We start from the raw sequence: 72089 nt of genomic DNA, 5'->3' as shown, positions 1-72089 counted from the left end.
GTTGATGCTACGTTTGCACATGTTTACACACTTACTGTATCCTTACAAATGCTTCGATCATATCTCCCTGACCCAACTATGAAAATATTTCTGGCCACATCTCACATGGAGAGGCAGAAGCCATAGTACCTTCTAATTGGCTGAGCAGTTCCAATTTACTTAATATTTTTCTATGATATTTAGTGGATATTCTCACTTACGTCACCTGGAAGCTGAGCGGGTTACCGAAGCACCGTGTGATTGGAAGTGGATGCAATCTGGATTCGGCTCGGTTCCGCTACCTCATGGCTGAGAAGCTTGGAATTCACCCCAGCAGCTGCCACGGATGGATCCTGGGCGAGCACGGAGACTCCAGTGGTAAGAGTTTCCTTTGTGCCTCTGGGTTATGCAAAATGTTAATTCTTTCCTTATTTCAAATTTTAGTTTCATATGCATTGTTATATTTCAGAAAGGGTTCAGAGGTATTATACTTAACATTTTGGGTTCTATTCCAGTTTGCTTTAGCTTTCTGTCATCTATTCATTGATCTACCTCGCTAGCTATCATTTGTTTGTTTTTAAGAGACAGTCTCGCTACATACTCCTGGCTATCCTGGAACTTGCCATGTAGATTGGGTTGGCTTTGAACTCACCACAGAGCTCAAACTGGAGTCATCTGGCTTGGCAGCACATATGCCTATCTCCTGAACCATCTTGCCCATTTCACCATACTTTCCCTCATCCATTAAGTGTGAATCACTCATGTCTACAGCATGAGAGAAATTCTTGAGCATGATTAGGCAGATCCATGGTTTTCTTTTAAGACCATAGGCTGTCTAGTAAGCTTGGTACAGCAGATACTGTGGGCCAAGGGCATCTTCCTTGGCCACTGGCAGTTTAGCTGCCATAGCTGTATAACTGCACTGGACTGTACCTGGTCATTATTCATACCATCTGAGTATCCAGTGTTCTCCAAAAGTTCCTGTAAATCGTGAGACTGGGATTTCAAAGCCGGTTCCCATGTTTGTTTGTAGACATTCTCCCTTAAATTAAGAAGACCCTAATTTATATATATTAATGTTCTTCTATAATGATAACTGTATTTGGGTATAATTACCCTAAATTTTTTCTACTTAAGAAGAGAGGGGCTTTTGTTACCAAACAGTCCCCAGGGTAGAAGTTTACGTTTCTAAAATTAGTGTGTAGAATGGTCCCAAACTATAATTCCTTGTGATTTTTACCAACATAGAAATTTGGAAAAGAGTTTCATGTTCTTTGTAAATGAGGTAATGACTGTTTTGAGCCACATTTGTTTAAAGCTAAAAGGTCAGTAGTAGGGGCTGGAGAATGGCTCAGCGGTAAGGACACTTGATGCTGTGGCAGAGGACCCAAGTTCAGTTCCTAGAGCCACGTCAGGTGGCTCACAGCTGCCTGCAGCTCCAGCCCCAGGTGTCTGACTCACTCTTCTGGACTCTCTGGGCACCTGCACATACCCACAAACACATATACATTGTGTGTGTGTGCGTGTGTGTGTGCGTGTGCGTGTGCGTGTGTGTGTGTGTGTGTGTGTGTGTGTGTGTATGTGTGTCTGTATCTGTGTGCGTGTGTCTGTGCGTGTATCTATGTGTACGTGTGCGTGTGTGATCTATTGTTAGTTGAAGGCAAATATCAGAGCAAATAACTCTCCAAAAAGGATGGGAACTCCACCAGGGACAATTGCCATTGGAATAGTACCAACTGGTATAGGGATAATTTGTATCAGAGTTGAAATCTGAGATAAAAAAAAAAAAGGTTTTGTCTTTTTTTTTTCTCAGTGGCTGTGTGGAGCGGGGTGAATGTGGCAGGAGTCTCCCTCCAGGAACTGCATCCAGAAATGGGGACAGACAATGACAGCGAGAACTGGAAGGAGGTGCACAAGATGGTGGTGGACAGGTGAGCGGGCGGGCAACTCCACTTAGGAGAGTTCCAGTCCTGTCCTGGTAGATGGAACCTTAAGCTGTTTGCACACTTCTGCTCAGGTGACTCTTCACCTGATGAGTCTGACTCTGAGAGGAAGGGAAGATTAGACCAGTCAGACTTGCTAAGCAAGTCTCTAGAGAATGTAAATGTGTGTTCTCAAGAGAAAACAGGCAAATATGTAGAGACAAATAGGAAACTGCCTAGTGAGAGGGGGCTTCACCCTGCCACTTGTCAACGAATAAAGCTTGGTTCTTCCACAGAAGGGGTTCTAGGTCCCTTTAGTCACAACACACTTGGGCAGCTTGTTGGGAGTATTTAATCAGCTCTGTTCTTATCTGCCTACCTCTACCCTGTTAAAGATGTCTCCCATCCTAATCCTTTTTTCTGAAGCTGTTTTATTATCAACCATTCTCCATTACCCCAAGTAATCATTTTGAAATACAGCCTGTAGCTCAGGCTTGGACGCACATCCTGACAGGGAGGCTGACTCTAGCCGCTGGGGGCCATTTCACCTTCAGGATTATCTGTTTTCTGGCGTCTCCCAGACGCACTAGGTCATGATGGCCCATGGCCTGGTTCTCTGTGGGCCCTGTAGTATGTGTAAAGTATAAGACCTGCAGACTTGTCTGCATGATGTCATGTATCACATGCTGGCCCTCATACTGATTACCTACAAGCATTCAGTGTTAACTATTTACAAAGCGGTTCCATAGAAAGGAAATATGCCTCAAATATGGAAGTTTTTCTTAGAATGCTTTTTCCTGGAAAATTTGATTTGCATATGTCAAAAAAGATCTAAAAGTTGCAAAAGTCCTTAGGTTTTTCAATTAAGTTAACGCCTCAATTTTAAAATAACAGGATGACTGCTCTTTTGAGGGACAACCTTTCCTGCCCTTCATTACTTCCTATGTTCATCAATATATTTGGGAAGTATACACTTACATAAATTAATATTGGTTGAAAATATATCTTTTTAGGGATTGGAGCTGGTCCCAGACTCTAATATCAATTAAGAGTAAGTACTGGCCTTGTAGAGGACTGGAGTAAAGTTCCTAGTACCCTTATGATACCTCTAACTACAGGCCTTTGGTCTCTTGATGCTAGCACTCCTGTGGACATCCACCACGTGCGCCACATGTACACAGACAGACAGGAACACAATGCATACACATAATTTAAAAAAAAATCTTAAAAAGAAAATGTACATTCTAAACTGTCGTGCCTTTGTAGACACATCAGTATGTGCCTCCTGTCGTGTTGTCCTTAGGTTATTTGTATATTAATTCACTTGACGTTCTTAAAAAGCTTACAAAACAAATGCACTTTTCTCCTTTACTAAGAAAAGGAACTACAGCCAAAAAAGTTAAGAATTTGGCCAAGATGGCAGTCAGTCAGTGCCAGAGCAGGCCCCGCCCACCTCAGTGGTTAGGTCTCAGTGGTCTGTCCTCTGTCTGTTCCCTAGTGCCTATGAAGTCATCAAGCTAAAGGGCTACACCAATTGGGCCATCGGCCTGAGCGTGGCTGACCTCATCGAGTCCATGCTGAAAAACCTGTCTCGGATTCACCCAGTGTCTACCATGGTGAAGGTGAGAGATGAGCTATGACGTAGAACAGGATGTTCAGTCTTGCGCTGTATGAAGAGATTCATCTTTAAAAAAAAAAGGCCAGGGAAACTTCCAGTCCACAGTAACTTTTGCATCCAGGGTTTATATGATAAATATAAGTTTATTTTTGTCTTTCAAACCAAAGATTAGGATGAGAGCACCTGACCCTGTGGGAGCTAAGATGTCTGAACTTTTTCTAAGAAGTCTTCCTTGTATGCTATAAAAAAAACTATTAACTATGAATCCTATTCAGAACCTTCCTCTATTATACTATTAAATAAAACATATACTAGGTTCATTATGTGGTAAGCTATAGACAGCCTTTCATGTAGCACTTGATAACACAGCATATTTAGTTTAAATCAAAAACTATGGAGCAAACAAACAAGAGAGGCTAAAAGAGCCTCAGCCAAGGGCTGGGCTGGGCCTCTGCTGAGGTAGTGCTTGGTTAGTATGCAGGAGGCCCCAGGTTTGATTTCCCAGCGCTGTTTAAATCCGATGTGGTTGTGCAGATCCATATGTAATCCGAGGACGTAGAGACAAGGATCAGAAGTCCAAAGTCATCCTCAGCAACATAGAAAGTTTGAGATGAACCTGGGCTACATTACCTCCTCAGAATGAAATCTATTGAATAAAAGTGAAGTTACTTTAAAACAGCATAGGAGCAAGTGAGCCCTTTCCACGTGTCAGGGTCAAAGAACAAAAAGAATGATGGGAAATAGTAGGTGTAGGATCCCCAAGAACAAGCTAGCTGGCTGGGCAAACTAAATTGGGTTCACGTGAAGGAGCCTGCCTTAATAAAGTAGGGACCATCAAGAAAGGAGCGAATGACAACTTCTGATTTCTGCATGCATGTATGCATACATACACACAGACACATGCATAGACACAGACAGATGGACACACACGGACAGACGGGGGGACACACGGACAGACAGACTCACACAGACAGACAGACTCACACAGACAGACAGACTCACACGGACAGACAGACTCACATGGACTCACACGGACTCACACGGACTCACACGGACTCACACGGACTCACGCGGACTCACGCGGACTCACATGGACTCACACAGACTCACACGGACTCACATGGACTCACATGGACTTACACGGACTCACAGGGACTCTCACACACAGACATAGACTCACACACACAGACATAGACTCACACACACAGATATAGACTCACACACACAGGCGGGCTCAGATACACAGGCAGACTCAGACACAGACACATAGACACATACACACAGGCAGACACACATAGACACAGACACAGACACTCATGCACACTCACACACACACACAGATGCGTACCCAGACACACACTGAAACATGTGTGCACACATGCATACCACACACACAGGTAGTTGGGAACAGCATGGTGCCAGGTGTTTAGGTTAGAATGCTATGGACAGTTTACAAGAGGAATGTGGGAAAAGGAGTCCTTGTGACTTTTGGGGAACATACAGAATGTTTTTAATTATCTCTACTTTGGTATATATTCAAAAAATTTTGTTAATAGTTTTAAATATTAAGATAACTTGTTAAATAAATTAATCTACTAGCCATATAGGGAAATCAGTTCCCTTATTTAAAGTGTCAGATCATTTGATATAGCTAATTATAGTTTGGTAATAAGACAGTCAGCTTCTTCAGCGCCTCTTGGCATGTTCCAACTACTTACAGGGGATCTGAGGCCCCCTTTGGCCTTTGGGGACAACCACGCTCATGTGCTACACATAAACTCAGATACGTAATAAAATATTTTTTGATTTTTGTTTTTTAAGACAAGTTTCTTCGTGTAGCCCTGGCTGTCCTGGAACTTGCAGTGTAGACCAGTACCAAGCTTAGAGATCTGCCTCCTCCTGCCTTCCTGAGTACTGAAATTAAAGGCATGTGTTACCATTCCAGGCACCAGAAAAATAAAAATAAAACCTTAAATAAAATGAGTTGATAGGAAGTTATTCATTGAGCAAAGAGTTAAAAGCCATTTAATGGTTCATATAGCAAGTTGTATTTAAGCAGAAAGCGTTTGACTTCAAAACTAAGTACTGATTACTTTCTTGTAGCCAGTTTTGTCATAGAATAAGTTTGCACAGTCTATAAATTATAAATATAAAATTGAAGTCAAAACCCAAGCTTATGGGACCTATGGACCAATTAGATGAAAACTGAAGTACAGAATTTGTGTGTTTATCAAACTTCCTACAGTTGTTTGGACCCGACATACATCCAAACAACTTCCTTCGGGTCATTCCTAGCATGGCCTTGTCTGAATGCTTCCTTTGCTCTCACAGGGCATGTACGGCATTGAGAACGAGGTCTTCCTCAGTCTCCCGTGCATCCTTAATGCCCGGGGGCTGACCAGTGTCATCAACCAGAAGCTGAAGGACAACGAGGTCGCTCAGCTCAGGAAGAGTGCGGACACCCTGTGGGACATCCAGAAAGACCTCAAAGACCTGTGACTGCCAGGCTCTAGGCTGTAGAAATACAAACCTCCAACGTGACTAACTGTGAACCTTTAGTCTTCAGCCTTGTATGTAGGTCACAGCTTGCTTCTTCCCTGACATGTGATATGAGCTCACAGATCAAAGCCGGGGCTCGTTTGATGTTTGCACTAGGAGCTCCCGAACAAATAAAGTTAGCAATTGCAGCATACTTCTGCATGCCTCTTTTTCTCTGGGTAACTAGGGATGGTGTTTCCCTATGCAGTCAGCACTAGCCTTAAACTAAGCCCTTCTGGCCACAGCCTCCCTGGTGTTAAGATTACGTGCTCACCTTGCATTTTCTTTAATGATTTCCAAAAAGTTGTGGTAAGTTCCATAAATGATTCTTCCTACACCTCCAATGTCCTTAAATTCTACCATCTATGTCCCAGCGATTACCTTCCAGCCGGGTCAGAATATTCAGTTACAATGTGCCCTATGATTTTTACATTTTGAAAATATAGTTAAAATTGTTTGAAGGTTTTTAATTGTGGTCATGTGTAGCTGCATGCACATAAGACCACCTGGGTCTGTTACCTTGAAGCTGAGTCCTTGGTGGTTGTGAACTACCTGAGGTCCATATTGAGAGGCAAGCCAGGCTCCACAACAAGGCCAGCGCATGCTTTTAACCACTGAACTATCTCTCCAGCTATGAATACAATTTTTGAGTTAAACAAGAGAAGAAATTAGCATACCTTTCATATAAAATAGTCCATTTTAATTCTCTGAAAGGAATTCTCTGAAAGGAAACCAGTGTTCAAACTAGACATATATTGGAGTGGTCTTTGTTAGTAAAATAAAATGAACATTTAGGTCCAGACCCAGTTGACAGGAAGACTTTACAATATGGAAACTCTGTAAGGGATATGTAAGGGAGGTTGACTTTGAACTGGTCCTAATTTATGTGGGCTATCTAGGACTGAGTTTGGGGATGGCTAAAAGCTGCCGAAAGAACCCTGGGCTTGAGAGTCAGCTCTGTCTTCAATTGATAGTGGTCTGGGCACATTGCCCGCTGTCTAATCAAACCTAAGCCCTAATTCCTTCATCCATGAACAGTGATGGCAACAGTTCTTTTCTGGTATGAGTGGTTTACTGTACTTCAGATCGTTTTTCCGTACTGAGGCCGAAACCCTTAGGCAAGTGCTGTGCTACTGAGCTGTATCACTAGCCAGAGTAGTAGAAATAAAACGAGAAAATTATGTAGAATCCTTAGGACAAGGCTTGGCCATATAGCGGCTAACACAAGTTGCTCTTACAACTGCAGATGTTTTGCAAAGATTCCAGTCTCCTGAGTTATAAGGTGGTATTTTTTTTTTTTCACCATGGCACTAGTGATGGTTGTGGACAGAGTGGTGCTCGATTATAGAAAACAGTTAGAAAACACCAGCCCCGATGGTTACCTGGCAGACGTCCATAGATAGCTCTTCCCAGAGCACGCTAGAGATCCTTGTAGCCCTCTCCAGATATACCCTAGGGGAAGGGGGCAAAGTCACCCTAAAAGTCAGTGCTCTGAAGATTTGCATCTCTTTTCCTATGAGGAAATAAGAGATGCCCAGAGATGACAGCCAGCCCCTAAACGGAGCTAAGAATCCAAGCAGCCTGGGGCTTCTAAACGCATACCTTTAACCATTATGTGTTCTGCAGTGAACACCACCCCTTTATAACATGTTGGGGCTTTGCATCTTGTTCCAGCATTTCTGAGGATATTTGTGTTATGGAAAGTGAGGCCAAGACAGGTATTACATTTATTTTTTCAAATCACATTTCCAAAATGATATATTTGTACGAAGACTGTTTCTCTGAGAAGAGAGGTCAGGTCTTGGCTCTAGTTCTTTGTTGTCGCTCTGAGTGAGTGCCGAATTGATAATAAGTTGTTCGTTTCCAAGACCGAATTTTTTGGACCAGTTTAGAGTTTAAATGGGATTCTTGTTATCCCTGGAGCTCCCACAGAGAAATGCAACCCTGGCGGTTAGCAGCGGGGGCTCAGCAGGAAGCAGAAGCTGCTGCTCTAGATCTGGAACAGTGTTTGGTGCCAAACCAAGTGAATTATAGCTGGGAGCCATGACACATTTAGAAGGCTGGGGCAGGAAGTAGGTGTTCATGGAGTACAGTTTGGTGTAGGAGTTACGGGACAGAAGAGGTGTCCGTGGCTTGAGAAGAACAATGTGCAAATCTGTATTCTACATTTACGCTACCATTTTTAAAAAGATGCTATTTTAATTGTGGGTATGTACGTGCTTGTGAAGGTCAGAAGAAGGTGTCAGATCCTCGGGAGCTGAGGGTGCTGGGAAGGACGCCCCCGTCCTTTGCAGTGCTCTTCTGGGCCATCTCTCAGCCATGTTTGCATATGTAACACATCAGGGAGGACCCAAGTCCAGATGTTAGATTAAAAGATTCATAGCTCTCCAAATCATGGAGATCATGGTATCAGATTTGTTTCCCCTCTTAATTTTTCTTAATCTTTGTTGAAATGGGGGGATAAATTGAGGTCATTGCTCATGCTAAGCATGTGCCCTGCCCCTGAGCTGTACTTCTAACCAAGAATCAGACTGTTTAAGATGGAGCACATGGTATATGTGTGTGTGTGTGTGTGTGTATGTATGTATATATATATATATATATATATATATATATATATATATAGAGAGAGAGAGAGAGAGAGAGAGAGAGAGAGGGAGAGAGAAAGAGAGACTGAGTGGTAGCATTTAGAAGTGATGTGAATTGTCACCCTGCAGCCCTTTGTGGTTACCATAGGAACAGCACAGTGGTCAAGTCCAAAGTGCTGTCTGTCCGTGCCAGTCCTGAAGAACAGGTGGTAAGGAATGAGAGGAAGTAGTTTATAATCCTTATTTAGATATGTGGGAGGGGTCATGGATAACTCAAAAGCACATATGATGATCTCACCCTACACAGGGCTCAAATCCATGAGCATGAAGGCTTTAAATGCATCTGGGCAGACGAGATGGCTCAGAGGTTAGAAGCACCAGCTGTTTGTTCTTCCAGAGGACCTGGGTCCGTTCCCTGCACCCACGTGGCAGCTCACAACTGTCTAACTCTAGCCCCAGGGGATCCAATCCTCTTGCCTGGCTTCCTCAAGCACCAGACATGTACATGTTATACAGACATGTTATACAGACATATGCACAGGCAAAGACACCCATAGACATAAAATAGCTTTAACTTTCATAATGAAAAAGTATACGGAGAATCCTTTCACAGCCTTAAAGTTTGGAAAGACTTCTCTAAGGTTCAAAGTCTGTGCATTTTCACGAAAGAAAAGAGGGTTCTTCCTGGAAAAACAATGTCCTGGAGACAGCAGCTGACACCAGAAATCCTAACATACCAGAAAAAGAGCCAGTCACCCAATTACGTAAGAAATTAGGATTTGAAAACAAAATAGTAAAAAAATTGAGGCACTGTGACTAGGTGGATTATTAAACTATTGAAGTTGATTTTAAATATGTGAAAAAATCATAAGTGAATAGTGATAGACCAATTTTTTACCTAGAAAATAGAAGAAAATAATCCAAATTTAAATTTTTAAAATCTTCTTTTACAGTTATTTACGGGAGTTGCATGCCCTAGTTTGTGTGTGGAGGTCAGAGAACAACTTGCCTGAATTAGTTTTTCACTTTCATCATGTGTGATGGGGAGGTGGGGATTGAACTTGGGTCATCAGGCTTGGCTGCAAACGCCTTTACCTGCTGCGCCAGCTCACAGGCTCTCCGTTACATTTTGAACTCTGTAATGATGTATATGAATCATCATCTTTTTCTCTCCCCATCTTTTGTTAATTGGTTTGTGCTGATAGCAATAAGACTTTACAAAATCAAAAACAAGATGCAGCATTAGTTGATAGAGGAGGAACAAATTCTCACCACATCCTCCAAGAGACTGGCATAATTTATTTTGAAACTGAGAAATTCCATTTCTGAGGATTGGAGACGAACAGACAGACGTGCCACAGTATCCCAAAATGAATCTAGATTTGGGTAAAATCTAGGGCTGGAGAGATGGCTCAGCACACACTGACTGTGTGCTCTTCTGAAAGTCCTGAGTTCAAATCCCAGCAACCACATGGTGGTTCATAACCATAGCTAAAGAGATCTGACGCCCTCTTCTGGAGTGTCTGAAGACAGTTACAGTCTATTTACATATAATAAATAAATAAATCTTGAAAAAATACTTTCTAGGAAATATAGGAAGCAGGAATAGTTCCAAGGGTTAAGTGACAAGGGGAACTTTTATCCCAAACAAGGGATAAACTTCAGACAAAAGGTTATGACTGTGTGAGTCCCTGGCTCTCTCTGCTTTGTTTACAAGCACTTAACTGCCTGAGTGTCAACCCTGCTGGTTGTCAGGTTTGCCCCAGGCCTTCGGGAAGGTGAGTCTCCCACCTCACCCCACGCCAGCAGCTGTTGCTTTCCATTCCTGCTGACTGATGGCATGAAAGATTTAATCAGCTGAATATTTATAAGAACAATGTACAGGATATTTTTAGCCGTGTTTAAAAATAGCTCATACCTCCTAGCTCCGCACTTTGCAAATAGGCACCACAGGCTGTTCTTCCTTAACATTTAAAATGTATTAAAATGATTTCTATTTATTACCATTGCTATCTTTAATATTAATTTGCAGCCAGGGTAAGAGAGAAGAAGAGTGCTGACACCATGTATATCACAAATAGGCTTTTGATAAACATTTCAGTTGTGTGATAACAAAGTGAATTTTTTTTTTCTGAGACAGGGTTTCTCTGTGTAGCCCTGGGTGTCCTGGAACTCACTCTGTAGACCTGGCTGGCTCAGAGATCTGCCTGCCTCTGCCTCCCAAGTGCTGGGAATAAAGGCGTGCGCCACCACTGCCCTGCACAAAATGAATCTTGATATTAAAAGTCCATGGAAGGGGCACTTGCAGGAAGGAGGGGTTTGATGGGGGTGGAAGCCAAATAGGATTGGGTGGGACTATGGTCAAAATATACTATGTGCATGTATAAAGTTGTCAGAATAAATTTAACTTTAGAAAGCTAATGGTAATCCTGCATGTTACATAATATTCATATGGATGATGACAGATCATAGTTTTGTCTATGTTATCTTTTTAAACAGTTTTAAGTTTATTCTCTCTTAATGAGTCTTTTATCTGCATGTGTATCTGTGTAACACATGTGTACCTGGTACGTTCTTAGGCCAGAAGAGGCTTCCAGATACCCCTGGAACTGGAGGTCTAGATGGTTGTGAGCTACCATGTGGATGCCAGGAATCAAACCTGGGTCCTCAGGAGAAGCAGCCAGTGCTCCCGACCACTGAACCACTACTCTAGACCCCTTAATTTTTTTAATACTTTGTAAGTTCAACAGTGTATTTATAAATCACTATAGATGCCACGACTCATTTCAAACACTTCAACTCTCCTGGTTGTAATAAACAGTAAGGTTCTTTATATTTTAAAAACACAAATGTATTTGGGTACCCAAACTCATTTAAAGAGCAGGATGTACTGAGGAGTTGGTTTTATATTTATGAACACTGAGAATGGGACCAAAATGTTTCCTGTGTCATACAGACAAATAAGCTACAGCAGAAGCCAGAGAGATGGCTCAGTGGTTAAGAACCCTTGCTGCTCTCACAGAAGACCTGGGTTTGGTTCCCAGCACCTACCTGGCAGCTCACTACTCTGTGTAACTTCAGTGCTAGGGTGCTAGGTGCTGTCTCCTGACTTCCAAGCAGGTACTGAGTGCACATAGCTTCATGCAGGCAAAACACTAATGCACATGAATAAATCCACACGCATGGAGCAAATCCTGAGGGGGAATTGTACTCTAATGAGCACTAAGTTAGGATACCAGCTTTAATGTTAATGTTTTGTTCCCTTTATGTTTTTTGTCACTAGATGTCTACCACAGTACCCACTGCACCACAGAGCCACCTCTGTTGTCATTTTTTAACTCAGCTTTCCCATCATCCTTTGGATCATTGAGAACAGCTTTAAACATTGTCTTTAAAATCCAAGTGCAATGAATATATCAAGAAGCCATAGTAGTTATTCCAAATACTCAGCTAGAGCCCATGGTTCCCCCAGTTTCTTCTCCAATCATATCTCTCTCTCCCCCTGTCCCTGTGCCTCTGTCTCTCTCTCTCCCTGTCCCTGTCCCTGTGCCTCTGTCTCTCTCTGTCTCTCTGTCTCTCTCTGTCTCTCTGTCTCTGTCTCTGTCTCTCTCTCTCTCTCTCTCTCTCTCTCTCTCTCTCTCTCTCTCTCTCTGCATGCTGATGGGCCCTCCTCTGTCACTACTCGGTCACAAGGTTACATGCTTTACCGCCATCAGAAATACCAGATACTCTGTAAAGTTACCTTGGACAGTTAGTGGGTTCTCTGATCCCAGACTTCAGCACAGAAATTGTTAGGCATATTCATCGATACCACTCCTAGCCCGAAGCACCACAGCTTGGGACGGGAGGACTTTAAGTTACCATCAATATGAAAATTGCTATTTCAAAATCGAACATCCCCTAGACTATCGAATGTTGTACTCCACACTACATGCCAGGGAGTGGGCCTCCCACCCCCATGGGCCCCCACCCCCACCTCTGAGGATGGAAACAGCATGCTCTTTCCTTTACGGAAGGTGGCACTGAGGTCAGCACCAAATATTGCTGTGGAGGACAGTCCAACAAAGACAACTGTAGATGTGCCAGGAAGGCGCACAGAGATTCCGCAAGGATAGCCCCTGGGACTAGAATTTGGGAAAGCTGTGGTCAGGGCGACACTGAATCTCAGAGTTGAAAGATTAAACTGGCCACGTGTTGAATGTGTGACACACACACACTATTCTAGGCAGAGGGGATAATATCAAGGCAAGAGGAGAAAATGGCCCCAGTGCAATGTGGAATATGAATGTGGGAATACTGAACTGGTGATGGATTATCAGATGCCAAGGCTGGTAGAGGTGTTGAGCTTACGACTACAGAGGTTGGTCACTTGGCAAAACTGCGGTGGTTCAGCCATGCACAGGCATGTCACAATCTGCAGGGGATGCTGGCGACGTTTGAGAACTTGACTGTTATTATGACTTTCAGGCTCACTGGATTTATAAAAAACATATTCCTAAAAAACTCCGAAAGAGTGATGTTAACGTGTTTCATCATAGCATAAATATTGGGCACTGGAGAGGCATCTCAGTGGTTAATAGCGCTCATTGCTTTTGCTGAGGACCCTGGCTCAGTCCCAAACACATGACAACTCACAAGTCTGTCATTCCAGTTCCAGAGGATCCAGTGCTATCTTCTGACCCTCCTCGGGCACTCCATAAACATGGTGCACAGAAATGCATGCAAACAGAACATGCACATACTTAAAATGGATATTTTAAAAGTACAACATGAATTTTGGGAGGAGGGCAGATGTGATATAGATATAGTGCTTGTGTCTAAGATTCTCAAAAAGAAACTATTAAACAAAAATGAATTAATTTTCATCTAGAGTAAAGCTTAAGCTTTAAATAGAAATTCAAATATTATCTTTCTCTGCTCATGATCTGAGAAGCGGCTGCTCTGGCTCAATTGTGGATGAAAACACTTGACTCAAAAAAGAAACACTTGGGACCAAAGGAACGGGCTTGCCTGGAAGGACAAAGGATTGTCAGTCTTCTTCCAAGATGTCATCGTGTCTCTGCATTTCCTCTTCTTCCCCTACACTTAGAATGTTTTCAAACCTTTGATGTTTTCCCTGTAAGAAATTCTTACTATCTTTTTACCTGTGACAATTGACAGTTTACTCAGGCTTGGTGACCATAAGGTGCCCAACCTTGTTTTGGGGTACTTCTATGTGAGAGACTTACTATACACCAGGACATGATTCAGGGGCAGGTGAGGGGATAGAAGACAGGGAATCTCATTGGGGAAAAACACTAGTGACATAGTCACACAGTGACATAATTACAAACAGCAGCCATCACAAGCCACACAGCAAGGTAATTATGAACAGAAATCATGAGAGACAATGCAATTTAGGGGAGAATGATCAAGTCACAAAATGAGAGCCTTTAAAAAGAAAAGTGTTCTGCTTTAGGAAGCCACAGAAGGCTCTCCTCTGAGATTGCAATGGACGTAAAGGTCAAAGAAAGGGAGACCAGGGCAAAATGCACATTATATGCATGAACTGTGAGCTGAAGAAGGCTGTGAGCTATTCCAGAATTCAAGAGAGTCGTTGTGGGAAGAAAGAGGGGAAGAAGCAGGGAAGCAGCCATAGAGGTATCCCACAAGAGCTTGTAAGGTAAGACAAGGGCAGGCATCATGAACCTAGAAGAATCAATGGCAGCTAGTGCTTTGAATCTGAGTGGGACATGGTTGGATCTGCATTTTTTTAGAGTGCTTTAGTGCTCCTGTGTATGAGCAGTTCCATGGTGACAGAAGCCCTCTAGGAAAGGCCATGGCAAGCAAGCAAGTCTCCTGGAGATGGCCCGCTGTTTTGCATGGCTATGATGGGTGCGCTCTGGAGAGGCACGGCCCAGAGATTTCATCTCAGGATTGCTTCTCACTTCTGATATACATTTCCTGTCACTATCACATAGCCTAATGATTCTTGGACATCAGCCCACCCTACTGGGCAAATGTCCTGAAGATCAGCGTGAAGATGAATTTTCATGAATCAGTGCTGTTTAGATAAATTAATTACTTTATGGCATTCCTGATTTGACCACAATACTTTTAGGAAGAAAGTTTAAAGGAGATGGTTTTAGTTGTTTTCCAAGAGAGATGTATGTAATAAAGTTAGAATCAAGAATAGAATGTGCTCCCTCCTGATAGGAAAATAAGTAAAGGCTGCATAATAAGGAGCACACTGAGATTTCATACATTACACTGAGAAGAGAAATAGGCTTGGGGCAGATTTGTGATCAAGGAAAAGCATTCATTCTAGGTCAGGTCCAAGGATGAAGCCACAGGTGTGCACCATGTTAAAGCAAGGCCACACACAACTGTTGGTTTGAACTTATAATGAGCTTACAGAATGAAGCACTGCTTTGAACTTACTACCAACCTCCTTCTGTAACTCCCCCTTGTGTAGCATTTTATCTATGAGGCAATTTTCTAAAGAACTTTTGTCTAAGAAGGTATAAAAAAGCTGAGAGAAGAAATAAAGTGTCACTTTGGGGGCTCTGCTCCATCCAAGAAACTATATATATCAATATGTATGTCCATACATACATGTGTAGGTATATGTGATTGTATAAAAGTATACATTTGCATTTGTAAAAATTGATGCAAGAGGTGGTTGGGCCTGGCCAAAGCGTGCGCACGCACGCGCGCGCACACACACACACACACACACACACACACACACACACACGCATACCTGGCTTTCTTTACTTCCTTTTCTCTCTCATCCCAAACCCCTTGGTAACTAAGCCTTTTTTTTTTCTTAATCCCCTGCTGCTATCAGCAGGAGTTAAATTTCTAGATGCCATCAGCTTTTGGCCACATAATAGCAAAGAATTAAAGAAGGTAGAAATTGCCAAAAGTATGCAGTTGCTGGCTCCATACCCCTCAGCTGCCTTCCCCAGGGAACTGGATGCTGAGAACTCCTCCCCCACCCCCAAACACACACTCCACAGAAAACATTGCCAGGGTCCAGCAACACAATGATGACTGATACTTAGACTAGGTCAGAACAGCAGGCAGTTCTGGAGAATTCTCCTAAACTAAACTGGCAGAAGCCAGTTTAAGAGGCACAAGCAATGGTCAGGTCACAGAAAGCTGAACTGCAGATTCTGCGGTTGAATTTCCTGGTGTAAGGCAGGCTTTAATCCTGCCTTGACCCTTTCTGTGATGAGATATGGCCAAATACCTCAAGTTCCTGATGCCCTGGCACCTCCAAGATGAAGTGTGACTTGGAATGTGAAGCAAAAGAAGCCCTTTCTCTATTAAGTTGCTTACATTTTTTTTCTTTTTACATCTTCCTCTGTGTGTGTGTCTGTCTGTCTGTGTGTGTGGTATACATGTGTCTCTGTATATGTGTCTGTCTGTCTCTCTGTCTGTCTCTCTATGTGTGTCTCTCTGTCTCTTTATGCATATCTCTGTCTCTGTGTGTCCCTCTGTGTCTGTCTCTCTGTGTCTCTGTCTCTGGTCTCTGTCTCTATGTGTATGTGTGTGTGTGTGTGTATGCATGTGCATGTGCCTGTGTGCATGCGTGTGTGTGCGTGTGCATGTGCGTGTGATACCATGATATGTGGGTAGAGCTCAGAGGACCACTTGTATGCATTGGTTGTCTCCTTTCACCACTGGGTAGGTGATGGGATGCAGGTTGTTAGACCTGGCAGAAAGTGCTTTTGGATCTCACTCGCCCTTCACTTTTCTCAGGGTCTTTTATTACAGCAATAGGAAAATTAACTAAAATAAAAGTGATGAAGATAGGTAGGGTTTTTTTTTTTATCTGCCAAAGGATCAGCACAGGAGATTTTTAAAATAGAAAAACAAAAAGAAATACAAGGTATGTCTTTTATTTAAAAAAGACAATTTTAGTTTTTGCTATTTATGTATTTATTCATACATATGTAATAGTAGTAAACAAAGGTAAAGAGGCCATCGATTTGAGAGGGCATGGGGGGCTATGGGAAGGGTTGGAGGGAAGAAAGGCAAAGGGCGAAGTTATGAATTAAACTTCAATTTAAATAGTCAATACAATTTAAAATAAGGACAGAGGCACTCTTTTCCTTATAGTATTTACATCAGAAAACCTGTAATTGTGAATTTTTATTTTAATATAAAAGCTTTATTGATTCTTGGAGAATTTCATACAACATAAAAATAAACATCTTTATTCTTAAATTTTAGTTTGTTAAAAAACAATAAAATTGACAAAGTAAATATATAAATGAGACCAAAATGGTAGCAGTGCACACCTATGGTCTGAGAAGTCTAGACAGAGGCAGGAGAATAACAAGTTTGAGGCAAACTTAACCTAGCATAGGGATGAGGATAGGGAGGAGGGCAGATGTTTATGGCAGATAAGAATGTTCTCTTCCTATGATTCTACATACAAACTGGCTGTCCATCTTTCCATTCAAGGATGCTTGTTTTCAATAGAGTTTCCATAATTTTAAGTGATTAAAATAAAATTCTCTATTTCTGTTACATCTTTCACACAGCAGGGCACATGTACCACGATGGAGATAAATAGGCGTTTGTAATTACCTTTTCCTGAGGCTCTATCCACTCCTATATCACCTCTGATTCTAAGTACGTTGAACTTTGAATTCTGAATTTACCACAGCCTTTACATCTTTGTATATGATAGTCTCCATACCACAGCCTTTACGTCTTTGTATATGATAGTCTCCATACCACAGCCTTTACGTCTTTGTATATGATAGTCTCCATACCACAGCCTTTACGACTTTGTATATGATAGTCTCCATACCACAGCCTTTACGTCTTTGTATATGATAGTCTCCATACCACAGCCTTTACGTCTTTGTATATGATAGTCTCCATACCACAGCCTTTACGTCTTTGTATATGATAGTCTCCATAACACAGCCTTTACATCTTTGTATATGATAGTCTCCATACCACAGCCTTTACGTCTTTGTATATGATAGTCTCCATAACACAGCCTTTACATCTTTGTATATGATAGTCTCCATACCACACCTAGAATTCTGCTGAGTCCTATTTTTTTTTATTTTCAGTCTCAACTTAAATATGATTTTCTTAGGGAGGTAATTTTCAATATTCTATATTGGCTTCTAGAGTTTCACATCCTCATGAGCCTTGAATTTCACTCGTTGCCCTCTAAAACTGCTATGGTTTCAATTAAAAATGTCCTCCATAGACTCTTATATGGGGTATGGTTGTCCGTTGATGTGCTTTGAAGAAGTCATTGGATCATGAGGTCTCTGGTGTAATCAGTGGGTTAAATTTTGATAGACTCATGAAATTATGGAAATTGTTGTTTAAGAACCAAATGCTAAACAATTTGTTTTCATTGCAGTTTTTAAAACATGCAGATAATGCTACTCTCAGAAGACACAATATTTTATATTCTAGAATTTTTCGCTGAAATGTAGGCTTTGTATCCTCTGACTCCAGACATCCCTTTACATTCTTATCAATATTACATTTTCTATAGAGCAAACTCTTTGTGAAAACCTTCCAATATCATCCTGTTCTGACTTGGATAAAGCCCACACTCCTGGCTTGCTTCAGTTATTTCTTTGATCTCTCTTTCTTAGGTGCATCTGGCCTTGGTCTCCTCTCCTCTCCCCTCCCCTTGGCATTCATTATGACTTGAGTTCCAGGCATGCTGGTTTTCCTTCTGTCGCTATGAGAATGGAAGCCTTTGTGACCACTTCTCTCAGCTCTTCAGGTACTCATCATATTCTTGTTCTGACACAATTTCCTGGCCTCCATAGATCCCTCTTTTCTACCTGGTGTCATTGCTTGCCATTTTATAGACTTCATCAGGAACATAGTGGTACCTGACCTACTATGACTTACCTACGCATCCCAAGATTAAAGTCTCCATGTCCACATGAAAGCGGAAGACTGCCATTGAGTGAAAATATCCTGGGCCACTGAACATGGTGGCACAGGCAGGTGGATCTCTGAAGTTCAAGCTAGGCTGGTCTACAGAGTAAGCTCAAAGACAGCCAAGACCCTATGCCAAACAACCACACAAAGAAGCAGAAGCAGAAAATATGCTGGACCACCAGAATAGTGCACATAATATATCCTTCATTAGGATGTCTGTAGTCACCCGGGACATACAGGTGGATCTCATCAAGCCTCAGAAACCCTAAGGATGGACAAGAAGATTCCAATATGTCTCAGCCAATGGTGCTTTCCTAAGTGTGTCTGGTGACCTCTGCTGGCCTGGCTAACACAGGCTCAAATACAAGCCTTGATAGCTCAACTCATCCTCTTGCCTCTTCTCCTAGACTGGCAAAATGCTAAGACAGCTGTGAAACTGGGACTCAGCATCCTTAGAGCATACCTCTTCCTCTGTCTTTGTCAGGATGGTTCGCATTCATCTGCCAGTTCCTTGCTTTGGTATTTTTCATGTAAGCTTCACAGTTTGTGAAGGAAAGAACTTTGCTTGATGCAATATTCTTTCCTTCCTTCCTTTTCTTTCCCTCTTTTTCCTTTTCCTTTTTATTTTATCTTTTTCTTTCTTTCTAGATTCTTTCCCTCCTTCCTTCTTTCTCTCTTTCTCTCCCTTCCTTCCTTCCTTCCTTCCTTTCTTTCTTTCTTTCTTTCTTTCTTTCTTTCTTTCTTTCTTTCTTTCTTTCTTTCTTTCTTTCTTTCTTTCTTTCTTTCTTTCTGCCAAGATGCTGCCACTCTCTGCATATATATCTAAAACATGAGACTTCACATCAGTGATATGGATTGGTGAGAATATAGTTGGCAGTGATGCTTTATATAGTTCCATGGATTTCATGTCTTTTGTTTGACTTAAGTAACAATTTTGAAACTGACATTCACTACTACAAAAGTAAAGGTTTGGCAAAATGCTCTCCTCACATACAGAATAATAGTAAAAAGTATTGCCCAGTTGTGCCTCAGAGGCATCATTGGGAGATGTCCTTAAACATGTCAGAACTTGACGTGAGAAAGTAAGAGGGGAACCAGGAACTTAATAATGATGATGATGATGATGATAGGTAAACTAGAGTCAGAGAGGTGGCTCAGAGGTCAAGAATGCTGACCTCTCCCTAGGCTCCCGCCTCCCACACTGGCTCACCACAACTCATAACTCTAGTTCTAAGGGATCTGAAGCCCTCTTCTGGACTGTGTGGACTCTCTCATACACATGTACACAAATATCAAGCCACAAATAAAACCAAAACAAACGTTTTAAAGGTTCAAAATACCAAAGACTGGAAATGTATAAAACAACCATGAGGTGCTGTGGCTACCCTTTTGAAAGCTATTTGATTTACTTTGCATACAGTGTGTGTGCATGTGTAACTTGCTGAGCACAAGCTAAAAGGTCATGTGTATTAGGCAGAACCACGACCGGTTATGCCTAGTCACTGTTGGTTTTAGCACAGAGCCTCCCATCCTGTTGATTTGTCCTCTATCCACATGCGTGTATATGAATGGTTACAGACTTGAGTCAGTTTCACTGCTTGCTCTACTCTATATCCTGATTATATTATGTGCTCTCAAATATGTCCATTCATCTAAGGTAATCTCTTCAAGTATTTTATGTAGTTAGATATTCACAGTATTAAGCTCAAAATAATTTTTAAAATGGGAGTTTCTTCTCACCCTCCAATGGTAACTACTGCGGGGTGGGGTGGGGTGGGGGTTCAACTAGATCTTTATAGGCACTTTGTAACAAGGCTGATAATTCCTTGAGAGTCTTCTACACACCATTCCCTAACTTCTGTTGAAACTTTATTCCTATGTTGAGCACGTTGACATCTATGGGAATTATTCTGTATCAGTCTGGTAGGTTTGGTAACTTAGAGGACACTGGCAGAAGTTCACATAACTGAGAAGTGGCTGATTGAACTGGAAGCCACCAGAGACTGATTCACAACTGAGCACTGGTGCATTCAGTTCTCTCTTCCTCACCCTTTCATAAATTCCATGGATCAAACTTAGCTGAGTTAACTCTCCGCAGCTCATCCAGTGCTGGAGGAACCAGTCTTCAGTTGCTGAGACCACAGCAAACCTACGGACTGCATCCTCCATGACACTGCTATCTCACGCCTCATCAACGTGACCTTCTGTTCAGTTTTACTGGGATTTGTATTTGCAGAACCTTCAGGGGTTAAGTCAATACACACAGTTTCTTCAAAGAGACAGACATGTTGAGCATGAGGCCCATAGCGGTACACAGCTATACTATTGAAGTCCTTGATTTTCTCAAAAATTATTTTATTTGTTTATGATTATTATTGTTAGTGTGTTGTGTGTGCATGTGTGTGTGTGTAACAGAATGTGGGAGTTCAGGTCACAGCACACATGTGAAGGCCAGAGGACACTTTGTGTGCATTCAGTTCTCTCTTCCTCACCCTTTCATAAATTCTATGGATCAAACTCAAGTCATCGGGCTTGCTGCAAGATCCCTCACTGACTAAACCAACTCACCAGCCCTTTGACTTGATTGTTAAAGTTAGCCGTATAAGCTTTTCTGTCAAACTTCAAGCAAGTAAATATAAATTATGTAATTATGTGCATGTTCATGGGTAAGGATAAGAATTTTTTTTAATGTCACTGAAGCCTAGAAGACAAACATATTCTACACAATATGACTTTACTCACCTTGAGTCATTAAGACAGGCTGAAATAAATTAGACCAACTGTGAATAATGTTGCTAAAAAACTAATAAAATTTTCTATTCTTTATTAACAATTTAGCTTTTGTGAGAATTTAAAAAATTCTATTTTAAATTGTTTTCTGTTTCTTTTGCAGGTGGTAGGTGTGTGTGTGCATGTGTGCACGTGCCACAACACCCGCATGAAGGTCAGAGGACAACTTGCAGGGGCTGGTTATCTACTTCTATCATGTAGATCCCAGGATCAAATCCAGGTCATTGGGCTTGGCAGCAAGGTCTTTTGTCTGCTGAACCATCGCACTGGCCTGATCATTCTTAAAATTCAAACAAGAAGAATGTTTGGGACAAGTATCAATTTTCTGAAGGAAAAAAAAGGCATAATAATGCAGGCATGCTGATTGTAAGCTAAACTTGTAAAGAACATGGTTATAAATCAAGTACGTTTGTAATTATCTTTTGGGAATATTGGCATGTGCAGGGTGGTATAGTGTGTGTTCACGTGTGTGTATGTTTGTATTATGAGCAAATGCACTAGCACATACATAGTTTACACTGACAAATACAGAAAAAAAGCAGGGTATGACACTTTCTGATGATGTAATCCTGGTGAAAGTTCAGAGCCTAACCTCTTCTGCAACTTTCCCCCATATTTTAATGCTTTCCTGACCACTGAATTATGAAATACTATCCATCCCATAATACTTGGCACTTAAAATCCACAAATGTGACTAAAATCCATTTCTCTTTAGCCATTAAGATAGGGATTGACAATCAATTAATCAACCAAAATTACATTCTTTGCGTGTTATACAGAAAGACGCTGTGGTTTATGCTTTTGCATAGCGAAAAGGTACAATATTTAAGGAGAATTAAGATCTAGTCTCTCGCCACAATTCAGTTTGTACATTTAGAATAAATGTACAATAAAACTTGGCGTTCTAGGCAAGGGGAGGTGGAGGCGAGACCACAGCTCGGCTCGCGCTGAGGTAGATTCTAGGCATGACTACCATGCGGTCTGTGAAAACTGCTTATGTCTGAGGGCAGCTCCTGCTTGTGGTTCCGCAGATGATAAAATGAGCATCCAGAGAGTGTAGGAGTTTGGTCTAAAGGCCAAAGGCTAAAGGGCTGGACTCTTGTCATGCGCAGTCTGTCTGTCCTCTGGCTACCTGCCCTGCTGTGAACACTCAGGTTTCACTTGCGATTCTTTTTTTTTGGGGGTGGGGGGGGTTGTCTGTGTGGATTATAACTGTGAGGCACTGCCCTCTCCAGCCCTGCCCTGAAAGGCAGCAGGGAGCTAGGCACGCATTGTCCAGCTGTGAGTTCATGTGACCTCACGCTGCTGGTTCACCCTGCAGAGGAGATCCCAAGGCTGACACTCCTCAGCTTATGCTCAGGGCTGACTGCAGTCAGCTGAATCGGGTCCCCAAAGGCACCAGACAGCTGGAAGAAGAATGCTCAGGGGCCGCTCCTTGTCGGTGACGTCCCTTGGTGGGCTCCCTGTGTGGGAAGCTGAAAGACTCCCTGTGGAAGACTTACTGCTTTTTGAAGTTTCTTGGGAGGTGACCAACAAAGGTTTGTACCACTTGTAACACTGGCCATGTGTGGGGATAGAGGAATAGGATTAGGAGCCACAGGGGACTCCAGTGGTCCTGAAGGGTAGTGGGGCAGCATAGGCTCTGAAGATGTCTGTAGGTAGTAGAACTCTTTCCAACAGGCAATGAAAACATGAACCTATGTGTGGGGCGAAGAGGAAGAGAATCCAAAAGGGTGTGAGTAGCTGACTATATATGTTAATGTTAGAAATGTAAATCAATGTCATGGCAAAATAGGAATTTAAAAGTTATTGTTTTGTCTGAGCATTTTCCTTATGAATAAAAAGTAATTAAAGAAATCTTTTATTAGAGGAAAAGTTGTATTTGGTCAGGATTAATCAGAAATGTTACCTCTTGATGTTATTAGTGGTTATATGAAAAATTCAATAAATGCTTCTAAGAATTCAAGATAGGACTATAGTTAGCATTTCATTTAAATTATGTTCTACTGAGAAAGATTAAAATTAACCTTTCTCCAGTGCTATGCATATACAGAAAATGCTTTTTTAAAAATGAAGGATAAGGCAACCTAAGTGATCTTCCTAATAGAGGTATTTATAAGGCTACATGAAAATTGATTCTTGTAGATCCATATCTTCTAGTTTAAGGATGTTGACACATGAGCTCACAGTTTAGTTAGGGTTGGTCTGGAAACTCACAGATTCAAGTGCTGGGATTAAAAGCGTGTGCCCTCATGCCTGGATCAAAACTCTCAAGGGAATATTAACAGGTGAATAGGTTTCAAAGGCTGAATTCTCCAAGATCGTACAAAGCCAGTCAGAGAGACTGGATGAATGGTAGTAATGACCTTCGCAGTTTAAAGACGGGAGCTGAGAAAGGGGGAGGTTTCTATTTCTTCCTCGTACCTGTTGAGAGTCAGCATAACGCCAGAGTTGCAATTATATTAGCCGAGGCTGAGGAGATAAATCAGTCAGTGAAATGCTTGTCTGACAGACATAAGGACCTGGGTTAGAACCCATCCTTAGAACCCACGTGAAAAAGCTGGGTGTGGAGCAGATGCCTGTTGTCCCATTGGCTGTGGAGGTGCAGGTGGGCCCCAGAGGCTGACTGGCCAGCCAGCTCAGCACAATGGGTGAACTCCAGGCAAGTGAGAGACCCTGTTTCACAAAGCAAAGTCAACAGGACTTGGGTGACCTCTGGCCTGTATGTGTATGTGCGTATGTCTCGCACGTGCACCCACAGGAACAAGTACCCACACGTGTACCACGTGCATCATGGGTACACAGGCATATGCAGGATTGTATTTGAACTCTGTCCTATTTTCCACCTTATGCTGCCTGTTCAAAGTTCCCCAGTACACATTTAAGAAATATGCAAAAGAAAAGCCAGTGGTGGGGTGGGCTCCTCTGCTTAGAAGCCCACAGACGCAGGCCTAAGGATGAACTCTGTCCTCTGTACTGACAGAGGAGCAGAGAGGACAGGGCCTTAGCACAGAGGAGGGGAGCTCCTTTCTACTCACCAATTTTGTCTCTACAGCTTCCAAATAAGGCCAGGGCTCTTGGGAACAGGCACGCCACTACTACACAGGAGTCCCAGAGTCTCCCTGGAGGGAAAGGTTTTCTCTATAGAGTACACAGGAAGTCCTGGACAGAGCTTTTGGAGGGGAAAGGCCGGGGCGGGATAACGCTGGGAATCCGTCCTGAAGACCCATGCACAAGCCCTTGACTCCAGCGTGACCCCTCTTCCTTCTCTTCTCTCCATCGGACAAACATAAATGGGCATTAGAAGGGCTCACTCATGAAAATCTGAGTCCAGCTGTTCTTACGTGTTGGTGGCATGCCTGGTGACATGCCTTGGCTCTAGAGAAGTCCGTGGCATATAGAACATGCTCATTTGGCTTTTTTATTTTAAAAAATGGTTTATTTTGTTTATATGTATGAATGATCTGTCTGCATGTATGTAGGTGCAACTGCGCAGAAAAGATTAGAAGAGGGTGCCCAGCCTCTTGGACCTGGAGCTACAGAGGCTTGGGAGCTGCCGTGGGAGAGCTGGGGTTGTATCCAAGGAGGGTAGCAAATGCTTTTCCCTCATGAGCCATCTCTCATCACCTGTCAATTGACTTTTAAAATGTTATCTATTTGTGCTGATCTCCTGGGGGTAAATTTAATACTTTCAATCTAAGTTTTATTTAGATAATGAGTCTAGCCATCCCTCATGAGTCATTGCTACTATAGCTCCTTTTAAAAATCTAACCTGAGTCTGTAGTCCTGTCAGTTTGTGGGTGCAACATGAGGCATCTTAGAGCTTACAAACCAGCCTCCCCTGCCTCATAGCTGAGAGGACACGTGGGGGGACCTGGTGACCCCACACATGGCAAAGATGGGGAGAACATTTCCTCTGGTGAGAATACATATAACAACTAAATAACAACTAAACACGTAAAAACTAAATACATATAACAACTAAATACTAAAAGAGCCACTCTCTAAGAAAGTTTTAACCTTGACTTATGGAAAAGCATCACAGATTTTTGAAGCTTTAAGGAAAAACAAAGCAAAACAAAAAATCAGTCTATCTAAATGTCACGTGCTTCATGAATAAAGAGTGCATAGTGTCCTCTGCAATCCTGTGACGGCCTGAGGCAAGCAAGGAAGTGTGTTCATGTCCAAGAACTGAGAGTTTTACAAACAGGTTTCATTTTATTGCTAAATTGCTTATGTATGAGTGCTTGCCTGCGTGTCCATCTCTGTCCTGTGGGCATGGAGTGTCCACGCAGGCCAGAAGAGGGCATCTGAACCCCGGTAAGTGGAGCTGCAGGCGGTTGTGAGCACGTGGGTGCTGGGAAATGAGTGTGTCTTCTGCAAGAGCAAGGAGAGGTTTTAACCCCTGAGCCATCTCTCGGGTCCTACAAAAGATGTCTGAGGGAAGCAAAACAATTTTCCAGTGCCAGGATTTTGAGTGAATGACAGAAATCTGGGGAATCAGCAAGGGAAGGAATAGTAGTTATTAGATATTAGTCTTAAAACAACCTGTCCTGCCTGTACACCCCAGCCTCAGGTGCACACTAACCTCAAGTGCACCCCAGCCTCAGGTGCACCCCAGCCTCAGGTGCACAGCAGTCTCAGGTGCACATTAACCTCAGGTGCACACCAGCCTCAGGTGCATACCAGCCTCAGGTGCACACCAGCCTCAGGTGCACACTAGCCTCAGGTGGTTGCTTTCTATTCATCCATCCATTTATTATTACAACTATCCAGCTATTATTTAATGAAGATTACCAAGTGTTTACTAAATGCCAGGCACTTAGAGGGAGGACAGACTAGGGGGTAGAGAAACAGGCTTGAGCAGTACACACTTGATCCCAGTTCTCTGATGCACACACTTGCAGGAAGATGGGTCACTGCTGTGCGTTTTATCATCCAGGGTGATGGGCATAGAGGCAGAACAAGGTTGTAGACTTACTGTGTGTTGGTGGGCAGGGCAGAATTCCCACCCAGTCTGGCATTAAGAGAGAGCTGCCTAGTGCTTGTGCTGAATCACTGTGGGGCAAACGCAGTGAAGGAGGCAACCTGCCAGAGAGAGGTGTGTGGGTAGACCTGCACACCCAAGACTCACGGTGCGTAAACCAGGATGCATAGTGTGCCCTGTTTATAGACCTGAGGGAGAAAACAGGAATCTGTGCAGAGATCAGAGACCAGCCAGAACCAGATTGTGAAACTCCTGATGAATTATTACCTCTACGGAGATAGACCTAATAGCCACAACTGACAGAAAACACAGTGTTTGCCATGCCATCCTGTTTGTTTTACTTATGATAATCTCCAGCCCTATTGGATTTCCTGAAGGTTATGTCATTTCGTCCCTCCTTTCTAACGTGTATATTTCCATTAATTAAATTTGTTCTTTGACAATTCCATACATGTCTATTCTGTTTACTCCCCTCCCCCACTCTCTCTCATCTCCCTCGCACCCTGTCATCTTATCCCATCCATTAGGCTCCTTCCCAGTCTGCATGCCTCTTTTTGTTTTGTGACCACTGATTTGTAACCAGGACTGTCTCTGTGGCCACGGGTTGAGATGTCACTGGAGACTAGCTAAGAGAGAGGGAGTTTCTTTGTGTAGTCCTGGCTTTCCTGGAACTCACTATGCAGAGACTGGCCTTAAACTCAAGAGAGCTGCCTGCCCTTATATTGTGCATTTCCTCTCTGGCTTTGAATTCTCTTTGTCTGCCATCATGAATGTTCCTAACTTCATTCTCATTTAGCAGGTTGAAACTGAGCCTTCAACTGGTTAAGTGGTCTAAGTTGTTTCCGATTCTCCAGCTTTATAAACGACTCTGTGGTTATCTTCATATATGCATTTGTTTTTCCTGCTTCCTTGGGACAGTGCTCTTGATGTTGGCATGCTAGGGTCCAGAGTGTGCATTTTCTCTAGCCTTATGTTTTAATAGTGGTAGCAACAATGTCAGTGCGGGGCTGGGAGTGCAGGGGTAGTAAACAATAATTCTAGAAATCCAGTGGGCAGAGGAGGATGCCTGTTGAGGACCTGCAGCATGACCACGCCCGTTTGTCCTCTGCCTGGCTCTGAACTGGGAACGGCACCTTAAGATACACACTACTTCCCCCAGTCCTCTCTCAAGAGTTCTTGGAATGACTGCTCGGCCAGCTGCCACTTTTACATGCACCTGGAGTGGCTTTGGAAATGGTTCACGTTGAGCTCCTCAAAGCATATTAGATCCTGCCCTTTAAAAACGTTAAGGAAACTGTCACTTTTGGTAGCACAGTAATAGATAGTGATGCTTCTCTCGGATTGTCAACTGGAATAAGGACAAAAAGTTTTCTCCTTCACAGTTGGGGGCATCTGTACAGTGATCCAGACCAAGGCCAAAACAACAGCTGACGAATGGGGCGATAACTACTTCCTGATAGGTCCATATTTTGAGCATAATATGAAGACTCAAGTAGAACAGTGTGAGCCCGCCAACGATGCTGTCAGAAAAGCCATCGATGCGATGAATAAACATGGCTGCCAGGTAAGATTCTGACTGTCCCGTTCCTCTGTAACTCTAAACAAACTGCTACCAGAAAGCAGACCGCACACACCTCCCACCAGCTCAGAAGAGAAGAACTATGCTCCTAGCCAAGGAAGGGATTTACAAGGAAGACAATACTTGTTCTTAGACAGAGTGACGTTGAGGCACGTTGCTACTTTGTTTCCAATCTAATTATCTGGTAAAAGAAATCTCAACTCAATCAGTAACAATACAAACTACAAGCCTAGATTGGGCAGATCTCCCACTACACTACTCTATTCCCATCTATATTATCCCATAGAACTTGCGGTTTCTCCAGGCCACGAGCTTCTCTCTCTGCAGCCTTTCTGCAGCTCCTCTCCCTTCTGGTCGATCCTCGGTAGCTCCTCCCAATTCCCCTGAGATCCTTTTCTCCTCCCCCAAACTCTCAGCTCCTCCCCTTTCCTCCTGCCCAATCATTGGCTCAAGCCTTTATTTGAAAAGTTAAGGTGGGGAGAAGGTTCACCAGGCAACTCCTCATCTGCAGCAAGCCCAGCGCTACCCACAACACAGAGGCACCTCGTGAAAGCCAAGATTCTCTAACAAAACAAGGAGATGGGAGCCCCAGGCAGATTCACAGTTGATGCAGTCTTGAGAACTTATGTAAATTGAGGTCAGAGTCACAAGAGTTGATGACATTATTGACAGCAATTTACTAAGAGCAAGCTTTCATCCAAACTCTTTATATTAGTTCCTTTTCTGTTGCTGTGATGGAGCTGGGGATGTAGTTCAATGGTAGGCTAGTATGCATGAGCCCGTGGGCTCTAAGTTAGATAGAGGCTAACTCTTGTACACAGTAAAATAATATATCCTGTTCCTATGATAAAACGCCCTGACCAAAAGGGAGTTAGTGAAGGAAAGCCTGTAATGCCAGTACCAGAAGACCAAACAGCCTTCATTTGCCTCCTTGAGAACCAGACAGATAAACAGTACACAGACAAATATGCAGGCAAAACACTCAGGCTAGCCGTGTGGTAGCAAATAGCCAGACTGGATTATGTAACAAAACGCTTCCCAATGCTATGACGTTAAACCCAGAACAGCACAGAATCACAGGGAAGGTTAAAAGGAACCAGAAAGCAGAAATCACATGATCTAGACCCCTGCCTTTCAAACAACCTCCTTGACTGAAGCGCAGAATCTGGAGCTGGCACCCAGATGGGTGGGCACTCCCAGCGGCTTCAGGGCAAATGTCAGCTGTTATCCCTACTCCTTTTGTGCGTTAGCTTGATGGGTCAATCAGTGGCGACAAGTACCAGAGAAACAATTCACAAGAAGAATTATCTCTTTGGCTTCACGGGTTTAGTGTGTGCTTAGCTGTCATTGTTGCTTTGGGAATGTGGTGAGGAGAAATATTGTAGTGTTGGAAACATGGCTTATTGGTTTCTCCACTAATCATAGACTCAAGCAAAAGCAACCAAGAGGGGTTAGGGACTGATATCATACCCTTCAAATGTGCCCCATTCTAATAGCTTTTCATTGTAAATTTGTGAATGAATCAATCAATTGAATCAGTTGAACCTAGATGTCCAAAAGCTAAATGATTTCTAAGATATAAAACAAGGAACTTATGCAGATTTTATTTGATTTTATTTGCTGTAACCTAGCCCTAGAAAATCTAGCCAGACTAATAAGACAAGAGAAAGAAATAAAGGGTGTCCAAATTAAAAATAATAAAGCCAAATTGTCACCATTTAAGATGGTCTGATCATATATACAGAAAATTGATCTTATATAGAGAGATAACACCAGCTTCCAAAGGCTTTCAAAATTTGAGTTTTTGTCTTCCGGGAAACATTTCACATTGAAACAGTGACATTTGGACTGCCATTGTTTTCTGTCTTTGTTTCTTTCTTGGGGCTGTGATAAAATATTCTAAAAAAGTAAGAGAGAAAGGTCTTGTTTGACTTGCAATTATATGTTCCTGATGAAACATGTTGCTACTTTGTTTCCAACCCAAATATCCGGTAAAAGAAATCTCAACTCAATCAGTAACAATACAAGCTATAAGCCTAGATTGGGCAGATCTCCCACTACACTACTCTAGTCCCATCTATATTATCCCATATACCTTGTGGTTTCTCCAGGCCACGAGCTTCTCTCTCTGCAGCCTCTCTGTCCATCCCTTGTAGCTCCTCTGTCTTCCCAGAAACATCAGGAATGTGTTTTATCAGGGCAGGGAAGACATGGCAGCAGGCAGGACAGTCATGGCAGCAGGAGCAGGAGGCTGGCTGATTACACTGCATTTGTACCAAGGAAGCAGAAAGAACACAGGAAGTGAGGCCTGGCTCTAACAAAAGTCAAGGCCTTCCTACAGTGAGGCTCCACTTCCTAAAGGTTCCATAACCTCCCCAAAGAGCACCATTAGCTAGGGCCAAGTGTCCAAGGAAGTAATTTTGTAGAGGACATGTCACATGCCAATCATAACCCTCATCAAATAATGGCTACACCTTCTAAGCACAAATATCCGTTCTTCTCTTATGTTGTACTTAATACGACAGTGGCTGTGCTTTCTTTCTATGTCAGGTGCATTTTGGAAGATGGCTCATAGAAGGGAGTCCCTATGTGGTACTTTTTGACATCAGCTCCTCGGCATGGAACCTGGACAGGTGGAAGGGTGACTTCTGGGAAGCGTGCGGAGTCGGCATCCCCCATCATGACCGAGAAGCCAATGACATGCTCATATTTGGGTCTTTAACTGCCTGGTTCTTAAAGGAGGTACAGTCTGCATCATAATGACAGAACAGAGGGGCAGCCCGCTGCACTGAGGATCCAGCGGTGACCCGAGAATTTGGAGATAATGCTTTTATTGATTGTCATAATGCATTTTATAGGAATTTCAAGGAAATATTTACCATTCCTAAACTATGTGCCAACCTTTGCAACAGAGCAGCAATATTTATTATTATTTATCTTCTATAATATTTAAATAGAATCATGTATATAAAACACCCAGCTAGGGCTGCCTTGTCTGGCCTCAGTGAGAAAGGAAGCACCCAGTCTGCAATGACTTGCAGTGCCAGGGTGGGGGACAGCCAGTGGGACTTCCGCTTGCTCAGAGGAGAAGGGGAAGGGAGATGGGGGAAGGATTGTGGGAGGCAAACAGTGAGTAGAATGTAAAGTGAGTAAGAAAAAAATAATTAAATTAAAAGCAAAGAAAGCCACTCAGCTATATTACCTGCTTATGTAGATAAAATCCAAAATATATGTATAAAAGAGAAAAGTGCAGATAAATTGTAGACAGCAGGCAAGACTTGAAACATTGTGTTTGTGTGTGCATGGATGCAATGCACTTACAGTGGCTTCTTGACACTTCCACTGCACACTAAAGGCTGAAGTGGCCTCAGTAGCTGCTCAGGGGTCTTGGCTGTAGAATAGCCCAGTGGTGTACAGAGAAAGAGCCCTGGAAGACAGTTTGGTAAATGAGCCCAGCCTCTATTCTCACAACCACTCAAAGCACGCGGGTAGGGTTTGCCCGAATGATCTCATTACACCTAAGCTGGAGGTCACCTCTGAAGAAATGAGAACCCAGCGAGGAGGGCAGCTAAGGACAGAGTGACAGATCTGTCTGATGAAGTCCTATTCAATACCTACCAAGGGCTGGCTGGAGAAGGTGGCACTGGCTTCTGGGTAGTGGTAGAGGGGAGGAAGGGTTAGTACTTTGGGAAAAGCCTGTCATGGTGACAGATACACAGTCCTGTAGCACCAGTGAGCACCACCAACTCCTCTCTGTAGTCTTGGTGCCTGAGCCATGGCCCCAAATTGGAGATCGGCCACAAAGTGGTGTGCACATGTTCGGCAGGAGAGTGTATTTGTGTGTGTGTGTGTGTGTGTGTGTGTGTGTGTGTGTGTGTGAGTTTTAAAGAAGCTCACTTGGGTAGACTCAGTAGATTCTCTTGATTTCTTCAAAAGCATTGCTTCTGTTATTGAGTCATTTACTCAGTGAATATTACTCTCAATTGAATGCTTATTCAAATTATTAATAGTATAACAGGTTTTACCATTAATAATACTCATATGTATTCTATGGATACAAAAATAAATATGACCCATTCCTAAAAGGGAGGATTAAGATCAGCGAATCTTACTTTCTCTTGCTAAATATCATGCTTCAAATTCATGCCCTTTTAAGAGAGGTAGGACTGACACGTCTCACATCTGTCCTGCTGTGGGGCAATGGCCAAGCTCAAGTGTCAACAATAACTTTTCTAAAGGTTTTTCTTCTGATGCAGGTGACAGACCATGCAGACGGTAAACACATCATTGCCCAGTTCCATGAGTGGCAGGCTGGGACTGGTCTGATCCTTTCTCGTGCCAGGAAACTCCCCATTGCCACTGTCTTCACAACCCATGCCACACTGCTTGGGCGGTACCTCTGTGCAGCAAATATTGACTTCTACAACCAGCTTGACAAGGTAAAACACTCACCAGCCCCCCCTCAGCCTCCTCCTTTCAGCTCACCGAAGCCCAAAGAGGAGACATATTGATCTCTATGTTTGAGCTAACAACCACATGGCAGAGATGGCCTTTCATCTCATCAGAATTCACGGTGGAGCAGCTTCCCCTGGGTGCTGCAGGTGGGGGGAGCTTAATTTTGCTCAGAGTGCAGTGAAGGGTAGAGGCTGGGAGACCTGACGTCTGCTCCCTCTCTGGGAAAATAGATCCGGATGGGCATGATAGAACAGAAATGCTGTGTAGGGCCAGACATAGGCTCCAGCTCCTTCCTGAATTTGAGGTCTGATGATTGGCAGTTAGATTACTGGGGTCTGTTAGTTTTATCTCCTCGATGTGAGCTGTTTATTGGGGAGCACTAGAGGCGGGCACCTCAGCTTCTTTCTGTAGTTCTGCAGTGCATAGGTGACGTGCTTCCAGGGCCACATGGGCAGTTGGCACTGGACGTGGAGGTAGGCATCCGATGATGTACATTTGTTCATTTTACAAATTGCCCAGTTCCGTGAACACACCCCCGCCCCCCGCAACCATTCAGTTTTAAATCTTCAGTTTTCCATTAGTTAGGTTAGCATAGTAAGTTTCTTTTATCTTTTAATTTACTCATGTGTCTGTGGGGGTGGGGGGGACACGTGTGCAAGTGCCCTTGGAGGCCAAAGGGCATCACATCTGGAGCTGGAATTGTAAGTTGCTGAGAACTGTTCGAGTGAGTCCTGGGAATTGAACTCGGGTCCTCAGCAAGAGCAGCACATGCCTTTAATCACTGAGCCATCTCTCCATCCCCATAGAATCTCTTACATTAAGTCAGCAAGTTTATTAAAAGCACACATTTGACTGCCGTACATTTAAAAAGATGAATATTTAATATTCACTTTTACTTATCAACTCAGTTTAGGGCTTAAAGGTTTTGGTTTCACTATTAGGGAAATCAGGAAGCTGAAAATTTGTGTTTTTACAGAAACGTCCCCAGCATTCAAAGTTCTGGGATCCTGTGAATCAGAATGTGTGTGTCCGTAGATGGCCATTTGTGAATGGTAGTCAGTAGCCTGGGCAGTTTACACGACTGTCTCAAGCACATTTGGGATGCTAGAGGAAGCTCCTGAGAGTTTCTAGATGTGCAGACAGAGGCGTTAATGAGAGCTGCCAGACAAAAAGGTCAGCCCGTGCTAAGATCCAGGCTTTAAGTGAAGTCAACAGAGATTCAGAAAGCCAGGGAACCAAGGAGCCCTGCAAACCGTGCATGGTGATAGTCGGCTACTGAGGGCAGGGCAGTGTGTCCTGGGAAGGTCAGGCGTGGATCCTCGCGCACCAGTGGAATCCTTCGCTCTGGACTGCTTCGTGGCCTCACGGATTAACAATCAATAAAAACAACTAATAGTGTGTAATGAGTAGTTTTATTTAGGAACAGACAAATTATTGTGCACAGATAGATTACAACAAGCCTTTTGATTGAATGTGATAGTGACATCATTATGCCTTTAATGATGGTTACATATCACAAGTATATTCAGATATTTGATATGATATGATATGATATGATATGATATGATATGGTATGATCTGTACATGTTCAGGCTCTTCATTCTTGTGAACTGTTCTGCCAGTCACCAAACCAAAGCCAAAACCAAACCAAAACAAAAGGACAGATGAACCCATGATCTGACATATTTGCTATTTAATATGAGCATACACATTTTTGAAGTTAACTCAGAAAGAGTATGTAACTGAGAAAAAAATAAACCACTCAACTTTTTCTCTCTGAGAAGATCAAGTAGGATAACAATTATCTAAACTTTCAGGGTCAAAACTTTCATCTTTTTAATATTTAATTTTATGTATGTAGGTGTTTTGCCTGCATGTGTGTCTGTGCACCATGTGTGTGCCTGGTGCCTTCTGAGGTCAGAAGAGGACATTGGTCTTCTGGAAATGGAGTTACAGATGGTTGTGAGCTGCCATGTGGGTGCTAGGAATCAAACCTATGTACTCTGCAAGACCAGCCAGTGATCTTACTGAGGAGCCATTATCCAGCCCCACTTTTGTTTTAATAACCTTTTCAAATTTTATTTATGCTTCACTGTTTATGGGAAAATGTAAAAATTCTTGGAGGCTCGAATTATCCTTACACTTATAAACTGTAGGATAAGAAAACATGGTAACAAATATCAAAACTTTATAGGTGATGAAATAGCCGTTTGTAAGACCCGAAGCGAACAGCGCTTTTGAAAATACCAATTTTATACTCTAGCAAGTGGCTTAATATCCACTAGTCCTTTAATGGCGTCTTTATAACTACAATCAGCTCTGAGGAAAACCTCAACTTGTGGAGAGGGTCGTGTAAGGAACTTGTGCTTGTCTTCAACAGTTCGACATAGACAAAGAGGCGGGGGAGAGGCAGATTTACCACCGCTACTGCATGGAGCGGGCTTCTGTGCACTGTGCGCACGTGTTCACCACGGTGTCAGAAATCACAGCCATCGAAGCGGAGCACATGCTGAAGAGGAAGCCAGGTAATGACCGAGGCTGGGTCTGCCACCCTCGCACACGCAGCACCCTTGCTTAATCGCCGTCAGATACCACTTGGATATCTAGAGCGGGGGTTTCAAGAAATACATAAGCTTTGTCAAACAAAACAAAATCAAGTGAAAAATAAGAGCCCGAGGACAGAAGAGTAGCAGCATGATGGGCTGGGCTGGGTTCCTTTTCTTTCCCAATTTTCCCTTGGTTTTGGGGTTGTCTCGGACTCTGTCTGCTATGATGAACACCAGAACCAAAGCAACTTGGGGAGGAAAGGGTTTGTTTGAGCTTACATGTCCTGACCACTCACAGGGAAGTCGGGGCAGGAACTCAAGGCAGGAACTGAAGCAGAGGTCGTGGAGAAATGTTGCATACAGGCTCAGCCTGCTTTCTTTTACCTGCTGGACAGCCCAGAGGTGGCCCCACCCACAGTGGGCGGGGCCTTCCCACATCAGTCAATCACTGGTCAAGAAAATGCACCTCAGAGTTACCTATAGACCGATCTTACAGAGGGATTGTCTTAACTGTGATTTTCCCTTCCCAGATATGCGAGCAAACTGACAGAACCCAAGCAACGCAGACTCATTCTCATGCTCGTTGGCTAACAATGACCTCATTTCTCTGTTGATCTCTCAGTCCACAGTACCCCTCTCCCTCTCCCTCTCCCTCTCCCTCTCCCTCTCCCTCTCCCCCTCCCTCTCCCCCTCCCTCTCCCCCTCCCTCTCCCCCTCCCTCTCCCTCTCCCCTCCCTCTCCCCCTCCCTCTCCCCCTCCCTCTCCCTTTCCCCCTCCCTCTCTCCCTCACTCTCCCTCTCTCTCTCCCACTCTCTCTCCTTCTCCCTCTCCCCCTCCCTTTCCCCCTCCCTCTCTCTCTCCCACTCTCTCTCCCTCTCCTTCTCCCTTTCCCCCTCCCTCTCTCCCTCCCTCTCCCTCTTTCTCTCCCACTCTCTCTCACTCTCACTCTCCTTCTCCCCCTCCCTCTCCCTCTCCCTCTCTCTTCCCTTGCCCCACTCTGTCTCTTTCTCTTCCCTCCCTTCCCCCTCCCTTCCTTTCTGTGTTAAAAAAATAAACCACAGCTGCTACTCCATTTACTAATTGTATTTGCCCCCCTCACACTAACTGAAAATTGCCTTTTAAAGAAACTACTAAATTCGGGGATTTGTTTATTTATTTATTTATTTATTACTTTGTTTATTACAACTCCTGAAGTTAGAGGTGACAGAGAGAGCATTCCTACTCAGGAAAGGGTTGCCATGGTTTCATTATGCTTTTCCAGATGTAGTGACTCCAAATGGCTTGAATGTTAAGAAGTTTTCTGCAGTGCATGAATTTCAAAATCTCCACGCCATGTACAAGGCCAGAATACAGGATTTTGTTCGAGGACATTTCTATGGGTATGTTTTCCTTGATTCAGAAATAAAAGCACCAGGGCTATAGAGGTGGACTGGGTGTGAAGAACATGGGCTCCCCTTGCAGAGGACTAGAGCAGGTTCCCAGCACCAGCACTGGGTGGCTCAGAGCCACTTGTAAGTCTAGCATGGGGAGAGGGGTGGTTCTGATGATGTCTTCTGGACTCCAAGGGCCTTTACAAACACACGCACGCGTGCACACACACACACACACATATACACACATGCACACATACATATACACATGTGCACACACATACACACATATACACATACACACCACACACGCACACATACACACATGCACACACACATATACACACATGCACACACACATATATACACATGCACATACAATACACACATGCATACACACATATACACATGTACACACACATACACACATTTACACATACACACCACACACACATACACACTCACTCACACACACATATACACATACACACCACACACACTCACACACACATTTACACATACACACACATATACACACATGCATAACACATATGCACACACACATATACACATGTACACACACATATACACATATACACACACACTACACACGCACACACTCACACACACATATACACACACATATACACATACACACCACACACACCACACACAGCACACACACCACACACACACATATACACACGCACACACTCACACACACATATACACACACATATACACATACACACCACACACACACACTCACACATTTACACACACACCACACACACACACATCACTTCATTTTCAAGATGTTTCCAAGCATTATCACAAATGCTTCTCTTTCCCCGCCCCCTTCTTCATGAACAGACTTGCTCCTGTGGATTTTGTTGTTGTTGTTGCTGCTGTTGTTGTTGTTATTGTTGTTGTTGTGTTTTACCAGAAATTGTTTTGTTTTGTTTCAGTCATCTGGACTTTGATCTTGAAAAGACTTTATTCCTTTTCATTGCTGGGAGGTATGAGTTCTCAAACAAAGGAGCAGACATCTTCCTGGAAGCCTTATCCAGGCTCAACTTCCTCCTAAGGGTAAGAAAGCTCTGAGATGTGGCACAAGATTCTAGGAAAAGGTTTCTGTTGTGGGGTGTGAAGAACTAGCTTTCAAGAGGACATTTGACTTTGACATCCTAAGATGATAACCCTGGGCAGGTGAAACTGTTCAGCCAGTAAAGCTGTTTGCTACCAAGTCTGATTTTCATGCCAAGGACCCACATGGTGGAAAGAAAAAGCAGACTCCCAGAAGCAATCCTCTGTAACAAAACATTCAAATGACAATATCAGTCTGCAAATGACTCCGCCCACTCAATTTACATATCAGAGTCACATGTCACTCATGTGCATCTTTGTCCATGCTTTAAAGTACTTGTCTTAATCAGAATTTCACGCTATGCATGCTATATGTTAGAAAGCCATTTTAATAGTCAAATTCCCTTGATGGGAGTTTGTGGAAAGGCAGATACAGCAAGGTCAAGTAAACCATGAGCCATGTATCACTAACGGGAAACCAAATATAAGCTGTGGTGGTGCGTGCCTTTGGGCCTAGCACTGGAGGAGCAGAGGCAGAGCTCTATCTCTGAGATAAGGCCAGCCTGGTCCTCAGAGCGAGTTCCAGGATAGCCAAGGCTACACAGAGAAACCCTGTCAGGAAAGGAGAGAGAGAGAGAGAGAGAGAGAGAGAGAGAGAGAGAGAGAGAGAGAGAGAGAGAGAGAGAGAGAGGAACAGGAAATGGGTGGTCACACGGTGTCCTGATGGCCACGCTTGTGACCACCCTTCTTCATGGTAAGCAGCCAGGTTCCAGCACTAGGGTTCCGTAGAACAGGTCAGAGCTTGCAAGTTCCATTCCTCCCCACTCCCCAGCTATGCCAGCTCCCTAGCTTGACAGATCCTTAACTGTTCACCCCTGACGTGGCCTACCATCTGGAAACATGAGGAAGGTTTTACCTCCAACAGCACTCCACCTCTGCTCCAGAAGCTGACCTTAAAACGAGGCTCCCAGTGAATTCAGCAGAGAAACACAGGCCAGGGTAGACAATGGCGTCATGCCATAGTTATTGATTAAAGTGACTGGTTTATACTCCAATCCGATCACATGGAAGTATAGAACAAATGATACGAGGGTGTCGCAGTGGAGACACCGCAGGTTGGGGAGATGGCTCAGAGGTTGAGTGTGCATGTTTATCCTTCTGAGCTGGGCTCCCAGGTGGAGGCTCAGAGTCTCCTGTAACAACGGACTCACGGCATCTGATGTCCTCTTCTGACCTCCTCAAGTCCTGGGCCCATGTGCACATGCTTAATTTAAAACAAACAAACAAAAAAGACAATGAGACAATCTAGGCTTTCCTGAATTCTATATTATTGTCTCCTTAGTGCTTTGATATATATTTTTTTCTCCTTTAGCAAAGATGTTATATCAATTATCCTGAAAGATTTCCTAAAACTTTAATGTGAGAAAGTGATTAGTAATAATCTCATCTGCCAAAAGTTTGAAGTGAAAAGGATTATCCTTATATAATCTTTTTCATATTTCCTGGGATATATCCATAAAGCATGCTTTGTAAGTAACTCATAACTATCAAACATGTCTCATGTTTGGGGTCATTATTAATAAATCCATCCATACAGTTATTAAATGTTCATTTTACTTGTAGATGTGAAGGAAACAAAACCCATGTTTATTAAGTTAGAGAGAAGATATAATACTCAGAGAGATTAAAATATTATGTAATTTCTTTCATAGCGGGTAGGCTGGTCCTGTGGCAAACTTCATGTCTTATGACTTTTATAGATTTCCAGTCAGGTTTTGGAAGGCAGAGACTAGACAAATGATGGAAAGATGACCCAAACTTGGGACATAGTCTTAACATTTCAGATAATAAGGACACCCATGTGCTCATAGTTTTAACTGAGTTGATGCTTTTACTCCAAAGCTGCTTGATCTGTGTTGTTGCCCTGTGAGAAACGCTAGACTTTGGCATCATAGGAAAGAACAAGAAAGTGTAGATTTCAGATGTTTAAAAACATTCCAGTTTAAATATCACTTTTGTTCCTAACATGTTTGGGGTACTCAGCTAAAATATTACACATACCATACTTCCTTAGCATCAGTAGAATGAGACAGACCACCTCTAGTATATATGGTGTTTTAAGGACTGAGGTCAACTGTGTATTTAAAGTGCCCCAGGACAGTATCTGCGACATCTAAAGCAGGAAGCATTTGATTGTCCCTCAACTTGAAGCCTAAAAGCCAAATGGCGTCACATGGATCATCTAGACATGTAGCAGAAACACTTTAAAAAAAACCATTTGAACAAATCAATATGAGTAAATTGGAAAGAGTTAGAAAAAGATGAATCAGAAATAAATCCTCATTAAATCTTGAATCTGAACTTTTAAAGACGGTGTTTTACTTTTTAAAAAAAATCCCATGTGGTTTTTTTTTTTTGAGGGGGGTGTTTTTTTTTTTTAACCACAGGAAAATACAAAGATATCAGTAGTCATTATTAACTATCTTAAATGGCCAAGGTGTGGACATACTCAGTGCTGACAAGTCCTGACTGGAAGTCAGCTTCAATTAAAACTGAAAAGTCTAGAGAAGACGTTTACCCTCATTCAGAGAGTACGGGCTAGCGTACTCTCTCCCACGACACGTGAAAACTGTTTCCCAGGTTTAAGGTCCACGTGCCATGTGTTTTGATCTTTGGTAGGTGACGCCTCTGTGTTTTCTAACCCTCCTCAGATGCATAAGAGTAACGTCACCGTGGTAGTGTTTTTCATCATGCCTGCCAAGACAAACAATTTCAACGTGGAAACCCTGAAGGGCCAGGCGGTGCGGAAACAGCTGTGGTAATCTCACATTTGTCAGCCTCCCCAGGCCACATGTGAGGGGAGTTTGATTAAGTGTGTGGCTTCTGGGCTGTGCCCTCGAATTTCACTTTTTCCTTGATGACTACAGCATAGATATGGTGTTGTTCTCCTGGTGCTGGCTGCTGTGTTAGACTATGCAATGCCTGTAATGTGGTAGGTGGTACTAGGAAAACTTCCTAACCACAGAGCGAGCACATATCTGTATGTGGGCTTTAAGGATGGGCTGGATATATTTCACAGAGAAAAATGAAAGTACTCATTATGCTCATCTCCAAAGCAAGGGGATGAGCATGATGACCTCCTCCACACTCAGCTCAGATCACACAGCAGACATTTCACTAACTTGCTCTGTCTACACCTCTATTCATTGACCTTTCCCACTCTCAGCCATCCCAAGTTACCTCAAGCAAAAAAAGTTATCTAGGCTGTCAAGTGTTTTGTGGAAACCTTAGTCCTGGATTTTTTTTTCCAAGCAAGCTAAATTGGCCAGTAGGGAAATACTAGGAGAGACTATATTTTAAAAGACTTGTAACTTCAAGGAATGGTAAGGAGACAACAGCACCTTCACAGCAGATGATGTCTTAGTTGCATTTTTATGGCTGTGACAAAACACCATGACCAAGGCAGTTCACAATAGCAGAGGGTTGGAGTCCATGGACATCGTTGTGGGGGAGCATGGCAGCAGGCAAGCATGGTTTTGGAGCATTCGTTAGCTGATAGCTTCCATCTTGATCACAAGCATGAGGCAGAGAGAGTTAATTAGGAATCACATGCACATTTTGACACCTCAGAGCCCACGCCCAGTGACTCACCTCCTGTAGCAAGGTCACTCCTCCTAATCCTTCCCAAACAGTTCCACCAACTGGGAACCAAGCATTCAAACATATGAGCCTATGTGGGCCATTCTCATTCAAATACCCACAGATGAATAAAAAAGTTATGATTCCATCTGAGTTAGAAATCTTTCTGTGCCAAACAGGGACACTGTGCATTGTATGAAGGAAAAGTTTGGGAAGAAACTCTATGATGGGTTATTAAGGTAAGTGCTTAATAGCCATTCTTAGCCTGAGGGGAGGGGCTTGAACCCTGTCTAAATTAGGGTTTTACTGCTGTGAACAGACACTGTAACCAATGCAAGTTTTACAAAGGACAACATTTAATTGGGGCTGGCTTATAGGTTCAGTCCATTATCAAGGCAGAAGCAGGGCAGTGCCCAGGCAGGCATGGTACAGGTAGAGCTGAGAGCTCTACATCTTCATCTGAAGGCTGCTAGCAGAGGTCATAAAGCCCATGCCCACAGTGACAGACCTACTCCAACATGACCACACCCACTCCAACAAGGCCACACCCACTCCAACATGACCACACCTACTCCAACAAGGCCATACCTACTCCAACAAAGCCACATCTACTCCAACATGGCTACACCCTCTAATAGTGCCAATCCTTGGCCCTTCGGGAGTTGAGTGACCCCATCACAGGGGTTGCATATCAGATATACTGAATATCAGATATTTACTTTATGATTTATAACAGTAACAAATGTATAGTTATGGAATAGTAATGAAAATAATTTATGGTTGGGGGAAACTGCAGCATGAAGAACTATATTACAGCATCAGGAAGGCTGAGAGCCACTGTGGGTAGAACAACATACACATCAACATTTAGGGCTTCATCATTCACAGGCCACAATTTAGATATTTTCATGCATTTTGGTCCAAACATAATAGAATTTGCAGCCTTTGAGAATATCATGCTGGATGAATACTAGCATTATATCTTTCATTTGACAATATCAGTAAACATCTTGTACACAGGAGACCACAGATACATGTGCACACAGATTCTTATTCAGTGCCAAGCTCATTAATGCATCAGTTAAAAACTGAAGCAGCTTTGGAGTTCAAATATGTATTGACTTAATTTGATAAATGTATGATAAATATTTAGATGGTAAATCTATGTTAACACCTTAGTAAATAGCATCATTACAGTAAATGAAGTTTGTATGCCGGACAATTATAAAGCACTTAACTAGTTCCAGCCATTTTTATTTTTAATATTGTTTTCATCACAGAGGAGAAATTCCTGACATGAATAGTATTTTGGATCGAGATGACTTAACAATTATGAAAAGAGCCATTTTTTCAACTCAGGTAAGAAAAATTTAAAGTACCCACCATCCCCCATGATCATTAAAATCGACCTAGGCAATATTGTCTTCATTCATGTACAGAAATGTGCTAATGTAGGAAATTTCAAATCTGAGCATTTGAAAAAGATATTCTCTTTTCATTCTATTTATATTTGTGGTTGTGGAACAGGGCATGTGGGAACCAGAAGATAACTTGAAGGACTTATATTTTCTCTTTCACCATGTGAGTCTCAGAGATGGGATTTAAATTATCAGGTTGGCAGTAAAAACCTTTCATCACTGAGCCATTTTACACACCCAGAAAAAAAAATCTACTCGAATGATTTTGTATGTCCTTTTATGGGATATTGTTTCTACGTAATTCTTTTAAAATTTTTCATAAAGTCTGTCTTTGAGCCTATTTATAGAATTTCTTTGAACCAATGTATTCAGTTGAAAGACTGTGTCTATTATAACAGAGAACCTTGTGACAGTCTCCAAAAGCGCATAATCCACACCACAGTTGAGAAAACGCCAGCGCTTCTCAGTGGAATGGAATTGCTATTTTGCAGTGTAATGTTGCATGGGAGTCCTCTCTCAAGAGTGTGGTTTGCTAAACGATTTCAGAGAGTCACTATCATCTTGCCTGAAGTGACTTCACAGTCTAGATAAATCCAGAAGTAGTCACGATGCCAGAGCTTTTCATACAGTCTCTGCAAGGAAGAGCAGCTTTCTGTTCATGGTCTGAGAAGAAAGTTCTGGAACTCTTTGAAAACACACAAAGCTTGGTCCTGTTAGCCAGTATCATCTCAGAGGCTGAGTACAGACAGGGGACATGAAATGTCAACGGCCTTTTGCAGAAGTGAGTCACACTAATGCCTTTCAGCACAGACACTTTCTTCCCTCTGCTCCTTCAGAGACAGTCTTTGCCTCCTGTGACCACTCACAATATGATCGATGATTCCACGGATCCCATCCTCAGCACCATTAGACGAATCGGACTTTTCAACAATCGTGCAGACAGAGTCAAGGTAGAACTGATTGGTTTGCTATGCGCTGTTACAACGTCGTGCAGAACAGGCTCAGCTGGTAAAGTACTTGCTGTGTAAGCATGAGAATTGGAGGTTACCCTCCAGCTCTGTGGGAAAAGCTTGGCCTAGTGGCCTTCACTTGTAATCTAGTGCTCAGGTAAATCCAGGAGAGCTTCAGAGCCTACTAACAAGCCACCCGGCTAATTGACAAGCTCTGAGCTAAAGGGGGACCCTACCTCAAAAAGTAACATGAATCGCTCTTTAGAAACAACACCCAGGGTTGAACTCTGCTCTCCACACACATGTCCCCACAAATGCAGGGGCATCAGCACACACAGGCACCAAAAAGAACACATAGCCCCATAGTCCATGTATACACATCCAAACAAAAGAATCACATAGCCCCATAGTCCATGTACACACATCCAAACAAAAGAATCACAGAGCATGTACTTGGCTTAGTACAGGCTCTTCATTGTTTTAACATCTTCCAGAAAAAAAAGTTAAACACTTCTAAAGAGAAATGAATTCCGCTTCTTGTTTTAGGTAATTAGAATACTCTCAGGTTTTGGGTAACTCTGAGTTTTAATCCTAACATTCATTTTAATTGCACAATGTTATCGGTAGACACAAGAAAAATTACCTACATTTTAATGATCAAAATATATTCTCAAACTGACATGAGTTACATTTTAAAATGCCCTTTTTGTTTTATTTTATGCATTTTATGTTTATTTTGTGTGTGGGGTAGGGGATGAAATGTGCTAAGACATTCATGAAAAGGTCAGAGGACAATTTGTGGGAGCCTGTTCTCAATTGTCGTCCCTGGATTCCAGGGACTGAACTCACGTTGCCAAGCTTAGTGATAAATACCTGTACCTGATGAGCCACCTTGCTGGCCCTGCGGTGTGTTTATCATGACAATTTATATTCATAGGGAGTGATGCTTTATTATCGTTTTATGTGTACAGGTGTGTGCCTGCACATCTGTGTGTGCACCACATGTGTTCCTGGTACCCAAGGAGGCCATAGGAAGGCATTCAGATATTCTGAAACTGCAACTACAGAGGGTTGTGAGCTGCCATGTGGGTGCTGGGACTTGAACCCAGTTCCTCTGGCAGATTAATTAGGGCTCCCGGTACACCTCTCCATCCCCCCTGCCTGGTTTCTGCCTAGGCTCTGCACGCGTGTACAGCCAGCACCTTGTGCATCCCTCTGCCTCCCAAGTCCTGTGTGTCACCTCAGTAGGCTTTAATTCCAGAGCCACTTTCCAATTGCCATGGTGTCCCACCCAGGCACCACACCTCCTCCCGATAACACCCTCACTGGTACAGTCCACCTGCTGCAGCTGATGAGTCTCCGTCGGAACGTTGCTGTTGCTATCCTTCCAGATTTATCTTTGTATTAGGATCATCTGGGCATCATTCTAAGTGTAGACAGCTGAACAGTGATGTGTAGTGAGCATTTCAGGTAGCTTTCCTAAACACGCTGGTGTTCTGCACAGTCTCCACTTCAGAATAGTTGGTAACTCCTGATAGCTGTGTCTTTCCCAGACTATCGCATAGCTATGGTATTCTACATTGTAAGTAGGCATTTAGGCTTAGACTTACTGGTTTGTGAACAGCAGCACACCGCTGCACACAGGCATTCATGCACCTGTGGCTTTTCTCTTGGAGTCATGTTGAGGTAAATCTCCAGCCCAAATAAGCCCAGGCAAAGAAAACACAACTCAGTTAATATGATTCCCCATCTATGTCATTTTCTCTCTCTCTCTCTCTCTCTCTCTCTCTCTCTCTCTCTCTCTCTCTCTCTCTCTCTCTCCCTCTCTCCCTCTCTGTCTCTTCTCCTCTCTTTCCCTCTCCCTCTCTCCCTCTCCCCCTCCCTCCCTCCCTCTCTTTCCCTCCCTCTCTCTCCCTCCTCCCTCTCCCCCTCTCCCCCTCCCTCCCTCCCTCTCTCTCCCTCCCTCTCTCTCCCTCCTCCCTCTCCCCCTCTCCCCCCCCCCTCTCTCTCTCCCCCTCCTTCTTTCCCAAAGCCCTCAGCCCCACCTTCCCTTCTCCTGCCCAATCACCCGCTCTATCCTTTATTTTACAAATTAAGGTGGAGAAGGTTTACAGGAAGTCACCTGAGTGCTGGCTCATTCCTTATTTTCAGCTCCTCCTGGGAGAACAGAATTAGCATCAAAATACAAGTGGCCCCAGGGCTATCCGAAACCAGGTCACAGGAGACTTTTTGAACAGAGTCCTGAATACCTTTGGGATAGGACACTTAGTTGTGGTGCACACTAGAAAGCCCTGAGTAATCAAAGCAAAGTGTGGTAGGAGGCGACTGCCTCTGGGTGAGAGGGGATGGCAAATTTAATCTGGATATTAGTGTTCCAAAATCTCCCTCCCCTGAGCCTCGTTTCCCTCAGCTAACTCATGCATGGGTCACGGGTCCTGGTCAAGTTGGGAACAATTTGACAAGACAGAGGTCAGCAGATGGAGAGCCAAATATAACTCTCATTGGGGAATAAGGCTGGAGAGGGATTGGGCGTCTAGTTTAATGTGAAAGCAGAAAATGTGTGTGCTAATGCTTCTTCCCTGTGATCCCGGATGAGGGGCTGAGGGCAAGGTTAAGTGTGCAGAGCAGAGTTCGAGCCACGGAGTGGAGGGAGGAGGAAGGCAGAGTCCACATTCACGACCACGCATCTTTCCCACTGTCCCTGAATGGACAACACGGGATTCTCTAGTACCGAAGTAAGAAAAGCGTAGAGGAATTTTTTTTTTTTTTTGCTTTATTTTCTTCATCAGAACTTTCTTTTTTAGGTGATTTTACATCCAGAATTCCTGTCCTCCACCAGCCCCCTACTACCCATGGATTATGAAGAGTTTGTCCGAGGTTGTCACCTTGGGGTGTTTCCATCATACTATGAACCCTGGGGTTACACGCCAGGTATGTGATATGTGTGGACTGTGAGCAGATTCTGACTTGGTTGCATGCTATTTCAAATGTGTGCATGTGTGCCGGGTGGGGGTGGCACATGTCTTTAATCCCGGCACATGTCTTTAATCCCGGCACTTGGGAGGCAGAGGCAGGCAGATTTTTGAGATCGAGGCCAGCCTGGTCTACAGAGTGAGTTCCAGGACAGCCAGGGCTACACAGAGAAACCCTGTCTCGAAAAAAACAAAACAAAACAAAATGTGTTCGTGTGATGTTAAAATTGATCGGAAATTTCTATGGCAGCTTTGTTCTCAGTTTGTTTAAAAATGATTTGGATTGGATCCTTTTCATTGGGTCAGTTTAATGCTTTGGAGATTCTAACCTAAGAATCGGGACACCACCCGGGCGAGTCCAGCGCAGAGGGGTTTGCTGCCTTCTAAGTGGGTATGCAGCCCTCACTGTGCTCCAAAGAGGAACATGGTGTTTTATAAAGATTGTATACTATTTGGTTATCTCTATAGATCTCATTAATGTGAAGTAGGAACCAAATGTATAGAGCTAGGATAAAAATAGGAAGACTTACCATATGGCTTTCTACAAGTTATTTCAGAAGAACATATTTTAAACATTTAAATCAATTTTGTAAAACAAAAGTCGGCCCTGAAAATCCCTCTACATGTTTGTCTTTCAAAAGACAGGTAGTTTAAGAAAGTGTGTGTCCAATGCCATCCTGCATTCAGAAACTCTGCCATCTCTATTTTTTTTTTTTAGATCAATAGTCAATTCTCAAATCTACTCTTTGTCATTTTTCTCTTCTGGTTCTCTAATTTTTATTTTTATTTTTTATAATTCAACACATGAACATAAACAGAGAAAGACTTTTTGTTTGTTTGTTTGGTTTGTTTTTAGTAGAACTTCAAATCTTGGTTCTTACTGTGGTACAAACCCAAAATAAGAACAATTTTTAGACATTGGAGTTCATTGTAATAAGGCTGTACTTCAATGTCCCTCATATCACCAAAGGATTTTACCTCCATAGTAGCTAAGCTAAGGGTTGACAGTTCTTAGGAATGAATTGTAGGTACAGTTATTTGGATACAGATTTCCTGCTATGGTCAAAGCTCTTTAACTTGAGTGATTGTCATCATTCTCAGCCCACAGGGAACAGGTTACATTCATTTAAGAAATGGTGTGTCTATTGAGATGGTCTATCCATGAAGTCAAGTCATTCATCAACTCTTTCAATGAACAATGGTTCTGCTAGGAGGGTGGCACAGACATTAGGTGAGGATAGTATTCTGGTCCATTGGCTGTGATGATTTTGAAAAACATTCCTCTCAGAAAAAGTAACTTATAAGGTCATCTTCGTCAAAATTGATACAATAGTTATAAATATCAAGCAAAACATTCAGTCTCACACTTTGTTGTTCTCTTACAAGCCACCTCCTAAATTAATTGTCTAAATTTCTTTTGGCTATATAAATAATTTTGAAATATGTAAGCTGTTCTAAAAACCATAATACAGTATGAAAACATCAAACAAACAATCCTACTTATAGAGAAGCCGAGATAGAGAACCATGATTTCAAGACTATTATGTGATACACAGTAAGACACTGTCATGTACAAACAAACAGAAAGTGTATATGGATTGTACAATATTGGACGTATTTCTCCAATTACCAAATTAGAGAGACCACTGGGTGACAGACAACACATTTCTAATTCCTCATATTTTTGAATTTCAATTGATTAGGATATGTTGATAATATTAATTTTCATATTAAGAGATATTAAGGAAAAGTGATTGCTACTTCCTGTTATTTTTGTTGTTAGAGGTGGAATAATGTTTGTGTGGGTTTGTTGAAAGAATACATTCTCGCTTTTTCTAAGCAAGTATAGTTTCCCTCCTTGTGTTGGCATTTTCCATCTATTATCCTTTGTAGGGCTGAATTTGTGGAAAGATATTGTATAAATTTGTTTTTTTCATAGAATATTTTGATTTCTCCATCTATGATAATTGGGAGTTTTACTGGGTATAGTATCCTGGCCTGGCATCTGTGTTCTCTTAGGGTCTGTATGACATCTGCTCAGTCAGTATCTTCTAGCTTCCCTAGTCTCTGATAAGAAGTCTGGTGTAATTCTGATAGGTCTGCCTTTATATGTTACTTGACCTTTTTCCCTTACTGGTTTTAATATTCTTTCTTTGTTTAGTGCACTTTGGGTTTTGATTATTATGTGACAGGAAGAAATTCTTTTCTGGTCCAGTCTGTTTGGAGTTCTGTAGGCTTCTTGTATGTCCATGGGCATCTCTTTCTTTAGATTAGGAAAGATTCTTTTATAATTTTGTTGAAGATATTTACTGGCCCTTTAAGTTAGGAATCTTCATTCTCTTCTATACCTATTATGCTTAGGTTTGGTCTATTCATTGTGTCCTGGATTTCTTGGATGTGTTGGGTCAGGAGTTATTTGCTTTTTGTGTTGTCTTTGACTGTTGTGTTAATGATTTCTATGGTATCTTTTGCACCTGAGATTCTCTCTTCTATCTCATGTATTCTGTTGTTGATACTTGCATCTATGACTCCTGATTTATTTCCTAGATTTTCTATCCCCAGCGTTGTCTCCCTTTGTGATTTCTTTATTGTTTCAACTTCATTTTTAGATCCTGGATGGTTTGCCTGTTTGATTGTGTTTTCCTGTAATTCTTTAAGGGATTTTGTGTATCCTCTTTAAGGGATACTAGCTGTTTACCTGTGTTCTCCTGTATTTCTTTAAGGGAGTTTTTTATGTCATTCTTAAAGTCCTTCTTCATCATTATGCAAAGTGATTTTAGATCTGAATCTTGCTTTTATTGTGAGATGGTGTATTCAGGACTTGCTATGGTGGAAGAATTGGCTTGTGATGATGCCAAGTAGCCTTGATTTCTGTTGCTTATGTTCTTGTGCTTGCCTCCTGCCATCTGGTTATCCCTAGTGCTACCTGCCCTTGCTATATATGACTGGAGCCTGTCCTTCCTGTGATCCTGGTTGTGTCAGAATTCCTCAGAGTCAAGCTGTCTCTGTGATCCTGTGAGCCTGGGAGTGTAAAAGTGCCTGGGAGTGGAGCTTCCTTTGGGTGTTGTGGGACTGGCTGTAGAGTTTGTGCCCAGACTGGTCAAGAGCCCTTGCCACTGGTCTGGTGGAGTTCCTGCATGCCTGGTTCCTGCTGGAGATAACACCAGCAGAAGGGTGGAGGCTGCCAGCCATGAAGGTCACAGCTAAATGCTGTGAGGGAAGGGACAAATTATTATTAAGAGAAGAACTTTTACAATGCCTATACATTTAAAACTTTCATTCGTCTAGTTGTCTTGTCCGAATGTATGTATGTATGCTCATAGCACATGCATGAAATGCCATCTGGTATCAGAAAGGATGTCAGCTCTTCTGGAACTGGGGTTACAGATGTTGTGAGCCACCATGTGGATGCTGGGAACTGCACCCAGATCGTCTGAAAGATCAGCTTGTGCTCTTAACCTGGGAAACATCGCCCCAGCCCTCAGGCCTATACATTGATTCTGGGATGTAAGTACAGAATCTAAAACTCTCTAAGGAGAGAATACTGCGGCCCTCGGAGCATGAGCAGTAGAGAGGCTCTCCTGCTACCTTCTCATCTGCTGTTTCAGTTCCATCTGATTACAGCACAAGGGTCCCGTAGTACTGGAATAAGCAAACTACAGAGAGTTTGCTTTTTAATTTTTCCTTTTCTTTATTAGAATCTTCTCTTTTAGGTGACTTTGTACCCAGAGTTTCTGTCTTCCACCTGGGTAATCTAAAATTATCAAAACTTTAACAGAGTCAATATGACTACTTCCTGAAAGTTGACATAAAGATGTGTTTACCTAGTTTTCCTTTCTCCCCCATAGTTCTAAAATTTGGTGTTATCCCTTCATTTTTTTCTTTTTCTGTTTTTCTTCTCTCATACAATAATCATGGCCTATGCCTCCCTTCCCTCGACTAATTCCAGTTCTCCCATCTCTGCTTTTCCCAAATCTACTGCTCCTCCATTTCGCCTTAAATAAAAAGAAGAAGAAGAAGAAGAAGAAGAAGAAGAAGAAGAAGAAGAAGAAGAAGAAGAAGAAGAAGAAGAAGTCGTCTTCCTAAGGATATCAACTGAGCATGGCATAACAAGATATAAATAAACAAGATACAGTGAGACTAGGCACAAACCCTCATATCAAGGCTGGACATGGCAAATCAGTAAGAGGAAAAGGGTCCCAGGAGTAGGCAAATCAGTCAGACACAGCCCCCACTCTCACTGTTAAAAGTCCCACAAAAACTCCAAGATGAACAACCACTACATATATGCAGAGGACCTAGGTTAGACTTAAACAGGCTCTGTAATTGCTGCTTCAGTCTCTGTGAGCTCCTATGAGCCCTGCTTAGTTGATTCTGCAGGCTATGTTCTCCTTGTATCCATCCCCACCCTCTCTGGTTCCTATAGTCTTTCCTCACTCCTCTTTTTCGGGGTTCTCTGAGCTCTGCCTAAAGTTTGTCTGTGGGTCTCTGTATCAGTTCCAATCAACTGTTAGAGGAAGTGTCTCTGATGACAATTGGACTAGGCATTGATTCTATGAGTATAACAGAATATCATTAGGAATTATTTCAGTGACTGTTATTTTACTTATTGATTATTAGAAAGTTATGTTTGGTTTTTCCCTAGGTCTCTGGGCCATCCATCTCCCAGATTCTAGCCATGTTGGCAGTGTTATACATGAGTTCCCTCTCATGGAGTGGACCTGTTACAGACTGTCCACTCCCACAAGCTCTGAGTCAAAATTGCCCCAGCACATCTTGCAGGCAAGACAGGTTGTGGATCAGAAGTTTCCTGCCGGCGTTGTTGTCCTAATTCCACTATGGGATGCCTACCTGCTTTCAGAAGATGGCCAGTTCAGGCACCATATTCCCCATTACTAAAAGTCTTTGTTAGGGTCACCCTCATTGTTTCCAGGAAGTTTCCATTGCACTAGGTACCCACATTGCTCCCTAATGCCCCTGAATTCCAGTGATCTCTCCCTTTCCTCTCCCTCCTTCATTCCCTTCCCCAACCTGATCCTTCCTGTTCCCATCCCCAGATCCCCCCAGTCCACCCACATAATCTATTACATTTCCTCTTCCCAGAGAGATTCATGCATCCCTGCTAGAGCCCTCCATGTTACTTAGCCTCTCGTCTGTGGATTTCAGCATGATTATCCTTCAGTTAACAGCTAACATCCACTTATACTTGAGTACATATCATGCTCGTCTTTCTTGGTATGGATTGCATCACTTAAGGTGATGTTTTTTCTAGTTCCATTTGTGTGCAAATTTCATGATGTCATTTTGTAAAGAGCTGAATAATATTCCACAGTGTAAATGTACTACATTTTCTTCATCCATTCTTTGGTTGAGGGACATCTAGGTTATTTCCAATTTCTAGACTATTATGAATAAGGCTGCTATGTTGAGCAAGTGTCCTTGTGGTAGGATAAACCATCTTTTGAGTATATGCCTGAGAGTGGTATGTCTGGGTCTTGAGGTAGATCAATACCCAGTTTTCTGAGGAACAGCCATAGTGATCTCTATAGTGCCTGTGCAAGTTTTCACTCTTATATGAAATGGAGGAATGATCTTGCTCCACATCCTTGCCAGCAGGAGCTGTCACTTGTGATTTTTGTCTTAGCTATTCTGACAAGTATAAGATGGAATCTCCAAGCAGTTTTGATTTGCACTTTCCTGATGACTGAGGATGTTGAACATTTCTTTAAATATTTCTCATCCATTTGAGACTCCTCTGTTGAGATGTCTCTGTTTAGATCTGTGCCCCATTTTTAACTGGATTATTTGAGATTCCTCTGTTGAGAATTCTCTGTTTAGATCTGTACCCCATTTTTAATTGGTTTATTTGGTTTGTTGATGTCTACTTTCTTGAATTCTTTGTATATTTTGAATATTAGCCATCTATCAGATATAGAAAGTTGAAAATCTTTCCCCATTTTGTCCTATTGACAATATCCTTTGCTTTATAGAAGACTTTTCAGTTTGATAAGTGCCCATGTATTAATTGTTGATGTTAGTGCCTGTGCTATGAATGTTCTGTTCAGAAAGTTATCTCCTGTGCAGATGTGATTGAAACTATTCATACTTTCTTTTCTATCTGGTTCAGTGTGTCTGGTTTTATGTTGAAGTCTTTGATCCACTTGGAGTTGAATTTTATGCAAAGTTATAAGTATGAATCTATTTGCATTCTTCTATATCCCGATATCCAGTGACACCAGCACCATTTGTTGAAGATGGGTTTTTTTTTCATTGTGTATTTATGGCTTCTTTCTCAGGTGTCCATAGATGTGTGGATTTACAACTAGGACTTCAAATAGATTCCATTGATCAATATGTTTGTTTTTATGCCAATATTATGTAGTTTTTATAACTATAGCTCTGTAGAACAGCTTGAAATCAGGAATGGTAATACTTCTGGAAGTTCTTTTATTGTTCAAGATTCTTTTAGCTAGCCTTTATTTTTGTTTTTTTTTTTAAATATTTATTTATTTTATGTATGAGTACACTGTAGCTGTCTTCAGACACACCAGAAGAGGGCATCAGATCCCATTACAGATGGTTATGAGCCATGAAGTGGTTGCTGAAAATTGAACTCAGGACCTCTGGAAGAGCAGTCAATGCTCTTAACTGCTGAGCCAACCCTCCATTCCTTAACTATCCTTTGTCTTTTTGTTGTTGTTGTTGTTGTTGTTGTTGTTGTTTTCCGTATGAATTTGAAGTATGGATTTGAGTACTGTCCTTCAAAAGTCTGTATAGAATGATGTGGGAATTTTGATGGGGATTGTGTTCAGTTGGTAGAATGGGCATTTTTTTCCTGTTAATCCTACCTAAATCCACGAGCATGGGAAATCTTTCGATCTTCTGTTATCCTCTTCATATTTCTTTCTTCAAAGACTTGAAGTTTTTGTCATGCAAGTCTTTCACCTGCTTGGTCAGGGTCGCTCCATGATATTTTATATTGTTGGTGGCTACTGTTATGGTTGTTGTCCTGACTTTTTTTCCTCAACACATTTTTCATTTGTATATAGGAGGGCTGCTGATTACTTGAGTTGATCTTTTGTCTAGCCACTTTGCTGAAGGTGTTTATCAGTTTTAGAAGTTCCCTGATAAAATTTCTGGGGTTGCTTATGTATACTATCATATTTGCAAATTGTGATAATTTCACTTCTTCCTTTCTAATTTATATCCCCTTGATCTCCTTCAGTTGTCTTATTGCTCTATTTAGAACTTCAAGTACTATATTGAATAGATATGGAGAAAATGGACAGCATTGTCTTGTTCCTGACTCCTTTGAGTTTCCCTCCATTAAATTTGATTTTTGGCTACAGGCTTGCTGGAAATTGTCCTTCTTATGTTAGGCATGTCCATTGTACCCATAATCTCTCCAAGACTTTTATCATAAAAGGATGTTGCATTTTGTTGAAGGATTTTTATTTTATTTTATTTTTGGCTTAATCTAAGGAGATACTTATCTGATCCTTTTTCTTTCAGCTTGTTTGTGTGGTATATTACATTGACAAGATTTTTGTATTTTAAATCATCCCTGTATTTATGGAATGAAGCCTACTCGATCATGGTGGAGGCTGTTTTTGACATGTTCTTGGATTTGGTTTGCGAGTATTTTATTAAATATTTTTACATCAATGATCATAAGGGAAATTAGCCTGAAATTCTCTTTCTTTGTTGAGTCTTTATGTGGTTTATGGAGCAGGGTGAGGGTGGCCCAATAAAATGAATTTGGCAGTGTTTCTTCTGTTTCTATTTTGTGGAATAACTTGAGAACTGTTGGCATTAACTCTTCTTTGAGTGCTGAGTAGAAGCATGCATTAAACTGTCTGCTTTTTGTTTGCTTGGGAGACTTTTCATCACTGCTCTATTTTCTTAGGGGTTACTGGTCTTTTTAACTTGTTTATATGATATTTATTTAACTTTGGTAACTGGTATCTATTGAGAAAATTAGTAATTTTGCTTAGATTTTCCTATTTTGTGGAGTACAGGTTTTGAACTGTGGTCTAAAGTGTCTTTGGATTCCCTCAGCATCTATGGTTTTGCTCCTCTTTTCATCTTTGGTTTTGTTAATTTGGATATTCTCTCTCCATCTTTTAGTTAGTTTGGATAAGGGTATGTCCATCCAATTGATTTTCTCAAAGAACCAACTCTTTGTTTTATTAATTCTTTGAATTGTTTCTTTGTTTCTATTTAATTGATTTTAGCCCCCAGTTTGGTTATTTCTTGCCATCTATTCTTCTTGCTTATAGCTTTCAGATGTGCTCTTAGGTTGTCAATATGAGATCTCTCCAGTGTTTTCATGTCTGTACTATGAACTTTCCCTTAACACCATTTTCATTGTGTCCTATAAGTTTGGGTATGTTGTTCATTCATTTTCATTAAAATATAGGAAGTCTTTAATATCTTTCTTAGTTTTTTTCTGACTTAGTAATCATTCAGTAGAGAGTGGTTTAGTTTCCATGAGTTTGTAGGCTTTCTGTTATTGTTTAATCTGTGCTGGTCTAATAGCATGCATGGGGCTATTACACAATTTTCTTGTATCTGTTGAGACTTGCTTTGAGACCAAGTACATAGTTAATTTTGGCAAAAGTTCTGTGAAGTGTTCAGAAGGTATATCCTTTTGTGTTTGGGTGAAATGTTCTGTAGATATGTATTAGGTCCATTTGGTTTATAATATCTGTTAGCTCCAGTATTTCTTTGTTTAGTTTTTGTCTGGATGAACTGTCCATTGGTGAGAATTGGTATAGAGTTGCACTATCAAGTGTTGAGGTGTGATTTAAGCTTTAGTATTGTCTCTTTTACAAGTATAGGTGACCTTGCATTCAGGGCATAGATGTTAAGCATTGAAATGTCAATCTTTGTGGATCTTCCCTTTGATGAGTATGAAGAGTCTGACCTTTTTCATCTCTTTTGATCAATTTTGGTTTGAAGTCTATTTTGTTTAATATTAGAATGGCCATACCATCTTCCTTCTTGGGTCCATTTGCTTGGAAGATCTCTTTCCAACCCTTTACTCTAAGGTTGTTGAGGTGTGTTTCTTGTATGCAGCAGAATGATGGATCCTGTTTTTGAGTCTACTCTGTTAGCTTGTGTCTTTTTATTGGGGAATTGAGTCCATTGATGTTGAGAGATATTAATGACCTATGATTGTTAATTCGTGTTGTTTTGTTGTTGCTGTTGTTGGTGGTGGTAGTGGTGGTGGTGGTGGTGATGGTGGTGGCGTGTGTGTGTGTGTGTGTGTGTTTCCCTCCTTTTGGTTTTGTCCATATGAAATTATTTATTTCCTGTCTTTTTTCCTCCATGGGTGTATTTAACCTTCTTAGGTTGGAGTTTTCTTTGTAGTGTCTTCTGTAGGGCTGGATTTGTAGACAAATACTCTTTACATTTGACTACATCATGGAATATATTGTTTTCTCCATGTATGGTTATTGAACATTTTTCTAGGTATAATAGTCTGGGCTGGCATCTGTGGTCTCAGAGTCTATAGCACATCTGGCCAAGGCCTTCTGGCTTTTAGAGTCTCCACTGAGAAGTCAGGTCAACTTAAAATAGGTCTAAATTACTTGACCCTTTTCCTTTGCATCTTTTAATATTCTTTGTTCTATATGTTTTATGTGTTGATTATTATGTGTCAACAGGACTTTCTTTTCTGGTTTAATCTATTTGGTGTTCTGTAAGCTTTTGGTACCTTTATAGGCATCTCCTTCTTTAGGTTAAGAAAATTTTCTGCTATGATTTTGTTGAAAGTATTTTCTGGGCTTTGATCTGGGAATCTTTTTCTTTTCCTATTATTTGTAGGTTTGGTCTTTTCATAGTGTCCCAGATTTCTTGGATGTTTCATGTCAGGAAATTTTTAGATGTAACATTTTCTTTGACAGATGTATCTATTTCTTATATCTTCAACACCTGAGTTTCTTTCTTCCATCTCTTCTATTCTGTTGGCAATGCTTTCACTTGCAATTCCTGTTTATTTCCTTAGAATTTTCATTTCCAGGATTCCCTCAGTTTGGGTTTTCTTTATTGCTATTATTTCTATTTTCATGTCTTAAACTGTTTTATTCATTTACTTCAACTGTGCTTTTTCTTGGCTTTCTTTAAGGGAGGGGCTTACTCATTTTCTTTCATTTTCCCTTTGTCTTTTCCTTGATTTCTTTAAGGGCTTTATTCTTTTCTTCTTTAAGGATCTTCTCTGTCATCTTCATAAAAGTTGGTTTTAAAGTTCTTTTTCTCTTGTGTTTCATCTGTGTTAGAATATTCAGGATTTTCTGTAGTAGTACAGCTGGGTTCTGTTGGTAACATATTGTACTGGCTGTTTTTGATTATGTACAACTGAATTTAGGGTGATTATAGGTCTAGGTGTCAATTTCTGGGTTTGTCTTTGTTGGAGGGGTATTTTGTTTCTTGGTCTTCTTTTCCTCTCTTGTCTTCTGGCCTGTGAGCCTGTGGTTGAGTAGAGGTCTCCACCCAAGTTGGAGGCTAGAGTTCTTGTGGTTACTGTGGTTTCTTGTCAAGTAAAGAGTGTCTGCTCCAGGATTGAGGACTAGTATTATAGAGACCTACATGGCCTCTGATTCAGTCAGCAGTCTCCACCTGAATTGTAAGTTGTAGTTGTCATGCCTGGTGTAGTCTTTGCTCTAGCAGGGAGTCTCTGCTAAGTTAGGTCCTGGTCTTCTGGCATGCATGATCTGTGTTTGGGCAGGTGATAGCTGCTGGAATTGGGGTCTGGAGCAGAGCAATGAATGGGAGTCGGGGAGTATTGATTCTGATAGCAAAGAGGGTTAGTTATTTTCTAACTTTTCTAAACTGATACTTGAAGAAAAACAATCTTTCCTGTGGTATAATTTTGCCTTCTCATATTACATAATCTCTAATTTAATTTATTTTTATAATAAAATTAAATAGTGCTATTCTAACTATAGAAAACAGTCATTAAAGCCAACTGTGCTGGTTAATTTTTTTTTGTCAACTAGATACAAGCTAGGTATTTGAAAAAAGGGAACCTTGCTTGAGAGGATACTTCTATCAAATTGGACTGTATGTAAGCCAAGTTTATAGGAAATTTTTATTACTAATGATTGATATGGGAGGATCCAGCCCAATGTGGGTGGTGCCAGTCCTGATCAGCTAGGCCTGGGTTGTATATGAAAGCAGCCATGGGTAGCAAACCAGTAAGCAGTATTCCTTTGCTTCAGTTCCTGCCTTCAGGTGCCTCCCAAATGAGGAGTTTATCCCTTCAGCATGGACTGTGAGATATAACCTTTCCTCTCCAAGATTCTTGAGGTCATGGTGTTTGGCACAGCAATTTATATTATTGCAAGTTAAGACACTAGCACTGTGCTTTGAGAAAGCTCAAGAAACTCTTACTTTATTAAATTCATTCAAGGGAAATACACTGAGCGTTTATGGTTCCCTGGCTTTCACTACAAAATGTATTGGTAAATTACTAAATGAGAAAAATAGGGTTTTTTTTTTAATCTCATGATGTTTTAAGCAAAGATGAATGTGAAGTATATGAATTATTCCCAGGAGGAGTTCCAAAATTTTCAGGAGATTTCAAAGAAGTTGGTAATCCCCATGCACATTCCTTCTGGCACCTCCCTAAAAGTAAAAAACACTGCTGTGTGGCTGAAGAACTGAACCAAGAGGAAAGATTCACAAGCAGAGGGACAAAGCTGTGGTCTAAGCTGCACCACACCAAACGTAACAGGCACAACTTTTACACCCATCTCCTCTCAAGAACCAAAGCTATTTCCATAATCAAATAAAGATAGATTACTTGTTTAAAATGGAGATGTTGGGTAAGGAGATAGCTCTAGAGTTAGAAGGCTTGCCATGCATGCCTGAGGCCAGGCATTCAGATCCCCAGAACCCACCAAATGTCCCAAGAGAGTGACAATAAGCCTGTAATTCCAGTCTCAGAGGAAGTAGATCGGGTGTGTGTGTGTGGGGGGGGGGGGGTCCCCAGAGCAAGCTGGCCTGCTATGCTATCCATATCAGTAAGTTCTGGGGTTGATGCAGAGACCTTGCTTAAATGGGTGAGGTGATTTAACACTTAAGGACATTTTCTTGATATCAGGCATGGGCATCTATAGGAATGTGCACACACAGGTTCACACACACTCACACACAAATGAACAAAGAAAATAAAGCTATCTTTGAAAGAAGAATATTTTTAGAGATAGTGCAGCTATTTTGCAGGAAACGGGTATTGATCAAAAGGTAAGGGAAGACTAAAACCATGAATTCCTTGCACCTTCATAGAGAGTAGATAGTTATATGTTGAGAAGATTAAAGTAGCAGAGAACCTGGCTGTATCTAAACGCACACCTCAGTAAAGTCACAAAGCAGAGTCACAAGCTCAGAACAGAACAAAAGTAAACACGAAAGTAACCAGTTGGGCTCAGACAGCAGAGAGCAGCAGGTCCCAGCAAGAGCTCTAGGACTGGATGTCTCCCTTCAAATCCCAGCTTTGCCATGTCCCCGATTCTGGGAAGCGGCCAAGTTGCAGCCATTCCCCATGCTTTGATTCCCTTGCCTGTCAGACAGGGATGATGCCAGCCACACTTCTCAGGGTGGTTTTCAAGATTGCCTGTGCCATGGGTGCAGATGAGGCTTAGTGTCATCCCTGGCAGGGAGTAAAGATGGCTACAGTGAGGCAGACAAGACCTCTCCACATGCATGTGAGGATTGGAAGCAGGTCTGAAGCTAATTCTTGCTCCACTCTCTGGCAGCTGAATGCACAGTGATGGGTATCCCCAGTGTGACGACAAACCTCTCTGGTTTCGGGTGTTTCGTGCAGGAGCACGTGGCTGACCCTACTGCATACGGTGAGATTTTCCTTTCCATTGTGACTTCAGGGTCTTCACGGGGCATACCTCTAAAACTGTCTTGGAATGAAACTAAAGTTTGTATTTCTTGTTTAATTAAAAGTAGATTTAAGTAGAGATCCATAGAAAAGAATGTTCATAATATTGAATATACTGCCCCCAAGAAGAGTTGCAACAGGGCAGACCTTGAGCAAACTTTGCCTTTATCTTTAATTTCTTGATGGTAGTGATGGTAGTGATAAGATTTTTTTTTAAGTCCTAGGAGCAATAATGCATTATTGGAGTATACATATTAGTTCGCTTATAGCACCTGTGTGTCCAAGAACCCTTTCACAAGGGTTGCATATCAGATATCCTGAGTATGAGATATTTATGTTATGATTCATAATGGTAGCAAAATTACAGCTATGAAGTAGCAACAAAAATAATTTTATAGTTGAAGGTCACCACAGCATGAGGAACTGTAGTAAAAGGTCACAGCATTAGGAAGGTTGAGAACAACTGTATGCGAACACTTATTCTTTTAAATATCTGTATACTGAGGTAGTAAAAAAATCATTTATTTAAGACTGTAGGAGAATTCTTGTTTCATTGTGTATCTAGCATTTGGTCTCTGTGCCTTGGCTGTTGAGACTGTAGGAGGCAGCTTAGAGGTTGTAAGTGGGAACACAGAGTTTGGGAGAAGGGACCTGGTATTAGATTCCACCTAGTGTTTCTGGTTAATTACAATTAATAGAGAATTACTGACCCAGAGGGCTTGATATTTTTTTAAGGTAAGATCTGCTGTGTTGGCAGAGGTTTGCTGGTAGGTTTTAATAATTAGAAGATCTTAGAAAATGGGCTGGATAGATGGTTCAGCGGTTAAGACCACTGGCTGCTCTTCCAGAGGACCAGATTTCAATTTCCAGTACCCATATGGCAGCTCACAACTGCCTGTAACTCTAGTTCCAGGGGATGCAACACCTTTACACAGACATAAAGGCAGGCAAAGGACCAATACACATGAAATAAAAATAAATAATAATTTAATAAATATTATGGAAACATATAACATTAAGGAGGAAAGGATAAAGACCACTTTGTAGCTGAGGCAGGGGAATAATGGGTGGCAGTCTGGTCATGGTCTTTGGTGGAACCTGACGTAATAAAGAAGAGAGGAGCAATGTTCCTTAGCTCCAGGTTGGAAGTTGTGCTTTGACTCGTGTGTGCGTTCTTCAGGTATTTACATCGTCGACAGACGCTTTCGCTCTCCAGATGATTCTTGCAACCAGCTGACTCAGTTTCTCTACGGGTTTTGTAAACAGTCACGCCGCCAAAGAATCATCCAGAGGAACCGCACAGAGAGGCTTTCAGATCTCCTGGACTGGAGATACCTCGGCAGAGTAAGCAAGTTCCTCAGGAGTGCAGAGGAGCGGGTGGCAATTATCCTTCAGGATGGGAATCTTGCCTCTGGTTACAATGTATAAAATCAACTCAGTACCCAGGTGTCTACCTATCTTAAAACCGAGTGGTTTAATACTAAGCAAAGTAACTTTGCTTTCTTCTAGTATGCTTTTCACGTCGTAGTGAGTTCTTCTGGTCAAAAAATAGGTACAGCCACCTGTTGAGTATCTGCACCCAATGTTGCTGCTCTCCATGACCTCGTGACATTAACTAGTTAACGTCACTACCTCGTTTGAACAGGAGTGTCAGGGACTGGGAGGTTTTGTTTCTTATCTAGGTCTAGGCAGGGTTAGTGTCCAGTATCTAGATATTTTAAAATGAAAGCAATTTTTATTCAGTTTGCATTCAATCCAGAGTTCAGCTTGGCCAGCACAGCTGATCTTCCTCAATGTTTTGCGGTATTTCTGGGCATGTATATTGACAGGTAATAAAATTATAGATGGTCATTTCTTCATTTATTCTCAAACTTGAGACACATAGATTCCCTGACTTCACATATACAACTAGCTATTGGTCAATGCAATGTCTGACAGGGTAAAATATCAAAAGATAATAAGTTTTGCATATCAATTAATACTGACATACATATTTCAGGGTTAGGAACATAGAAGCTTATATTATAGCTTGGTTATTAACATAGCTAATGTGATTTTGATGTGTAAACTGGCTTTCTCTTGACAGTATTACCAGCATGCCAGACACTTGACATTGAGTAGGGCTTTTCCAGACAAGTTCCACCTGGAGCCCACATCACCACCAACGGTAAATACTTACTGTGTGTGCTGTTGCCTTTTATAAAAATGACATTTCTAATTTGTCATTTCAAATGAAGGTTTGAATCTGAGAGTAACAAAATATGCCAACCGTGTGCCTTATAAGTATCGAGTCAAAGTGAGGAATTGAGGCACACATGTCCAGATGGCTAATCCACGCCATCAGAGAAGTATGTCTGAATTACTACTCTCCCTGCCTTGATGCTCGTAGGTTCTGTCACTCTCCCCTTCTCCTGAGAGTTATCCAACAACAGAGTGGGTTGACCTAACAGGAGGCATCTCTCTATCTAGACAAGTGTTTTAATTTAGAATGGCCACTTGGCAAGAGTCAAATAGAGACAATTCAAGCTCAGAGGAGGAATTGGACCCCATGCCTGTTTATGACCCTTCAGCACAGCCTACAGGAGTCTTCTTCTAATGTCCAATCAGACATCTCTATCAGTGAAACTACCCTAGCTCACACATGAGCTCTTCTAAAGATGGAAGATGGGACACGCCTTGAAGCAGTGCCCAGGCTTTTCTCTACAGCGTGATTAGTCCCTGCTGGAATCTGCACACCAATCCAAGGACTACACTTTTTAGCCTTGCATCCATGTGAGCACTGGGAGGGCTGGGTTCCTCATTTACCTAAAGATACACCTCACTTCCTGACACAGCTCCATTCACCCATTTATATTTTATTCAATTAATAAGTATTTAGCTTTTACTCCTAAGTGCAGGTTCAGCTCTTACAATAAATTCCTTGATAATTTCACACATGAGTAAAGCATATTTAGATCACCTCCCCCTCCCTTCCACACACCAACTTCACGGTTTCCCCTCCTCTTCCTCCTTTTTCCCTTTCCTTCCTTCTCCTCCCCCTGACCCTCTGAGTCCAATTGGTGCCACGTGTATGCACCTGGTTGTGGGGAATTAATTAGTATTTTACCATAGAAGGATGGGAGTCATTTGGCCTGCCCCTCTCTAAGGAAACTGTCACGAGCTGATTCAGATCATGAGGGAGTGACAGTCTCCTTTAGTGTGTAGCGGGTGGTGGCTTATTCTTACTCCACTTCCTTTCCTGCTTTCAGACAAAATACCAGGAGCTTGAAGGGGCTCTGTGTGTGACATAATAAGGACATACACAGATGACTGAGAGAGAAGTTGACCAGGGCCTTCCAAGCACGCACACTCTATGAGGCAGGGACACTCTAGCTAAGCTATGTCTTTGGTGGCATTGTGCTCCATGATGCACAGTTGATGTTCAGTGTGGGTTTGTCAATTGAGCTTTCTCAATGACTCTGAGCTAGCTGGGCAGTGTTACTGAAACCTTGTGATATTTTCTCACGAAGCAAAATGATGCAATTGGTACAATCTCAGGAATCAGTGAAGACACCCAGCCATCCAGATCCTCTCTGGTGGTAGCTGGTGGTGGCCTATGCCCTGGAACTTTCTCAAAATATCTGAAAGATGACAGGGCAATACAGGTGAGACTAAAGAAAGACCCTGGGTTGTCACAGATCTGGAACTGAGTTTCATTGTACCATATACATGCTGGAGCCTCCAGCAAGTCATTTACTTTGTCTGTCTGTCTGACTATCTCTGTCTCTCTCTGTCTATCTCTGTCTCTCTCAGAGGGGAAGCAGGAAGAACAAGTTTACGAGAATATTGCTAAAATATTAAATTACACAGTTTACAATTATATGCAATTATTATAAACAGTGTAGCACTTGGTACGCTTTAATGCTTAATCAAAGATAACTTCGTGTTTAATAAATCGATCTTAGCAGTGATAGTATCAGCATCAAAGTTCATGAGGATCTGATGGATCACAGCTGACTATCTAGACACTATTGAATTAGCATTGGTACTGTCTGCATTATTGAAAACCAAGAAGTCAGAGGTAGCTCATCAGTTAAGAGTGTTTGTTGCACTTTCAGAGGAACTGCAACAACTGAACTTTAGAGTTCAGTTGCCAGTGCTTCTCAAGGAGTGATCGCAAGTTACTTCAGCCCTGGAGAATCTGATGTTCTCACCTGTATTTATAATCACTTGTGCATTCTCATTCTCTCTCTCTCTCTCTCTCTCTCTGTTTCTCTCTCCCTCTGTGTGTGTGTGTGTGTGTGTCTGTGTGTATGTTAATAATGAAATTTAAAAATGTTAAAGACTATTACATTAAGAAAGATAAAACCAGTCAAGGGTGTAGGCAAAGGCAGGTGGAGTTTTGTGAGTATTTTTAGTTCCAGGACAGCCAGGGCTATATAGAGGGACCCTGTTTCAACAACAACCAATAAAACAAAGGGAGAGAGAGGGAGAGAGAGAGAGAGAGAGAGAGAGAGAGAGAGAGAGAGAGAGAGAGAGAGAGAGAGAGAGAGAGAGAGAGAGAGAGAGAGAGAGAGAGAGAGAGAGCCAAGAAGTGGGGCTGGAGAGATGGCTCAGCGGTTAAGAGCACTGACTGATCTTCCTAAGGTCCTGAGTTCAAATCCCAGCAACCACATGGTGGCTCACAACCATCATTAATGAGATCTAACACCCTCTTCTGGAGTGTCGAAAGGCAGCTACAGTGTATTTATTTATTATATATAATAAATAAATCTTTAAAGAACAAAAAGAAAGAAAGAAAGAGAAAACCAAAAAGTCTTTTTTAATGTTCGTGCCTCCTTTGTCCTCAACAGACAGATGGCTTTAGGTACCCTAGGCCCTCCTCAGTGCCGCCTTCTCCGTCAGGATCGCAGGCCTCCAGTCCTCAGAGCAGTGATGTGGAAAACGAAGGAGATGAGGATGAGAGGTACGATGAGGAAGAGGAGGCTGAGCGGGACCGGCTAAATATCAAGTCACCGTTTTCTCTGAACCACGTTCCAAAGGGGAAGAAAAAGCTTCATGGAGAATACAAGAACTGACTGAGCTCAAATGAAGTGAGGTTGGGTGTTCCTCTGAGCATGAGATTCCTCTAAAAATCGCAATGGAATCTATTCTCTGCCGGAAAAGAACGGAAGAGAGTTAGTGAATGACAATTTTGTAATTTGGAATAAAACCTACATTTTTATCTTTGGGTCTTATTGTCCCTGTATATTTAGAGATGAGGGGTATGTTTAAAGGGGCAGGACTGGAGGCATTTTAAAGATGGCTAATTTAGCTGGAGATGCTAACTCACACCTGTAATCCTAGCACTCAGAAGGCTGGGGCAGGAGGATTGCCATAATTGGAAGACCAGCTTGGGCTATAGAGTAGTACTCTACATAAAAAAATAATGGTTAATGTAAAAGATCAGAAAAATTCTAGCTACTGATTTTTACAGCATTATCGTCATAATTCTTTGATTAATGTTTATAACACTTCTCTATTCCAAATCAATCTCTTCCAGCAGAAATAGAACCATAACTATGATTATGTGACTCATATATTTTAGATAACTGAGGCTTGGTTATTCTTTGATAATGTGCATTAAAGCCATGAATTTCCATTTTGCTCTGCAGATGATTCAAAGTCCACAAGAGAGCGAGCTGCCCCGAGCCCAGATCCCGATGCATGCCGACAGATATTTGCAGTCTAAATCTAGAATCTGCGTCTAGTTCATCGGTAGTAACTTGTAGCCACCGACGTGTGTCCCCTTACTGTAACGGTACTTTTGTGGTCTAATTGGAAATTTCAATCTGTTATAGATAATAAATCCCCAAATTCAAATGAGTCAATGTGTCACTGTTTGTAGATCTTATTTTCTTTGGTAATATCCTGCTTAAAATGTTTCAGAAATCAGAATACCACATGAGGAGGAGCACTTGTGAATAGTGCTATTAAAAACAACAAAAAAGGTAGAAAATGAAGAAATTTGCTCAGATGTAGTAGGAGCGATTTCCCTAACATGTCCTGTGATATATTTAAGGGGACAGTTGAATGATTGTACCTAAGCAGATGTATGTCAAATATAGCAACAGACCACAGATTCACCCATTTCATTCTTTCATAACTGACTAGCCATTTGCTGTGTCCTGCCCACTGCTTGGTGAAGAATGTCATGTCAGTTAACCTCTCTCTGGACCTGTTCGGTAGAAAAACCGGCCCTCCTAGTGCTGAGTTGTTGAAGGCAACAGCGGAAGAGGCACAAGGTCACTTGGTTGAAGACAAGGGGAGGCTGCTGTAAAGAAAGTGGGAACAGAATACAAGCAGTCAATCAAGCCAACACAGATGAAGGGACATGAATTATATAAATAAAGCTCAATCCTGCTACTCCCCCCCCCCCAAGATGATAAAAGTGGAAGCAAGGTCTTTTAGGTGTTTAGGTCATGAGGGCATAGACTTCAGGAATGATGTTAGTGACCTTAGAAAAGTGGCTGCCCAGCTGGGGTTGTAGCTCAGAGAGAGACTGCTTGTTCAGTCACATGGGGTCTCTGAGTTCAATATCCAGTACAAAAATAAGAAGGGAGAAAGGACAAAGAAGAAAAATAGAAGGGAGGGTGGAAGAAAGAGAGGAAGGAAAGGAGGGAGAAAGGAGAGGAGAAGGAAAAAGATAAGGGGCTATAAAGATAGAGGAGGGAGAGAAGGAGGAGGAGAAGGAAGAAGAGGTGGAGGAAGAGGAAGAAGAGAAAGAGGAGGAGAAAGACGAGGAAGAGGAGGAGGAAGAGGAAGAAGAAAAAGGGGAGGAGGAAGAGGAGAGGAAGAAAGGAGGAGGAAGAGGAGGAGGAAGAAAGGCCCCAGGAAGTTCCTTTGCTTTTCTGTCACTGAGAAATGTAGCTACAGCAGAGAGTCGGCACCTATGGGAAAAGTAGCCCACAGTAGTCATCCATTCTGTCAACATGTTGACTGCAAACTTCCAGAACTCTAAGATGCAAGTCAGTTTTTGTTAAACTGCCAGTGCAGAGTGTTTTGTTTTAGCAGTCTGCGCTACCTGAATCTGTTAACTCTCCTTCTATGGCAAAGTCATGGTAAACAGAGCAGGTTTTACCCACACAGCTATGAATTTTAGGTCTTACAAATGTCACACTGATAGTTTTTCAAGGCGCCAGGAGGACTTTCCTTGAGGAAATCAATCCTAAGAGGCCTCACGGGTGGGGGCCCAAGTTTCTATGAAGTAACATGGTGACTGGGATGCATCTCCACACAGTGGTTTTTAAGAATCAAATAAAGTGAGAACTGAGCTCTTCCTAGAAGACTAGGCCTCTGGAAAGACTCAACTGAATGCGATTTTCATACCACCAACTGTTCTTTCACTGGAGGCCACGATAAAACAACCAGACTCACAGCTGCTGGCACACACTCATGCTTTTAACCACGTACAGAAGGATGTGGACGGGACGCTGGTCTGAACAAGGCAGAGCCCCTTTGCCCTCATGTGTCCTCTTTCAGGATTGCAATGGTGCTGGAGTTTGGAGAGATATCTATCAGAAACTCAGACAGACACACAATCAAGAGTCAAGGCTAAAGTAAAGGGTAATGCAATGAGAAGGAAGGTACCCTGCATCTTGTGGAGAGTGGTTGGACATCCTGCAGAGATGGTTCGGTCCGTGTGTGTGTGTGTGTGTGTGTGTGTGTGTGTGTCTGTGTCTGTGTGTCAATGTCAGCAACATCCAACTGAAAATACAAGTCTTAAACATAAGCAGTTTTCAGTCCACGTCTTGATTCATTTCATTTTGTGCCAAGGGAGAAACAAAGAGAATCGGGAGCACACGCTATTGTGGCCAGAAAGGAGACTTTCTGTCTGTTCATATTGGAATGTGCTATTGTTAGAGAGTGGGGCTTCTAAGATGCTATTAAAAGCTCTAGGTGTGTGGGGCATTGATGGTACATGCCTTTAATCCCAGCATTTGGGAGGCAGAGGCAGGTGGATTTCTGAGTTCAAGGCCAGCCTGGTCTATAGAGTGAGATCCAGGGCAGCCAGGGCTACACAGAGAAACATAAAGAAAAAAAAAGCCAGTAACATACCATGAGCATGCACAAAGCCTGGGTTAAATTCCTATTATAAACAAAAATTAAAAAAGTTACTAGGTCATTAGAAGTGAGTAATGCAGTTCTTTGAGGGCTTGGGCACTGGATCATTATACCAGAATGTGTCCTTATGAAGTGTATGCTCTACTCCTGTTCTGCCTCTTCTCAATAGATTCTCTTATCTTCTACTTTTCTCCCAGGCTGTCAACAGCACTAGGTTCTTCAAAACACTAGAGAGATGCTAGAAACATGTTCTTGGACCTCACAGCCTTCCAGATCCCAAATCAAATAGACCTTTTGTTTTTTTCCATTATAAATCACCAAGTTTCAGGTAATCTGCTATACTAGGGAAAACCAAAGAAAGATACATCCTAGGAGGGTTGGGAAGTTTTATCAAACTGGAGAAAGGGAGTCATATAATTAGCTAGCACATCTGTACTGCAGAGCATTTAAGAAGTGTGATGAAGAGGAGGATGTTACTTGAATAGCTACTGTTATTTAGATAGCTTTTTAAAAGCTACATTACAGCATAAAGCACTAGAGACTATATGGGGCAGCTACGAGAAAAGCTACTTTGTGAGCTAGATGTTAAAAAGCAGCCTTGGGGGCTGGAGAGATGGCTCAGCAGTTAAGAGCACTGACTGCTCTTACAAATGTCCTGAGTTCAAATACCAGCAACCACATGGTGGCTCACAACCATCCCTAATGAGATCTGACGCCCTCTTCTGGTGCTGTCTGAAGACAGCTAAAGTGCACTTAGATATAACAATAAATGAATGTTTAAGCCAGAGCGAGTAGGGCAGACCAGAGCAAGCAGAAGTCCTGAATTCAAATTTCCAGCAACCACATGATGGCTCACAACCATCAGTATAGCTACAGTGTACACATATACATTAAATAAATAAATAAATAAATAAATAAATAAATAAATAAATAAATAAATCTTTTTAAAAAAGCAGTCTTGGAACAAAGAATTTTTTTATTTATTGACTATAATCTTCATTTACATTGCCAATGGTAAACCCTTTCCCAATTTCCCTCCTCCCCAAAGACCCCCAACCCCTCCTCCCACCCCCTGCCTCCATGTATATGCCCCTCCACCCGACCCATTCCCACCTCCCTGCCTCAATTTACCTGTGTTGGGGCATCTATTGAGCCTTCACTTGACCAAGGACCACTCTTCCCACTGATGCCCAACAAGGCATTCCTTTGCCACATTTTTGACTGGAACCACATGTACCCCTTGGTTCATGGTTTAGTCCCTGGGAGCCTTGGGGAGTCTTGGTGGCCAAAATCATTGATCTTCCCATGGGGCTGTAAACCCCTTCAGCTCCTCCGGACCACCGTCTAGCTCCTCCATTGGGGACCCCACGCCCAGATCAATGGTTGACTGCTAGCATCTGCCTCTGTATTTGTAAGACTCTGGCAGGGCCCCTCTGGAGACAACCATGGCATGCTCCTTTTGGTATACATTTCTTGTCGACTATAGTAGTGTCAGGGTTTGTTGACTGTTTATAGGATGAATCCCCAGGTAGGGTGGCTTCTGGGTTGCCTTTACTTCAGTCTCTGCTCCACACATTGTCTCCTTTATTGTTCCTGTGAGTATTTTGTTCCCTTTCTCAGAGGAACCAAACACCCCCACTTCAGTCCTTCTTCTTGAGCTTCCTGTGCTGGGTGAATTGTAACTTGTTTATTTTGAGCTTTTAAGGTTAGCATCCACGTATCAGTGAGTGCATACCATGTTCATTCTTTTGTGATTATGTTACCTCGCTCAGGGTGACACTTTCTCGTTCCATCCATTTGCCTAATAATTTCATGAAGCAGCCTTGGAACAAAGAATTTTTTTTAAATGAGCAATTTATGCCACTGTGTTCCCTCCAGTAAATCAATAAGCTGGATATGGGATTCTCTAGTAAATCCACTTCAATGTCAAGTCATGACGAGTGACAGGTACCTTCAATGATACCACTCAGATTTAGGGCTTGAGTATTTTTGTCAGAAGCCAACAATGCATTAACTTGAATATAGTTTTATCATTTATTTATGAACTGAGAAGCAGACAAAACATATACATGTGGTTTTGATTTAACACAGTTAAGTTAAAATATCAGATTACAGAGATATTTACATAAAGATACTATATAGCTACAAAGTAACAACTGTAAGCTGGGGATAATCAGTATCACTACTTTGTCACTTGAGCACTTAGGTTAATGATTCTGAACTGAGTAGGTTAAAAAAAAAAACCCATGGTGATCATGATGTAATTCCAAATATATTAGTCTCCTTGCTATAGGGATCTCACTCCCAAATTCCTTCACTGCGTGTGTGTATGTGTGTGTGTGTGTGTAAAAGGATAAATCGTGTATATGGTATGCACTAGTATCATGGGAATACCTTAATGTAAAGTCATAATGGAGTCTCTTTCAGCCACAGAAAATGGCTACCTTTGAACCCAAACAAGTAGTTTGCTCCAACAAACTCTTATATCACCATCTGCTTATATACCAGCAACCTTAGGGTCCAAGTTTCTACGTGCAGTTCAGTTAGACCCCCTAGGAACACAAAGAGTCTCCCAGTCCTGGGTCTTCACAGACCTTCCAAGGGTTTCAGCATCATGGAGGTGCCCTGCCTCAGCAGCAACAGAGATGTGATAAAGATGGGAGCTTTATCAGGCATCTCCCCTCCCCTCCCTCCTTTATTGACCTCTTCTAGATGAGTTACAAAGCAGATATACTATCCATTCCCTTCCTCTCGCTTACTGGGGATGGGAAAAGGCGGAGCAGTGAGAGATTTGCTTGAGTGGCACCCAAGGCAAGAGAGTGATGGGGTAAGAAAACAAACAGCCTAGATCAAAACAGAGCCTGGCTGTAGGGAGAAGAAAGAACACTTCTGAGTTCTCCGCTTGAAAGGCCCTATAAAATCCACGCCTACATAAGACATGGGTGATGTCAAGCCAAAGCAGTAGAACACAATGGTGCTCCAGCCAAGCATTCCCAGGCTAAACCTAGAGGTGTGGGTGTCTCAGGTGGGAGGAACGGTGCTCGGGCCCCTCATGTGGTTCCGGTTTTTGTCGTAACTACACTTGAAGGCATCCTGGTGCGTTTTCACCAGTTCAAGAGTCTGTCTTCCAGGAGTTCACTTTTATCAAAATTCCCTCCTTTATCTGTAAGAAAGAAAGAAAACATCTTAGAGTGAACACACAGTCTTGTCTTTAGAGAGAGGAATAGAACCTCAGGAAATAGACATTTTATTTCTCAGTCATGGTCAATGCTACCAACAACTATTTTGCAAATATGGGCCTGATTTGTTTGGCTTTGAAATTTGTCCCCTCACATTGGGACTTGGCTGACTATTCACATTTTTTATCCAGTATGTATGTAACTGAGGATGTACATAAACATTTATTTATTTATTTATTTATTTATTTATTTATTTATTTATTGAGACAGGGTTTCTCTGTATAGCCCTGGCTGTCCTGGAACTCACTCTGCAGACCAGGCTGGCCTCGAACTCAGAAATCCGCCTGCCTCTGCCTCCCAGAGTGCTGGGATTACAGGCATGCGCCACCACCGCCCGGCTAAACTTCTAATCTTCCTGCTTCCACTTCTCAGGTCCTGGGATCACTAGGTCCTAGGTCCAGGTCCTAGGACATTCACTACCATGCTTCTTTATGTAGTGCAAAGGATTGATCCCTAGGCCTTGTGCTTGCTGGGTGAACACTCTACCAACTGAGCTACATTCTAGCTCCCAACATCCAAATCTCTACAATAAGTGTGATGTGGCAAGTTTGGCAGAAGGATAAAGATTAACATGCCTCTGGTCTAAAAACCTGACATCATAACCATTCACTTGCATCAAAATGATGTGCTTCATGTTTCCTGATAATATAGCTCCCTCATGGGAAAGATGACATGGAAACACACTTGAAGATATTCCTTTATCAAGGTAATTTCTTCTGGGTAAGCATTGAGACCAAAGGCAAACACACTGAGATGAGATGAGAATGGATGAGAATACAAAGATGTCAGGCCTTTACACATAGGCAGATGCTAGCAGCCAATCATTGGACTGGGCATGGGGTCCCCAATGGACAAGTTGGAGGGTGGACTGGAGGAGCTGAAGGGGTTTACAGCCCCATAGGAAGAACAATGATGTCGGCCACCCAGACACCCAAGGACATCCAGGATTAAACCATCAACCAAGGGGTACATGGTTCCAGCCAAAAGTGTGGCAGAGGAATGCCTTGTTAGGCATCAGTGGGAGGAGAGATCCTTGGTCCTGTGAAGGATCAATAGATGCCCAAACAAAGAGAAATTGAGGCGGGGAGGTGGGAATGGGTCAGGTGGAGGGTCATGCACTTGGAGGCAGAGGGTGGGGAGGAGGCAAATTGGGAAGGGTTTTAGCATATGAAAAGTAAATAAATAATATATTCAATAAAAAATAAAAAAAGATGTTAAGCCTAATGCATCTCATAAAGATTAGATAGTACAAAGATCACAGGATCCTAAATATAAAGTACAAAACATGAAACGTGAAGGGGGGAGAGGAGGGGCTGATCCGACATGCATGCAGTAGACTTTAATTTCCCAATGATTGTCTTCTAGATACAGCAACGTTCCCTCAATCACTCACAAAATAATTTGAATCCTGACCTACTCCCAATTGCTCACATCATTTGCAAAATAGTTATTAAATAATGTACTTCTCTCTAAAGGGAAAGAAAATATGGATGGGCACATGGGTTGATAAGCAGACGC

The 72089-nt window shown here is 42.2% G+C and overlaps 3 protein-coding genes across 4 annotated transcripts in view; 2 read left to right on the top strand and 1 right to left on the bottom strand.

Moving 5' to 3' along the window:
• Ldhb (lactate dehydrogenase B) overlaps positions 1 to 6211 on the top strand; it is a 21376-nt gene extending 15165 nt beyond the window's left edge. For both annotated transcript variants that reach the window (XM_052175217.1, XM_052175216.1), the window contains exons 5-8: positions 184 to 357; positions 1793 to 1910; positions 3400 to 3523; positions 5851 to 6211. In XM_052175217.1, the coding sequence (XP_052031177.1) occupies positions 184 to 357; positions 1793 to 1910; positions 3400 to 3523; positions 5851 to 6018 (584 nt within the window). In that variant the 3' untranslated portion in view covers positions 6019 to 6211. The remainder of the gene's footprint in view (positions 1 to 183; positions 358 to 1792; positions 1911 to 3399; positions 3524 to 5850) is intronic.
• Positions 6212 to 22741: 16530 nt separating this feature from the next.
• On the top strand, positions 22742 to 65094 carry Gys2 (glycogen synthase 2). Its single transcript, XM_052172765.1, has 17 exons — positions 22742 to 22891; positions 27723 to 27904; positions 30470 to 30661; positions 32176 to 32358; positions 34755 to 34899; positions 36182 to 36299; positions 37259 to 37379; positions 40088 to 40194; positions 41195 to 41254; positions 42296 to 42374; positions 43270 to 43383; positions 46188 to 46314; positions 59117 to 59212; positions 60431 to 60594; positions 61337 to 61417; positions 64083 to 64327; positions 64884 to 65094. The coding sequence occupies exons 1-16, from the start codon at positions 22771 to 22773 to the stop codon at positions 64305 to 64307; spliced, it is 2115 nt and encodes a 704-aa protein (XP_052028725.1). The 5' UTR covers positions 22742 to 22770; the 3' UTR covers positions 64308 to 64327; positions 64884 to 65094.
• Positions 65095 to 70436: 5342 nt separating this feature from the next.
• The window catches only part of Spx (spexin hormone), a 6110-nt gene continuing 4457 nt past the window's right edge, over positions 70437 to 72089 (bottom strand). Inside the window, exon 6 of the mRNA XM_052172932.1 lies at positions 70437 to 70495. Coding sequence (XP_052028892.1) covers positions 70437 to 70495 — 59 coding nt within the window. The remainder of the gene's footprint in view (positions 70496 to 72089) is intronic.

This window comes from Apodemus sylvaticus, chromosome 2 (genome assembly GCF_947179515.1).
Source record: "Apodemus sylvaticus chromosome 2, mApoSyl1.1, whole genome shotgun sequence".
Classification (NCBI taxonomy): Eukaryota; Metazoa; Chordata; class Mammalia; order Rodentia; family Muridae; genus Apodemus; species Apodemus sylvaticus.
This window is presented reverse-complemented; position numbering and strand designations above follow the sequence as displayed.

Bases quoted from the DNA above. Each gene is read 5' to 3' on its own strand.
- Gys2 (XM_052172765.1), top strand. From the start codon at position 22,771: ATGCTCAGGGGCCGCTCCTTGTCGGTGACGTCCCTTGGTGGGCTCCCT. The intron at 34,900-36,181 runs GTAATGACCGAG...ATGCTTTTCCAG, and splicing joins CATGCTGAAGAGGAAGCCAG to ATGTAGTGACTCCAAATGGC. The intron at 41,255-42,295 runs GTAAGTGCTTAA...TTTTCATCACAG, and splicing joins CTCTATGATGGGTTATTAAG to AGGAGAAATTCCTGACATGA.